Raw genomic sequence first — 72,089 nt, forward strand, 5'->3', positions numbered from 1 at the left:
ATCTTTCCGTTTGGATCTCCCAGCATCGTTTGCTATTCATAATGTGTTCCATCGGTCGTTATTGCGGAGGTATGAGGTGCCCGTTGTTCCTTCGGTTGGGCCTCCTGCTCCGGTGCTGGTGGAGGGAGAATTGGAGTATGTTGTTGAGAAGATCTTGGATTCTCGTTTTTCCAGACGTAAACTCCAGTATTTGGTTAAGTGGAAGGGTTATGGTCAGGAGGATAATTCCTGGGTGGTCGCTTCCGATGTTCATGCGACTGATTTGGTCCGCGCCTTCCATAGAGCTCATCCTGATCGCCCTGGGGGTTCTCGTGAGTAGGGTTGAGTGAAACGGGTCGATCATTTTCAAAAGTCGCCGACTTTTGGCTAAGTCGGCGTCTCATGAAACCCGATCCGACCCCTGTGCTTGTCGGCCATGCGGTACGCGACTTTCGCGCCAAAGTCGCGTTTCAATGACGCGAAAAGCGCCATTTCTCAGCCAATGAAGGTGAACGCAGAGTGTGGGCAGCGTGATGACATAGATCCTGGTCCCCACCATCTTAGAGAAGGGCATTGCAGTGATTGGCTTGCTGTCTGCGGCGTCACAGGGGCTATAAAGGGGCGTTCCCGCCGACCGCCATCTTACTGCTGCTGATCTGAGCTTAGGGACAGGTTGCTGCCGCTTCATCAGAAGCAGGGAGAGCGTTAGGCAGGGTCCACTAACCACCAAACCGCTTGTGCTGCAGCGATTTCCACTGTCCAACACCACCTTCGGTGTGCAGGGACTGTGGAAGCTATTTTTTTTTTTTTTTCCCCTCAGCGCTGTAGCTCATTGGGCTGCCCTAGAAGGCTCCGTGATAGCTGTATTGCTGTGTGTACGCCACTGTGGAAACCAACTGCTTTTTTCAAAGCACATATCCTCTTGTTCCTTCCTTTCTGCACAGCTATCTTTTCTGTTTGTCCACACTTTTTATTTAATTTGTGCATCAGTCCACTCCTATTGCTGCCTGCCATACCTGGCTTACATTACTGCAGGGAGATAGTAATTGTAGGACAGTTTTTTTTTTTTTTTTGTTTTTTTTTTGTGGGAGATTAAGATTGGCATTTCTGCTACAGTGCCATCCCTGTGTGTGCCATCTCTCACTGAGTGGGCCATAGAAAGCCTATTTATTTTTTCCGTGATTTGTGTTCTAAAATCTACCTCAACACAAAAACACTACATCAATCAGTGGGAGAAAAATATTGGCCTCAGTCAGGGCTTGTGTGCCACTGCTGTGTGTGCTATCTCTCATTCAGTGGGCTATAGCAAGCCTATTTTTTTTTTTTTTTTTTTTTTTTAATATTATTTGGTTTCTAATTCTCCCTGAAAAAAAAAAAAAAAACCTAAAAAAACAGTGGGAGAATAATATTGCCCTTTCAGCTTGTGTGCCAGTCTTGACTCCTGGGTGTGCCACCTCTCTCCCTCTCATTCAGTGGGCCATAGAAAGCCTATTTATTTTTTTTTTTTAATATTATTGGGTTTCTAAAGTCTCCCTGAAAAAACAAAAAATACATAAAAAAACAGTGGGAGAGTAATATTGCCCTTTCAGCTTGTGTGCCAGTCTTGACTCCTGGGTGTGCCACCTCTCTCCCTTTCATTCAGTGGGCCATAGAAAGCCTATTTATTTTTTTTTTTTAATATTATTTGGTTTCTAATTCTCCCTGAAAAAAAAAAAAAAAACCTAAAAAAACAGTGGGAGAATAATATTGCCCTTTCAGCTTGTGTGCCAGTCTTGACTCCTGGGTGTGCCACCTCTCTCCCTCTCATTCAGTGGGCCATAGAAAGCCTATTTATTTTTTTTTTTAAATATTATTGGGTTTCTAAAGTCTCCCTGAAAAAACAAAAAATACATAAAAAAACAGTGGGAGAGTAATATTGCCCTTTCAGCTTGTGTGCCAGTCTTGACTCCTGGGTGTGCCACCTCTCTCCCTTTCATTCAGTGGGCCATAGAAAGCCTATTTATTTTTTCCGTGATTTGTGTTCTAAAATCTACCTCAACACAAAAACACTACATCAATCAGTGGGAGAAAAATATTGGCCTCAGTCAGGGCTTGTGTGCCACTGCTGTGTGTGCTATCTCTCATTCAGTGGGCTATAGCAAGCCTATTTTTTTTTTTTTTTTTTTTTTTTAATATTATTTGGTTTCTAAAGTCTCCCTGAAAAAAAAAAAAAACCTAAAAAAACAGTGGGAGAGTAATATTGCCCTTTCAGCTTGTGTGCCAGTCTTGACTCCTGGGTGTGCCACCTCTCTCCCTCTCATTCAGTGGGCCATAGAAAGCCTATTTATTTTTTTTTTTAAATATTATTGGGTTTCTAAAGTCTCCCTGAAAAAACAAAAAATACATAAAAAAACAGTGGGAGAGTAATATTGCCCTTTCAGCTTGTGTGCCAGTCTTGACTCCTGGGTGTGCCACCTCTCTCCCTTTCATTCAGTGGGCCATAGAAAGCCTATTTATTTTTTTTTTTTAATATTATTGGGTTTCTAATTCTCCCTGAAAAAAAAAAAAAAAACCTAAAAAAACAGTGGGAGAGTAATATTGCCCTTTCAGCTTGTGTGCCAGTCTTGACTCCTGGGTGTGCCACCTCTGTCCCTCTCATTCAGTGGGCCATAGAAAGCCTTGTTTTTTTTTTTTTTTTTAATATTATTTGGTTTCTAAAGTCTCCCTGAAAATAAAAAAAAAATACATAAAAAAACAGTGGGAGAGTAATATTGCCATTTCAGCTTGTGTGCCAGTCTTGACTCCTGGGTGTGCCACCTCTGTCCCTCTCATTCAGTGGGCCATAGAAAGCCTTGTTTTTTTGTTTTTTTTTTAATATTATTTGGTTTCTAAAGTCTCCCTGAAAATAAAAAAAAAAAAAACATAAAAAAACAGTGGGAGAGTAATATTGCCCTTTCAGCTTGTGTGCCAGTCTTGACTCCTGGGTGTGCCACCTCTGTCCCTCTCATTCAGTGGGCCATAGAAAGCCTTGTTTTTTTTTTTTTTTTTAATATTATTTGGTTTCTAAAGTCTCCCTGAAAATAAAAAAAAAATACATAAAAAAACAGTGGGAGAGTAATATTGCCATTTCAGCTTGTGTGCCAGTCTTGACTCCTGGGTGTGCCACCTCTGTCCCTCTCATTCAGTGGGCCATAGAAAGCCTTGTTTTTTTGTTTTTTTTTTAATATTATTTGGTTTCTAAAGTCTCCCTGAAAATAAAAAAAAAATACATAAAAAAACAGTGGGAGAGTAATATTGCCATTTCAGCTTGTGTGCCAGTCTTGACTCCTGGGTGTGCCACCTCTGTCCCTCTCATTCAGTGGGCCATAGAAAGCCTTGTTTTTTTGTTTTTTTTTAAATATTATTTGGTTTCTAAAGTCTCACAGAGAAAAAAAAAAAAAAAAATTAGGTGGGAGATTAATATTGACATTAGTGCTTGAGTGACAGTCCTGCGTGTGTGTCATCTCTGTGATTTGGTGTCACAGAAAACAGAGTGTGTAACATTGTGCCTGATTTTCCTTGTGGTCTCACCAACCTGTTAAGGGATATTGAAATCATACTGAAGTTATAGCTCACCGTGTAAGTTGTTTGACAGCAACAAATAAAGTTAGTTTGGTTACGATTTTTAAACAATGAGGAAGTCTGGTGCAAGAGGTCGTCGTGGGCGTTCATTGTCAGCTGGTAATGATGGTAGTGGTAGTGGAGCATCAGGTGGTCGTGGGGATAAAAATATTCCACCTAAGTCTGGAGCTGTGGAGCCAGTTTCGTCGTCAGGCTACACAAGGCCTCGAACGCTCTCTTTTCTGGGAGTAGGAAAACCGCTTTTAAAGGCTGAGCAGCAACAGCAAGTTTTGGCTTACATTGCAGACTCAGCCTCTAGCTCTTTTGCCTCCTCTTCCGAAACTGGTAAATGTAAAAGCAGCGCGTCGCTTGTGGATGTTCACGGTCAGGGACAAGTCGCTTCCTTGTCCTCCTCAGCAAAAACTACAACAAGAGAGAAGGATGCAGCAGGCGACACAACGGGTCACTCCATGGAGCTCTTTACACATACCGTCCCTGGCTTAGAAAGTGAAACATTTAACAGGCCATGCCCATTACAAGTAGATTCTGACATGGAGTGCACTGATGCACAGCCACAGCCAGAGTACTATGCTGCTCCTTTGACTCAGACCACCACATTGCCCTCTCAGGGTACAGATCCACAATCAGACCCTGATGAGACTATGTTGCCCCGCCACGAACGCTATACCACCGACCGACACAGTGACACAGACGAAGTTGCACACGAGCTCGAAGAGGAGGTAATAGATGACCCAGTTATTGACCCCGATTGGCAGCCATTGGGGGAACAGGGTGCAGGCGGCAGTAGTTCAGAAGCGGAGGTGGAGGAGGGGCCGCAGCAGGCATCAACATCGCAACAGGTTCCATCTGCCGGGCCCGTATCTGGCCCAAAACGCGTGTCAAAGCCAAAACCTGTTGGAGGACAGCGTGGCCATCCGGTTAAAGCTCAGTCTGCAATCCCTGAAAAGGGATCCGAGTCTAGGAAGAGTGCAGTCTGGCATTTTTTTAAACAACATCCAACTGATCAGCGCAAAGTCATCTGTCAAAAATGTTCAACTAGCTTAAGCAGAGGTCAGAATCTGAAAAGTCTAAATACTAGTTGCATGCATAGACACTTAACCACCATGCATTTTCAAGCCTGGACTAACTACCAAACGTCCCTTAAGGTTGTAGCACCCTCGGCCAATGAAGCTAGTCAGCAACGCAACATCCCTTCCGTCACTGTAAGGCCACCATTTTCCGCACCACCGGCAGTATCTGTGCAGGTTTCTTTGCCAGCCAAAAGCAGTCAGGGTCAGGGAATCACCAGTTTAGTAGGAGGAAATATTGCATCTAGGGCACCGGCGGAAACAATACCGTCTCCAACCGTCTCTCAGTCTGCCATGTACACCGGCACACCCGAAAGTTCCACGATCTCCTGCTCTCCAGTCCAGCTCACCCTACATGAGACTCTGGTTAGAAAAAGGAAGTACTTATCCTCGCATCCGCGTACACAGGGTTTTAACGCCCACATAGCTAGACTAATCTCGTTAGAGATGATGCCCTACCGTTTAGTTGAAAGCGAAGCTTTTAAAGCCCTGATGGAGTACGCTGAACCACGATACGAGCTACCTAGTCGACACTTTTTTTCCAGAAAAGCCATCCCAGCCCTGCACCAGCATGTTAAACAGCGCATCGTCCATGCACTTAGGCAATCTGTGAGTACAAAGGTGCACCTGACTACAGATGCATGGACCAGTAGGCATGGCCAGGGACGTTATGTGTCCATCACGGCACACTGGGTGAATGTGGTGGATGCAGGGTCCACAGGCGACATCAATTTAGGGACAGTTGTGCCTAGCCCACGGTCTAGGAAACAGTTGGCTGTAGGCGTTCGCACCCCCTCCTCCTCCTCCTCGTCCTCCTGCAGAAGCTACAGCTCTTCCACAGAACGCAGTCGGCCAACCACTCCATCGGCAGATGACACTGTTGCACACCAGTTGTCCCATTATGGGCCAGCTACTGCCAAGCGTCAGCAGGCTGTATTGGCTATGAAGTGTTTGGGCGACAACAGACACACCGCGGAAGTTCTGTCCGAGTTCTTGCAACAAGAAACGCAGTCGTGGCTGGGCACAGTAGATCTTGAGGCAGGCAAGGTAGTGAGTGATAACGGAAGGAATTTCATGGCTGCCATCTCCCTTTCCCAACTGAAACACATTCCTTGCCTGGCTCACACCTTAAACCTGGTGGTGCAGTGCTTATTGAAAACTTATCCTGGGTTCTCCGACCTGCTCCTCAAAGTGCGTGCACTTTGCTCACATATCCGACGTTCGCCTGTACACGCCAGCCGTATGCAGACCTATCAGCGGTCTTTGAACCTTCCCCAGCATCGCCTAATCATAGACGTTGCAACAAGGTGGAACTCAACACTGCACATGCTTCAGAGACTGTGCGAACAGAGGCGTGCTGTTATTTATTTGTGGGAGGATACACGGGCAGGCAGTAGGATGGCAGACATGGAGTTGTCAGGTGTGCAGTGGTCGAAGATACAAGACATGTGTCAAGTCCTTCAGTGTTTTGAGGAATGCACACGGCTGGTTAGTGCAGACAACGCCGTAATAAGCATGAGCATCCCCCTAATGCGTCTGCTGATGCAAAGTTTGACGCACATAAAGGAGCAGGCGTCTGCACCAGAGGAAGAGGGAAGCCTTGATGACAGTCAGCCATTGTCTGGTCAGGGCAGTGTACAGGACGAGGTAGCGGGCGAAGAGGAGGTGGAGGACAAGGAGGATGATGGGGATGAGTATATTTTTAATGCGGAAACTTTCACGGGGGCACAGGAAATTGGTTGCGTGTCACGGCCGGGTTCTGGTTTTTTGAGGGACACAAGTGACGTAGATTTGCCTGCAACTGCCCCTCAACCAATCACAACCGGAGATTTGACAACTGGAACTTTGGCCCACATGGCGGATTATGCCTTACGTATCCTAAAAAGGGACACACGCATTACGAAAATGATGAACGATGACGATTACTGGTTGGCCTGCCTCCTTGATCCACGCTATAAAGGCAAATTGCAAAATATTATGCCACATGAGAACTTGGAACTAATATTAGCAACCAAACAATCAACTCTTGTTGACCGTTTGCTTCAGGCATTCCCAGCACACAGCGCACGTGATCGTTCTCACACAAGCTCCAGGGGGCAGCAGACTAGGAGTGTTAGGGGTGCACACATCAGAAGTGGCGTTGGACAGAGGGGTTTTCTGACCAGGTTGTGGAGTGATTTTGCTATGACCGCAGACAGGACAGGTACTGCTGCATCAATTGAAAGTGACAGGAGACAACATTTGTCCAGTATGGTTACTAACTATTTTTCATCCCTTATCGATGTTCTCCCTCAACCGTCATTCCCATTTGATTACTGGGCCTCCAAATTAGACACCTGGCCAGAATTGGCAGAATATGCATTGCAGGAGCTTGCTTGCCCGGCAGCAAGTGTCCTATCAGAAAGAGTATTCAGTGCTGCAGGTTCAATATTAACCGAAAAAAGGACTCGTCTGGCTACCCAAAATGTTGACGATCTAACATTCATTAAAATGAACCACAACTGGATTTCGAAATCTTTTGCCCCACCTTGCCCGGCCGACACCTAGCTTTCCTATGAAAAGCTCTTGCCTGTGAATTACTTTTCTAATGTCTAATTTGCTGCAGCTGATTGTACAGCATACGACATGTTTACACCTCCCTAAATGGCAAAACTCCCCACACGGGGCCGTGGTATCGCGACTTGGCGCAAGCACCCGTGAGACTGCTGTTTGTCTGAAGAGGTGGGTGTGCTCGCTTTTGGTTGACGGCATTGCTACTGGGTCCCTCATAGTACAATGTAGTGTCTCTGGCGGTGGTGGTGCGCACCCAACGTCAGACACACCGTTGTAACATGAGGGGCCCTGGGGCGGTCCCGCCGGCCTCAAGAGAGTTCCCCCCTACCCCAGCTCAAAATGTGCTCTACCACGTGCAAAATTATGTCGCACAGCTCCACCAATCTTTAGTCTATTCGCTGACATCATTCAATGTCTGGCACTGACAATACAAATTTGTAGACATCTATGATGCAACTTAAAGTAGTCTGTGTCTGTGTCCTATATTGGCACCATTAAATAGTTACTGCCAAATTACTATGTCAGAAACTCAGTAGATGAGCCCACCCCTGTACCTAAGTATGCCACCTTTTTTTTTTGTTTTGGTTGTTTTGCGAGACATTAACATCTATTTATATTTTGGGAGTACTGGGACAGACACTCCTTGCACTACTCCTCCACTCACCACCAAGCTGCCTGTGTATCCATGTAACCGCTGTAAAACTGCCATGAGCCTATTGTTTGTTATTTTAGGCCTTTGATAGCCTGTCTGCGGTCCCTACTTTAAATACTCCTCCACTGACCACCAAGCTGCCTGCCCGTGTATCCATGTAACCGCTGTGAAACTGCCATGAGCCTATTGTTTGTTATGTTAGGCCTTTGATAGCCTGTCTGCGGTCCCTACTTTAAATACTCCTCCACTGACCAGACCACTGCTGCCCGTGTACCCCTGGAACCAATTATAAAGTGCCTACAGCCAGCCCATTTTCTTATGTTAGGCCTTTGAAGCCTGTCTGCGGTCCCTACTTTAAATACTCCTCCACTGACCAGACCACTGCTGCCCGTGTACCCCTGGAACCAATTATAAAGTGCCTACAGCCAGCCCATTTTCTTATGTTAGGCCTTTGAAGCCTGTCTGCGGTCCCTACTTTAAATACTCCTCCACTCACCACCACCAAGCTGCCTGCCCGTGTATCCATGTAACCGCTGTGAAACTGCCATGAGCCTATTGTTTGTTATTTTAGGCCTTTGATAGCCTGTCTGCGGTCCCTACTTTAAATACTCCTCCACTCACCACCAAGCTGCCTGTGTATCCATGTAACCGCTGTAAAACTGCCATGAGCCTATTGTTTGTTATTTTAGGCCTTTGATAGCCTGTCTGCGGTCCCTACTTTAAATACTCCTCCACTGACCAGACCACTGCTGCCCGTGTACCCCTGGAACCAATTATAAAGTGCCTACAGCCAGCCCATTTTCTTATGTTAGGCCTTTGAAGCCTGTCTGCGGTCCCTACTTTAAATACTCCTCCACTGACCAGACCACTGCTGCCCGTGTACCCCTGGAACCAATTATAAAGTGCCTACAGCCAGCCCATTTTCTTATGTTAGGCCTTTGAAGCCTGTCTGCGGTCCCTACTTTAAATACTCCTCCACTCACCACCACCAAGCTGCCTGCCCGTGTATCCATGTAACCGCTGTGAAACTGCCATGAGCCTATTGTTTGTTATTTTAGGCCTTTGATAGCCTGTCTGCGGTCCCTACTTTAAATACTCCTCCACTCACCACCAAGCTGCCTGTGTATCCATGTAACCGCTGTAAAACTGCCATGAGCCTATTGTTTGTTATTTTAGGCCTTTGATAGCCTGTCTGCGGTCCCTACTTTAAATACTCCTCCACTGACCAGACCACTGCTGCCCGTGTACCCCTGGAACCAATTATAAAGTGCCTACAGCCAGCCCATTTTCTTATGTTAGGCCTTTGAAGCCTGTCTGCGGTCCCTACTTTAAATACTCCTCCACTGACCAGACCACTGCTGCCCGTGTACCCCTGGAACCAATTATAAAGTGCCTACAGCCAGCCCATTTTCTTATGTTAGGCCTTTGAAGCCTGTCTGCGGTCCCTACTTTAAATACTCCTCCACTCACCACCACCAAGCTGCCTGCCCGTGTATCCATGTAACCGCTGTGAAACTGCCATGAGCCTATTGTTTGTTATTTTAGGCCTTTGATAGCCTGTCTGCGGTCCCTACTTTAAATACTCCTCCACTCACCACCAAGCTGCCTGTGTATCCATGTAACCGCTGTAAAACTGCCATGAGCCTATTGTTTGTTATTTTAGGCCTTTGATAGCCTGTCTGCGGTCCCTACTTTAAATACTCCTCCACTGACCACCAAGCTGCCTGCCCGTGTATCCATGTAACCGCTGTGAAACTGCCATGAGCCTATTGTTTGTTATGTTAGGCCTTTGATAGCCTGTCTGCGGTCCCTACTTTAAATACTCCTCCACTGACCAGACCACTGCTGCCCGTGTACCCCTGGAACCAATTATAAAGTGCCTACAGCCAGCCCATTTTCTTATGTTAGGCCTTTGAAGCCTGTCTGCGGTCCCTACTTTAAATACTCCTCCACTGACCAGACCACTGCTGCCCGTGTACCCCTGGAACCAATTATAAAGTGCCTACAGCCAGCCCATTTTCTTATGTTAGGCCTTTGAAGCCTGTCTGCGGTCCCTACTTTAAATACTCCTCCACTGACCAGACCACTGCTGCCCGTGTACCCCTGGAACCAATTATAAAGTGCCTACAGCCAGCCCATTTTCTTATGTTAGGCCTTTGAAGCCTGTCTGCGGTCCCTACTTTAAATACTCCTCCACTCACCACCACCAAGCTGCCTGCCCGTGTATCCATGTAACCGCTGTGAAACTGCCATGAGCCTATTGTTTGTTATTTTAGGCCTTTGATAGCCTGTCTGCGGTCCCTACTTTAAATACTCCTCCACTCACCACCAAGCTGCCTGTGTATCCATGTAACCGCTGTAAAACTGCCATGAGCCTATTGTTTGTTATTTTAGGCCTTTGATAGCCTGTCTGCGGTCCCTACTTTAAATACTCCTCCACTCACCACCAAGCTGCCTGCCCGTGTATCCATGTAACCGCTGTGAAACTGCCATGAGCCTATTGTTTGTTATGTTAGGCCTTTGATAGCCTGTCTGCGGTCCCTACTTTAAATACTCCTCCACTGACCAGACCACTGCTGCCCGTGTACCCCTGGAACCAATTATAAAGTGCCTACAGCCAGCCCATTTTCTTATGTTAGGCCTTTGAAGCCTGTCTGCGGTCCCTACTTTAAATACTCCTCCACTGACCAGACCACTGCTGCCCGTGTACCCCTGGAACCAATTATAAAGTGCCTACAGCCAGCCCATTTTCTTATGTTAGGCCTTTGAAGCCTGTCTGCGGTCCCTACTTTAAATACTCCTCCACTCACCACCACCAAGCTGCCTGCCCGTGTATCCATGTAACCGCTGTGAAACTGCCATGAGCCTATTGTTTGTTATTTTAGGCCTTTGATAGCCTGTCTGCGGCCCCTACTTGCAATACTCCTCCACTGACCACAATGCTGCCTGGAGTGCCTGCCTGTGTATCCATGTAACCGATGTAAAACTGCCATGACTGCCTACTGTTTGTTATTTTAGGCCTTTGATAGCCTGTCTGCAGCCCCTACTTGCAATACTCCTCCACTGACCACACCAATGCTGCCCGTGTACCCCTGGAACCTATTTAAAAGTTCATAGAGCCTAGTTATATATTTTATTTACTATTAATAAGGCCATGATGGACTACGCTGTACCACGCTACAAGCTAACCAGTCGACACTTCTTTTGCGAGAAAAGCCATCCCAACCCTCCACCAGCATGTAGAAGACCGCATTGTCCATGCACTCTGGCAATCTGTGAGTACAAAGGTGCACCTGACAACAGACGCATGGACCTGTAGGCATGGCCACGGAAGATTACGTGTCCATTACGGCGCAATGGGTTAATGTGGTGGATGCATGGTCCACAGGGGACAGCCTACTAAGTCTGTCTGCAGTCCCTAATTCAAATTGTCCTCCACTGTCTAAATCGGAACTTCCACCTTCTGGCTTTCGGCCTATAGTATCAGAAATTAAACTGCATTTGGCCTTCAACTTTGGTTAGGGCCTACTAACGGCTTCTGCCCCTCCCTGGTGTTGTCCTCAACTAAATAAAGCTGAGCTTCAACCTTCCGGCTCTCATTATGTGGTTTTAAAAAAAAAAATGGTGGTTAGGGCCTACTAACGGCTTCTGCCCCTCCCTGGTGTTGTCCTCAACTAAATAAAGCTGAGCTTCAACCTTCCGGCTCTCATTAAGTGGTTTTAAAACAAAAATGGTGGTTAGGGCCTACTAACGGCTTCTGCCCCTCCCTGGTGTTGTCCTCAACTAAATAAAGCTGAGCTTCAACCGTCCGGCTCTCATTAAGTGGTTTTAAAAAAAAAATGGTGGTTAGGGCCTACTAACGGCTTCTGCCCCTCCCTGGTGTTGCCCTCAACTAAATAAAGCTGAGCTTCAACCTTCTGCTCCAAATTACCATTTTAAAAAATGCAATAGGCTTTTCCGGCCTACTAAAGGTGTCTGCCACTCCCTGGTGTTGTCCTCAACTGAACAAAGCTGAGCTTCCACATTCTGGCTTTCGCCCTATACTATCAGATATTAAACTGCATTTGGCCTACTAGTGTGGTTAGGCCCTTGAAACAGTGTCTGCTGCTCTTGGGTTTGCTACTCCACTGAACAAAGCAATGCCGCCTGTTTAGTCCTGTTACCAATTTTGAACTGCATGTAGCCTACTTTATTCTTTGGCCCTATATCTGTTTCCTCCTCATCCTGCCCATTGCCCAGCCACTGCTAAATGAGTCTGCTGGTACATTGACCTAGACCACTACATTCCCCTTGTACTCTACACAGCCAGAATCTGTCCCTGCTGAAAGTAAGGTTCCCCTTCCCGCATGTTATACCACCTTACACAGGGACAAAGAGGAAGGTGCAGATGAAAGTGCAGGTTCCTTCATCAGGTGGGGGGGCATACTCGTTGGCGACGTCACTGGCACAGGGCCCCTCAGAGTACGCAAAAGTGTCGCTGCTGGTGGGAGGCGCCCCCGCCATGCAAACACACCGCCGTACTTTGAGGGGCCCTGTGCCAGTGGCAATGCGAACGAGTGGGCCCCCCCCCTGCTTGCTCAGGATCACAGCACTTGCAACTTTTAAATACTTACCTTTCCCTGCAACACCGCCGTGACGTAGTCCGCATTTCCTGGGCCCACGAAAAACTTGAGCCGGCCCTACTCCCCCCACAACTTTTGCCAAATGACCCCCAATTCCCTATGCCCAACTATTATTATACAGTTAATTAAGATTGACAAGCTTCAGAAACAAGAATGGATGTTTTTGGCATTAAAATGGGCACTGTAGGTGTTTTCCTGGCCTCCACTCACTGCCGACTATGCTTCCCCATTGACTTGCATTGGGTTTCGTGTTTCGGTCGATCCCCGACTTTTAGCGATAATCGGCCGACTGCACTCGACTCGACTCTGGACAAAATCGGGTTTCCCAAAACCCTACTCGATCTTAAAAAAATGAAAGTCGCTCAACCCTACTCGTGAGGGTTCGGTGACCCCTCCTCAAGGGGGGGGTACTGTTGTGGATTCTGTTTGTGGGCTCCCTCTGGTGGTTACTGCTGGTACTGGGTGACTTTGGTGGGTTGCGGCCTCTGGGTTCCACCTGTTCATCAGAGGCTGGGTGTTTCCTATTTAGCCTGGCCTTTCTGTCATTCCTTTGCCGGCTATCAATGTATTTAGATGTGCTCAGTTTGGTTCCTGCCTACCTGCTCCCAGATCTTTCAGTATAAGCTAAGTGCTGATTTTCAGTTGTTTGGTTTTTTTGTCCAGCTTGCTTATTATGTCTCTATGCTAGCTGGTAGCTCTAGTGGACTGAGGTTCTCCCCATGTGCCATGAGTTGGCACATGGGTTCTTGTAATCTCAGGATGGTTTTTTTGATTAGGGTTTTTTGCTGACCGCTCAGACCCCTTTTGTATCATTCTGCTTTCTAGTTTACAGCGGGCCTCAATTTGCTAAACCTATATAGATCATCTCTATGTGTGTGCCTTCCTCTCATTTCACCGTCAATACATGTGGGGGGCAACTATACCTTTGGGGTTCATTCCTCTGGAGGCAAGTGAGGTCTTTATTTTCTCTGCAGTACTAGTTAGCTCTTAGGCTGGTGCGTGGCGTCTAGAACCAACGTAGGCACGCTCCCTGGCTATCTCTAGTTGCGTTTGTCAGGCGTAGGGCAGCGGTCAGCCCAGGTTCCATCACCCTAGAGCTCGTCCGTTATTTATTTGTACTTTGCTTGTCCTGTGCTATCCCTTGCCATTGGGATTCATGACAACTGTCACACTCTGCAACTTTCCAACGATCACGACCAGCGATACGACCTAGCCGTGATCGTTGGAAAGTCGTTGTGTGGTCGCTGGGGAGCTGTCACACAGACCGCTCTCCAGCGACCAACGATGCCGAGGTCCCCGGGTAACCAGGGTAAACATCGGGTTACTAAGCGCAGGGCCGCGCTTAGTAACCCGATGTTTACCCTTGTTACCAGCGTAAAAGTAAAAGAAAAACAAACCGTACATACTCACATACCGGTGTCCTTCAGGTCCCTTGCCGTCTGCTTCCCGCTCTGACTGAGTGCCGCCGTAAAGTGAAAGCAGATCACAGCGGTGACGTCACCGCTGTGCTCTGTACTGCCTTACGGCCGGGAGTCAGTCAGAGCGGGAAGCCGACGGCAAGGGACCTGAAGGACACCGGTATGTGAGTATGTACGTTTTTTTTTTTTTTTTTTACTTTTACGCTGGTAACCAGGGTAAACATTGGGTTACTAAGCGCGGCCCTGCGCTTAGTAACTCGATGTTTACCCTGGTTACAAGCGAACGCATCGCTGGATCGCTGTCACACACAACGATCCAGCGATGACAGCGGGAGATCCAGCGACGAAAGAAAGTTCCAAACGATCTGCTACGACGTACTATTCTCAGCAGGGTCCCTGATCGCTGCTGCGTGTCAGACACAGCGATATCGTATGGATATCGCTGGAACGTCACGGATCGTACCGTCGTAGCGATCAAAGTGCCACTGTGTGACAGTACCCTTAGGCTTGCAGTGAAGTCAGGGGTTTCTTCCGCCACGTGTGGAAGTGGGGGAAAGAGTAAAGGGCTACGCCTTAACTAGGGACTACCGCTCCCCTTTATTTAACCCCCTACCATCTGTCGCACACATGGCTGACACAACTTTTTAGGGCAGGTGTCTGGCAAGGGACAATTGCAAAGGGCGCATTCCCTGTTTTTGTTTTACCAGAGCATTTCTTCCCCTAGAAAAATAAATAAGGGAAATACTGTATCAGGGTACAATCACTAAGATCTCTTACCCAAGCAGTAGCAGTAGGTACCGGATCACGGGGGGAGTGAGCTGAATCCTTCAGCCTGGAAGAACCTTTGTGGCTGGGCTGCCCGTTTCGTCCTTGGTTTTTCAGCTGGGGTTTCGCATGGGACCTCTGAGGCATGCTCCAGCTTCACGGGAGCCTCATCCATCGCTGCAATGGGCCAAAAGCAGCCCTGCAGCATGTCTTGTGGCTTTTTATAGCCCTCCCTCTGTATCTGGGTCAGCACATGTGTGCGTGTGGCCAGGGGGATTCTCCCCCCCCATTTGGGACGTTCCTGTAGCCCTTCCCACTGTTCTCCGCCCCGCTGCTGCTAAAACCACCGTTCCCGCACCGCCGAGAACTGGGGCACCCACAAGGAAAAAAGCAAGCCATCATCCGACTTCCGGCCTGGCAAAACCGTGTCACTTCCGGCACTCAAATGAACACGCGGGGTTGCGCAGGAGGACAGCGGCGTGGTGCCAAGGCCTGGCCAGGTCCCTCACGGCCCCTGCCGCGTGCCACCACGTCACACTGGCTGGCGCCGGATGGCGGCCCGAACCGCAGAGGGACCGCACACCAGGAGGACAAGGACTGACCCAGGGGCATACTTACATACCGGTGCTGGCTCTGGAGACAATCCTCCGGACCCCGCTCCTCCTGCTCCGCACACTATTGTAGAGCCCTGCCCGGGCCCTCCGTGGCACTTCCAGGGACCCTGCCCTGACCGAGGTAGGAGAACCCCCGCTACCTGAGTTGGACAGCCGGCCTGGGAATCCTAATGATCAAAAGATGACTATCTGTAGGGCATCCTGTCCTCTAGGAACAGGAAACCAACTGATGTGTGGGAGAGGTGCCGCCCTTTTGTATCTGTAGGTTTCCTGTTCCTGAAGGGCGGATCCCCTCTGTCAGGTGGTGCTGTCATGGACATTCGAATTTAATTCTTTCATTGTCCGTAATCGAGTGCTTAGAGCATATTTTAGTGAATATTTAAAACACCCATGAATGTGCAACAAAGTTTTGTTATTCATTTTGTCAGCACCTGAAAAGTTACTAAGTACAATTTTATGTTTCCTATTGTGTGTAATCTTCTATCCACAAAGTTAACTCCTTTCTCCAATATGTGTGCCAATTGTTCATTTTTATACTATTGAGGCTATATAAAGCCCTCCCAGAACCAGAGAGAGGCCAAAAGCATTAACCCCTGCAGCACAAAACTGGAATTCACATACAGACTGAGCCGGGACCCACGACTGATCCTCTGAACCATACCCCTTTCAGTGTACCAGATACTGCAAGGTGCGGCATACTAGATGAGAATCCACAATGTGTCTGACCTCATATTCCATGTGACCCTCCACCAACTCCGAGGGAACAGTCGACACAGAACCCTCCTCAACAGACCCCAAAAGTTTTAAAAGGGATTTGTGAAGCACATTGGAAATCTTGAATCAGGCTGGGAGACGTAACCTATAGGCTACAGGATTGACTACCTCCACAATTTCGCATGGACCAATGAATTTTGGCCCCAATGTGGCTGATGGAATATTGAGCATAATATTCCGCTTTGGGAGCCAAACCTTCTCCCCAACCTGAAAAGTATGACCTGAGACCCTCTTCTTGCCTGCAAAAAACGTATATCTCCCCTGAGACTTGGAGATGCTATGACGGACCTTAGCCCACAGATTTTTTTAAATGCTGTACAGGCTCCTCCACCCCAGGACAACCAGAATCCAAATGAGAAAATTCCCCAAAGTGTGGATTTGTCATGTCGGACGCCGTTCAGACCAGGCCGTTCAGACCAGGTCGTCCGACAGACAGCGGTAGTTCCGCTTTTGACCACTATTTGCTCATTGGCGTCGGCTAGATTTTATCTAGCTGTTCCGGGGTTAATTTACCTGATCCTCGGATTGGAAGCTGGGCCATGCCCATTGCCTTTTAATAGCTTTCCTGATCATTGGGCGTCGCCGATTATAGCTTCTGTCTTGCGTTGTTATCTCGGTCTGGAGTGGAGAGCTGGTTGTTGGAGAATCGTTGCTGGTGGTGTATTTTCCTTTGTCTTATTTACTCCTTCCTATATTTGTGTTTATTTTACCCTGCACATTTATAGTGTATTCCTGAGTGACTGCGGCGTGGTGTATATTTTCCTTTATCCTTGTCTGTGCTAACTGTGGGTATTGGTGTATTGCATTCACCGGGTGGAGTGTGGAGGTTTTCAGCCTAGGGTTGTAACAGGAGGCAGGGTGAGGTTCGAGGCCTGGACATGCATACCATCAGTGTAAACTTCAGGTAGAGGGTCAGTCAGCATTTCCCTAGTCTGAGGGAAATTGCAGGGGCCCAGGTTATTAGCTCTCGCCCACCTAGTCTCCCCGTGACATTATAATCGGCCTAACAAAAAAAAAAAAAAAAAAAAGGGGGTTTCATTTTTTTGTGTTTTGTCATGGATCCCATGACTTCCATAACCCGCCAGTTGGAGGCACTGTCCCTACAGGTCACGGAGTTGAGGGGGGCAGTACAGCAACAGGGACTAGCAGTATCTAATGTGCAAGCTAGAGCGACAGAAAGAGTTGCTGAGCCTAAATTTCCTTTGCCTGAAAAATTTGCTGGGGAACGCAGTAAATTTGTTTCTTTTCGTGAAGCTTGCAAACTATATTTCCGTATGCGCCCGATCTCCTCGGGTAATGAGGCTCAGCGTGTGGGCCTGGTGTTGTCATTGTTAAGTGGGGATCCCCAAGCATGGGCGTTTTCTTTGCCATCTGATTCTACTGCATTTGACTCTGTGGAGAGTTTTTTTTCTTCTCTTGGGAAAATCTACGATGAACCTGACAGAATGGCTCTGGCAGAATCTAAGATACGCTCTATTCGCCAGGGGGAGCGAGTAGCAGAGGATTACTGTTCTGAATTCCGCCGCTGGGCGATCGATACCCAATGGAATGATTCAGCATTGCGGAGTCAGTTTATTCATGGGGTTTCTGGAAGGGTTAAAAAAGCCCTTCTGATGTACGAGACTCCTGCTTCTCTAGATTCCGCTATGAGTCTGGTTGTCCGCATTGCTCGCCGTCTGCGTCAGGGGGAGCATGAGACACCGCCTGTGGGTGAAGGTTTAGGTACACGTGAGGTTGCTGCAGGTGAGCCCACGGAGTCTATGCAAATCGCAGGGGTGTCACATGTAAAGCGTCGAGCCCCAGAGATCAGGAAGCAGGGAGCCTGTTTTTACTGTGGTAAAATTGGTCATTTTATTAACATCTGTCCTCTGCTAAGAAAAACGCAACGGCGGAAAACTTCTGAGCTCAGAGGGTGTGGAGGAGACCAATCTGAGCTTATGTATATTGTCATGATTCCCCAATGGCATGGGAACATCAGAAACACAAAAATAACAGACTAGCTCTCGGGTGATGGAAACTCAAGCTGACCGTGACCTAAATCTACCACACAACTAACAGTAGCCAGGAAGCATTCCTACGGCTGCCTAGATGCCATGCGCCAGCCGGAGAACTAACTACGCCTGGAAGAGGAAGGAACAGACCTGGCTTACCTCTAGAGAAATCCCCAAAGATGATAGTAGCCCCCACGTATATTGACGGTGAGTTCAGAGGAAAAGACATACACAGTATGAAGGTAGATTTAGCAAAGCGAGGTCCACTTACTAGATAGAGGAAGGATACAAAAGAGGACTTCACGGTCAGCTGAAAAACCCTTTCAAAAACCCATCCTGAAATTACTTTAAGACTCCTGTGTCAACTCATGACACAGGAGTGGCAATTTCAGTCCACAAGAGCTTCCAGTAACAGGAAATGACAAAACTGTAAACTGGACAAGAAAAACAAAACAATAAGGACAAGAGTCCACTTAGCTGATCAGCAGACTAGTAGCAGGAACATGCAACTGAAAGACTCAGGTTACAATGATGACCGGCAAGGAAGTGACTGGAGAGCAAGGCTAAATAGGGAACTCCCAAAACTGATGGAAGCAGGTGAGCTGAGGCAGAAAAGCACACACAAGTCTCCAGTACCACCAGCCACCACCAGGGGAGCCAAAAAGCGGATCACAACAGTATATCCTCCATGGTGGTTTCTCAATGCATGCTCCCTGCTAAGGTTATTATCGCTGGCAGTGAGCTGCCAATTACTGTTTTTGTGGACAGTGGTTCAGCCACAAATCTCATTGATGAGGAGTTTGCGCGCACAGCAGGTTTTAGGATTGAGAAACTGTCTCATCCTATCCGCGTGGTCACCATCAATGCAGCTCCTCTCTCTTAGGGGGATATTACTGAATTTGTGGCTGAGGTGAAACTCCACATTGGGGTTCTACATTCCGAGCGGGTTACTTGTAAGGTGCTCAGGAATCTTCCTGCTCAGGTGGTTTTTGGTTTTCCTTGGTTGTCTATGCACAACCCGGTAATTGACTGGAAAACTCAGGACATAATTCAGTGGAGCGAGTTCTGCCTGGAGAATTGCCTGGCCACATGTGTGGCTGCAGTGACTTCAAGTGTTCCGGAGTCACTTCTGGATTTTGTGGATGTGTTCTCTGAGAAGGGTTGTTCAGAGTTGCCGCCACATCGTCCCTATGACTGTTCTATCAGGTTTAAACCAGGGGCCAAATTGCCTAAAGCAAGGATGTTCAACATCTCCGGTCCGGAGAGACAAGCGTTAAAAGACTATATTGCTGAAAGCTTGAGCAAAGGGCACATCAGGCTGTCATCCTCGCCGGTGGCAGCAGGGTTCTTCTTCGTGAAGAAGAAAGATGGCGGATTACGCCCGTGTTTGGATTTCAGGGAGTTGAACCAGATTACGGTTCGTGATCCATACCCTATGCCACTGATACCAGACTTGTTCAACCAGGTGGCAGGTGCTAAGTGGTTTACCAAGCTTGACCTCAGGGGGGCGTACAACCTCATAAGAGTCCGTCAAGGTGATGAGTGGAAGACGGCTTTTAATACCCCTGAGGGTCATTTTGAAAATTTGGTGATGCCATTTGGGTTGACTAACGCACCTGCAGTGTTCCAACATTTCATCAATGATGTGTTCTCGCATGTTTTGGGGAAATTTGTTATCGTGTACCTAGATGACATTCTCATATATTCTTGCGACCGTGATGCTCATTTAGATCATGTCAGGCAGGTGTTACAGCTTCTCAGAGAATAAGCTGTATGCTAAACTTGAGAAATGTGTATATTTTTTGTTCAAGAGTTGCCGTTCTTGGGTTATATTGTGTCTGCTTCTGGTTTTAAAATGGACGCCGCTAAGGTGCAAGCGGTGCTGCATTGGGAACGTCCTGATAACCTGAAAGCACTTCAGCGGTTCCTTGGGTTTTATAACTACTATAGGAAATTTATCAAGGATTTTTCCATCATTGCTAAACCGCTAACTGACATGACTAAAAAGGGTACCAATTTCTCTGTTTGGCCTGAGGCTGCTGTGCGCGCATTTGAATTTCTTAAGAACAGTTTTGTTTCAGCCCCCATTCTTGTGCAGCCAGACGTATCAAAACCCTTTGTTGTGGAAGTCGATGCGTCTGAGGTTGGTGTGGGGGCAGTACTATCTCAAGGCTCATCTTTGAGTGGTTTGCGTCCGTGCGCCTATTTCTCCAAGAAACTGTCGTCCGCCGAACGTAACTACGATATCGGCAACAGGGAGTTGTTGGCTATTAAGTTGGCCTTTGAGGAATGGCGACACTTCTTGGAGGGGTCGGTACATCAGGTTACGGTTATTACCGATCATAAGAATCTGCTGTATTTGGAGTCAGCCAAGCGTCTGTCCCCCAGGCAGGCTCGCTGGGCATTGTTTTTCACGCGGTTCAATTTTGTTGTCACTTACAGACCGGGGTCCAAAAACACTAAGGCGGATGCTCTGTCCAGGTGTTTTCCGGGGGGAGAACCTCGGGAGGATCCAGTACCCATCCTCCAAAAGGGTGTTGTTGTTTCGGCTCTCACTACCGAGGTTGAGGCTGAGATTGCCGAGGCTCAGGAGGAGGTATCATCTGAGCTTCCCATCAACAAATCTTTTGCACCGCTTCATCTCCGCTTAAAGGTTTTGGCGGAGCATCATGATGCTGTCCTGGCTGGCCACCCAGGGGTGGCTGAGACTGGCCGGTCCGAAGGCACATCCAGAGTTCCCTTTGCAGGTGGAAATCAGTAGCCTACCTACTAGCGCCTGTGTGTTGTAGTACCTCCCTGCTGAGCACCACGGGATAGTCCTCACAACTGTCGTGTATGTTTCTGTTCTCTCTCTTTCCGTCCCCCAGATGGTTTGGATAGGACGCACCCGTATGACGGGGTAGACCTGGAGTTATTTTATAGGGACCCTAGAGACGCCCCTCTCCCACAATTGCCTCCATTGTCTTCATTAGGTGTAAAGGTGAGACAGCCAACCTAGCGTTAACTGCCCTGCCGTAGTTCAGAGTAATGCGTAGAGCCTATTACTCCCTCGGCATTCCGGCCGCCGGCTACACGCCTCAGAAAGATGTTGCCGATCTCGGGGCACGACTCCTCCTGGTTCTATCTCCTTTGTGTTGTGATCTCGTTTCTCACTTCTCCACAAAATACTTCGCTTATTGTCCTTTCTTAGGATGCTGCCGCAAGGAAGTGCAGGCGCAGCTCCGTAACGATCTATCTCGTGCTAGGCCACTGTCAGGATCCCACCCCTGACAGGGACCTCCCTGGGTCTTCCCAAGCAACGCTCTCCTCTCACTAGATGTTACCTGGGCAAAACCCAGTCAGCTTCTCCCTAACTTCCTATCCGACTCCCAGTTTTACCAGAGTGTGAGGAGTGGCCTAATACATAGAACCTTTTGCTCCCCCTGGTGGCCGGAGCGTGAAGTGTAATGTGTGACTGTGATACCTGGTCAGGTGAACTCCTTTAGTGCCATCAGACGTACCATCACTCCCCCTTGTGGAAGAGCGACAATACTGCAACGACCAGGACTCTGGGGCGCTGCACATCAGCTTTGACATTTTTGGACCCAGGACAAAAAGTCATGGAAAACTGAAACAGGGAAAAAAAAAGCAACCAGCGGCAGGCCTGTCTGGGAGTTAATCTTTTAGCAGACTCAATATAGGCTAAGCTTTTATGATCAGTAATCACAGTGACGGGATGGGCCGCCCCTTCCAAAAAATGCCTCCATTCTTCAAATGCAAATTTGACAGCAAGAAGTTCTCTATTGCTCACATCAGAATTTCTCTCGGCAGAAGAGAACTTCTTGGAAAAGAAGGCACATGTCTTGAGATTGGTCAAAGTGGCAGGTCCCTGAGACAACACTGCTCCCACCCCCACCTCAGAAATGTCCACCTCTACACTAAAAGGTTTGAACAGATCTGGCTGCACCAATATCGGAGCGGACATAAAGCACCTTTTCTGTCATGAAGTGACTGTCCTGGCGTGACCCGACCCGACGTTGGGATGGTCACAAAATGGCGAAACACACAAGTGTACAGCGGGGACACTTTAACAATGGTGGGCCCTGTCAGTAGGTAACGGCAATTGGACACCTCCTGCACTCACCTGAGGATGAGCCCTGCTCTTACTAGCATCCCTATATGGGTTCTTTCAACTCGTCGCTGAGCAGGATACCTAGTCCCTCAGTTGCCCTGCTCTTATCCCCAAGTAGGGAACTGGCAGGTGAGAGCACTGGTCCCACGGTTGCACTAATGCAACACAAGGTAAGGTAAGACAAACACCACGGGGAAATGGAAACATCAAACAACACTTAGCTCTCTCTGCTGCAATGCACTGCGCAGCAGAGTAAGGCTAGGTTCACATTGCGTTATTGGGTGATCGCTAACGGACAGCGTTGCACGGCGAAAATGTCGCAATTAACGCCGTGCAACGGGTCTGTTAGCGCACCCATTGACAGCAATGTTGTTTTTGCCTGAAGCGCATCGCTAGCGCCTGCCTTTTTCGGCTCGCGCTACCGATGTGCCGTTCTTTTGTGGTGCGCCTCGGACGCTGGTTGCAGCGTCCGCAGTGCGCCCGAGGTCCGTTCTCCGCTCTTTCAGATCGGGGATCTGCAAGAGTGGGGACGTTAACGCGACCCCTAAACGCGACCCCTACAAATACATTGCGTTAGCACAATCCGCTAGCGCTGAACGGATTGCCCTAACGCAATGTGAACCTAGCCTAAGGCACCAGATCTTAGTATTCAGCTGAAGAACCACAGCCCTCAGCAAGCTTCTTCTCCAGCTAGGTTGGTTTCCAGAAGGACCTGTATAACCCACAGTCAGCTGATGCATCAGGTGACCTTTTAAAGGAAGGTTGGAGTGGTCACCACCAGCATCAGCAGACTAGGCAGCAATGTAATTACACCAGCGGCCACCGGAGGAAAAACTGCATTAACTCCCAATGACCTGAAAACATGGATCGTGACAGTACCCCCCTTTCAATGAGGGGCCTCTGGACATTCAACACTGGACCTCACCAGATAACCTATGGTGAGGATGCCTCGATCCACCAGAGTTCACCTCAGCAGTCACCTGACTCTCAGGTTTATGACAAATGTGGCCTGATGAAAATGCCAACAACGTAGGCTCCGGAGGCGGCACAAATCTCCAGAGCACCGACCTGGGGAATGAGTTACGTACATGCATAACTGGGGGTAACTCCAACTGAAAAGTCCCTGGGCTGAGAATGGCCGACACCCAATATGGCCCAATCATCCTGGAACTCCAGGTCCCAGTTGCATACTTCCACCTGATGTTTTTGGTGGAAAACCATACGTACTCATTCACACACAGGTCTGGACCTGAATGTTTATTTCCACGCATACGGCTGCCACAAGTAGGTGAATTTTTTGAGGAATTGACAACAGAGGTGTCCCCCTGTGTCACCACACTCACACCCCCACCATGCTCAGGGAACCACCACCCTCCCCTGACCCCTCCTCCTAAGGTGACTCCGACACTAAGGGTTAGCTTGTGGAAAGGGTTGAGTCCTGCCCCTACTCCCTGGCAGCACCTCTGCTGCCCCCACTGGAGAAGGGGTAGGTTGTAGAAGGATGGTAGAGACAGTTGCCCCTGGGCAGCAGCCCTCACACGACTAATCCCAGCTGACCACTCCCCTTGACCACCAATCTATGACTGGGTTGTGTTTTTTCGACCAAGGGAGTCCTAAAATGATGGGTGTTGGCATTCCCCCAAGACGTAGCACGACAGGGACTCCTCATGATGAGTCCCTATACGCAGTTGTATATCATCCACGACTTGGGTCATCCACTCCTGGCTGAGTGGTACGGAGTCAATGGCCTGGACGCTTAGGGGTTTAGTTAGTGTGCTACACCTCAGGCCATGGGTCTGGACAAAATGAGCATCCACCAGATTGACACCTGCTCCACTGTCCACAAGCACCAGTATACACTCAGTTACCCCACCAACCACTACTTCAGCTGACAGGGTACACTGAGGAGAAGAAATGGAGGAAATATACACTCCCTAGTCACCTCCCTACACACGACCAGGAGAACGCGGCTTCTTAGGTGGTACAGGTATTTTGGCGCGAGCTGGGCAGACACCGATGAAATGACCAGTCTGCCCACAGTAAAAACATGTCCCACACCATGGCAAACCGCAGGCAACCCCGTTTGGGAACCAACTCCTCCCACCTGCATGGGTTCATCTGTCTGCTCAGGTATGTCCCCCTCCCTAGCAAGGGCTACCGGGGGCACATTTGGTGTATGTCTCTCTCTCTCAAGCGCCTATCTACCAGGATGGCAAGGGACATGGCGGCCTCCAACTACCAGAGGGCGGCGTACTGCACAAGAGTATCCTGCAACCTTGGAGACAGAGCCTGCCTAAAATGGCTCCTAATGACAGGGTCATTCCATTGTGTGTCAGTGGCCCACCTCCTGAACTCCGAGCAGTACTCCTCAGCCGGCCGACCACCCTGCTTGATTTTATGCAGTCGGGATTCAGCCAGGGAGACGCTATAAGGATCCCCATACACAAGCGCCAATGCCGCAAAAAACTCATCCACTGACCGTAAAGATGGAGAACCGGCCGGCAGGGAGAAAGCCCAGGATTGGGGATCACCCTTAAGAAGGGAGATTTTAATCCCCACACGCTGTTCCTCACTCACTGATGAACGAGGGCAGAGCCTGAAGTACAACTTATGCTGAAAAAGCACCAGAAAAATACCATAGACCTATGTAGGTACAACAACTCATATATATATATCAATTTTTATCAGGAGAAAGATTGAGTAAATAATATACCAGGATTCAAAATATAACAATGGTCTTTATTTAGTAATTAGTTTTGTAACATGTTCAATAAATACATAGGTCACAAATTATAATTATGTGAATCACACCAAAGTGTTAAAAACATGACACACAAGGGGAGCATATCGGACCTGGATATATCCGCATTTCAAAGGGCGCTATTTAGTACTAGGTGGCAATATGTCCATGTGGACAAGGTATGTCTCCACCTGAGAATGCAATAGTTGTTTTTTATGCTGCTAGTAAAACGGCACTCATGCCGTATAATGAAAACAACGGTTCCCCCAAATGCATGGCTCAAAAACAGTATTTACCCATAGTAAGGTCTCCGGTCCTGCTCCTGGCGTCTGGTACTTGACACACGCCAGGAGCAGGACCGGAGACCTTACTATGGGTAAATACTGTTTTTGAGCCATGCATTTGGGGGAACGGTTGTTTTCATTATTCGGCATGAGTGCCGTTTTACTAGCAGCATAAAAAACAACTATTGCATTCTCAGGTGGAGACATACCTTGTCCACATGGACATATTGCCACCTAGTACTAAATAGCGCCCTTTGAAATGCGGATATATCCAGGTCCGATATGCTCCCCTTGTGTGTCATGTTTTTAACACTTTGGTGTGATTCACATAATTATAATTTGTGACCTATGTATTTATTGAACATGTTACAAAACTAATTACTAAATAAAAAATAAAAAGCAGAATACCGGCACCAGGTATATATCCACTGCTTCAGGCTCAATTGCGCTATCGGAGGATATGTGGCGGATTTTCTGGAGCGCCTTAGTGATCAGCTGTGGGCGGTGCACAACTTGAAAAACAGCCAAACTTAACGGGAGTGAAATACAAAGAAAAGTGGCACTCACCCAAGTTTTGCTGAAAGATTCATAACGTCCTTTATTTGAACTTTACATGGAGAGGCGGCTGGTGAACAACGAGGGTGCGGGGAAGAAAAGGAGGACAGTCCTCCTTTTCTTCCCCGCACCCTCGTTGTTCACCAGCCGCCTCTCCATGTAAAGTTCAAATAAAGGACGTTATGAATCTTTCAGCAAAACTTGGGTGAGTGCCACTTTTCTTTGTATTTCACTCTAATTACTAAATAAAGACCATTGTTATATTTTGAATCCTGGTATATTATTTACTCAATCTTTCTCCTGATAAAAATTGAAGTACAACTTGCAGGCCTCCTGAAAAAACAAAAATGTATCTGTCCCTCCAGAGAACCTGTCAGGAAGAGATATCTTGGGTTCTGGTTGAACCTGCACCTGGGCCGAAGCCCAAAACCCCACCAACTGCTGCACCACTTCACCACGCAGCACCTTAAACTCCTCAGTGAGGGTCTGAAGCAGTTGGGCAAAGGCCTGCATTTGAGCCATGGCTCACCAGAAAAAATGAGATGGTTGGTTATAATGTCACGAAATGACTGTCCTGGCATGACCTAACCCGACGATGGGACGGTCACAAAATGGCGAAACACACAAGGGTACATCGGGGACACTTTAACATTGGTGGGCCCTGTCGGTAGGGAATGGGCAATTGGACACCTCCTGCACTCACCTGAGGATGAACCCTGCTCTTACTAGCATCCCTATATGGGTTCTTTCAACTTGTCGCCGAGCAGGATACCTAGTCCTTCACTTGCCCTGCTCTTATTCCTAACTAGGGAACTGGCAGGTGAGAGCACTGGTCCCACCACTGCACTAATACAACACAAGGTAAGGTAAGACAAACACCACGGGGAAAAGGAAACACCAAACAACACTTAGCTCTCTCTGCTGCAAGGCACTGCACAGCAGAGTAAGGCACTAGATCTCACTATTCAGCTGAAGAACCACAGCACTCAGCAAGCTTTTTCTCCAGCTAGGTTGGTCTCCAGAAGGACCTGTATAACCAACAGTCAGCTGATGTATCAGGTGACCTTTTAAAGGAAGGTTGGAGTGGTCACCACCAGCATCAGCAGACTGAAAGGAAAAAGGTTTTAATCTGAGGGAAACCAGATCTGCCACAGATCCAAAAATGGATCGTGACATTTTCAATGTAAAAAAGGATTCTTTGGCAGACACAGACCAATTTTTTATATCCACACCCTTGCATGTAAGATCAGTAAGTGGCTTGACCACCTGTGAAAAACCACCAATACATTTTCGATAATAATTGGCGAATCCCAAGAAGTGCTGGAGCTAAACAGCATAACAAGGTTTTCAAAGAGCCCTTCAGATGTGAGAAATGCAGTCTTCCATTCTTCCCCCTCCCAAACCCTTATCAGATTATTGGCTCCCCGAAGATCTAGTTTGGAGAACCATTTGGCTTCTGACAACTGGTTACATAAATCTGGAATAAGGGGAAGAGGGTACGTGTGACACTGTAATTTTGTTAAGTTCCCGAAAGTCGATGCTAGGACATAAACCGCCATTTTTTTTTCTTTTTACAAAGAAAAACACTGCGGCCACAGGAGAGACAGAGGGACGTATATGAACCTTGAGGAGACTTTCTGCAATATACTCCTTCATCGCTAAGCGTTCAGGGCCGGACAGATTAAACAGAAGGGCTTTGGCAATTTAGCCCCAGGAATCAATTCAATGGCGCAATCAAAGGGTCTATGTGGCGGTAAGACCTCAGCCTCACTTTCGGAGAACACATCCTTTGAAGTCCTTTAGGTACTTCAGAATACCCTCCAGACCGACAGATGACACAGAAACAGATTAGCAGGTTGAGACAATAATGTACATTGGCACCATAGATTGACACAGTTAGGACTCCACTGAACAATTTCCCCAGATTCCCAATTGATGACTGGATTGTGGCGTTGTATCCACGGCATCCCCAACACCAACCCAGCAGGTAGGTTTTCCAAAACAAAACAACTTATTCTTTCAGCATGAGCTGGGACCACCTTGAGTGAAAAGATCTCTGAGACATAGAGGATCCTTTTTTTGGTGAAGGGAAAGAAGTCAATGGCCATCACTTTAACCGGAGTCTCAATCCTAAGGCTGTGTGCCCACATTGCGTTTTTTATGCATTTCCGCCGCGTTTTTTGCTGCAGCGGAAATGCTTAAAAATCGCTTAAAAACGCATTTCCATGCAATCCTATGGGATTCCGCAGTTGCTGTGCCCATGTGGCGGATTTTCCTCCTGCGGAATTGCATAGCGGTAAAATCCACAGCATGTCCATTATTTCTGTGGAATCGTGGCAATTCTACCGCCATAGGATTGCATTGAAATGCTCACTTCACGCATGTGGCTATGCCCACCATGCGTGGGACTCTCCTCCAGGCCCTGGGTACAATATTCCTATAAAAAAAAGAATTAAAATAAAAAATAGGAATATACTTACCTTCTGATGGCCCCCTGAGTCCTCCCGCTTCTCAGCGGTGCACGCGGCGGCTTCTGTTCCCAGTGATGCATTGCACAAATCACCTGAGATAACGTCGCGGTCACGTGACTGTGACATCACAAAGGTCCTTCGCGCAAAGCATCCCTGGGAACGGAACGTACCGGAGCGCCGCTGAGATCGGGGGCCGTCGGAAGGTGAGAATAACCATATTTATTATTTTTTTAAATTATTTTTAACATTCTATCTTCTACTATTGATGCTGTATAGGCAGCATCAATAGTAAAAAGTTGGTCACACTTGTCAAGCACTATGCTTGACAAGTGTGACCAACCAGTCAATCACTTTTCCAAGCGATGCTTCAAATCGCTTGTAAAAGCGCAAACATTCTGCAAGCTAAAAATGCTTGCAAAACGCTTGTGTTTTGTGGGAAAATGCATGCGAATTCCGCATGCGTTTTACCCGCGGCAGGGAGTTGCGGAAGTGCTGCAGACATTTCCGCAGCATTTCTGCAACGTGGGCACATAGCCTCACTATCCCTATCTGGCACTGAGATATCAAACGAGAGTCAATAAGATTGCAAGCATTTCTAATAAACCAACACCTCAGGAATATTCTCAATGATTTGAACAAAAAAACATGACTGTGCCCATGAAAAACAACCATAAAGGCATGGCTGGGGGAGTTTGTTGTTAAAGAACAAGAACGACTGCACAGAGCCCTGACCTCTACCACATTACAAACATTTAGGCTATGTGCACACGTTGCGGATTCGTGTGCGTATTTTTCCTCACCATTTTTGCAAAATCCGCTGGTAAAACGCACTGCGGATTTACCGCAGATTTCATGCGGTTTTTGTGCGGATTCCTATTTAGGAGCAGGTGTAAACCGCTGCGGAATCCGCACAAAGAATTGACATGCGGAAAATACAGCGCAGCATTTCCGCGTGGTATTTTCCGCAGCATGTGCACTGCGGATTTAGTTTTCCATACGTTTACATGGTACTGTAAACTCATGGAAAACTGCTGCGAATCCGCGGCGGCCAATCCGCTGCTGATCTGCAGCAAAATCCGCAACGTGTGCACATAGCCTTAAGATATACTTAAATGGAGATAATGAGCCAGGCTTTCATTTCCAACATTAGTTTCCGACCTGAAGGATCAATATGTCCAGTACAAGTACAAAAAACACAATCCAAAATATTGGTGAAGAAAAAAAGAAAAACTGCAATTTTTCTAAAATGTTGTTTAGCCTCAATTTTTTTTTCATTTTTACAAGGGTAAAAGGAGTAAATGTACCCCATAATTTGATGTGCAATTTCTTCTGAGTATATTGATGCTCCATATGTGGTCGGAAATTATGGTTTGGGCACACGGCAGGGCATGGATGTAAGGAGCGATATTTGATTTTTGTAAATTTAGATGTAATAGATTGTGTACACCAGTCATATTTGCAGAGCCCCTGAGGTGCCAAAGCATCAGAAACCACCCACAAGTAATTCCATTTTGGAACTTACAGCCTCAAGCAAATTCATCTATGAGCATGTTGCGCATCTTGAATTCACAGTTGCTTCACAGAAGTTTCGAACATTGGGCCATGAAAATGAAATATTATGGTTTTTTTTTACATTAAAATCTTGCTTTGGCCACAAGTTTTTAATTTTTAAATGGGATATGGGAGAAAATGGAAACTACTGTTTAGGTACAATACAAAGTTCAGAAGGGAAGGAGCACCATATTGGAGTGTCAACTATAAATCCGTGAATATAGCACACACACTTGACATTATATATGAATTGTTAAGTTAATGTATAGTTGTAAGAAACATATTTACATAATAAAATGGTTTCCTCTCACCAACCTTATATTACGCTCTTGACCATAGCAATGTTTCTGTTGTATTTATTGAGTAAACATATGGTTCATACTCTCCTCTTACAAATTAAATGCTTGTCTGTTTAAACCTGTATTTTTTTTCCGGCAGTAATCAGTGAAATCTTTAGAGAATCGTTTCATTAGTGTGACAGGAAGCCAGCAGTTTGTGCTTGTAAATTACTTCAACATGCTTTAGCAAGACACAGGTTATCTTTTAGCATTGATCCACTATATTTTTTACTTATCATTGCAGAAATCATGTGTTTATAAGTTATATACCACTGCAGAAGTTAATGTAATTAACATACATCTACTGCAGTGTGTTAATTACGGCAATTATTTTGAAATTTGGTTTGCTTGCTTTTATTTATCGAAAAAGTAGAAAAGAAACAGATTGTACTCAGTAGTAGAGGAAAAAATAATTTTTAATAACATAAATAGTATGCAGTGGTTATGCAACAGAGATACTAAAAACAAAAGGCACATATCATTATGAGATACATTATTTTATATGTATAATAAAAAAAAGCTGCTGAAGTTGATATAAATGATGAAATATATAAATATATAGTATATCAAATATATCAAAATATATAGTGCAATGAAATATTCATAGCATGTGTATACACATAAATCCCAAAAATCACAGAAAATCATAAATTATGCAATAGGATTTCAGACCAGTCGAACCACGGAAGGAAAGACAGTGTGCAAGTTGTCATGTTGGTGTGCTGAAATGCAGTAGATATATACATATATATATTTTGCCCTGCAAACAAATTTTGATAGGGAAATTACTTAAAATAACATAAAATAAAAATTATGATCTTGAACCAGGCGGTGGAGGAGGTTAGATGACGACGCTGTAAATGGAGGTGAATGGGGAAAAGTCATAGGAAGAGGTATCGAACACTGTTTTTGTGCTTTTGTTTTTTTTATATAGTTTTTTTGGTGGGTACACTGCATACAGGTTGCGTAATACTCTGCACTTTTTTGGGTTGAAAATAATGAGGAGAGCATCAAATATGACATGTGGCCGTGTTGCTAGTGGTGGTGTAGGTGCTGTGGGGAGAGAGGGGCTGTGGTCGACCCAAATGAAACACCTTACTCTGCGGCAAGAAGGCGACAAGATGTTCTGTCTAATGTCGCAGATCTGAGTCCTGCAAGATGAACGGTGAGGCCAGAACAAACAGAGGTGGGTTTTAGATTGGTTTTCTGAGAGTGTCTTCAGTTCCTTGGCTTTTTCTTCCATCCATTCCCCTGCCGAAAGTCCAGATTTTGCACCTGCAGCCCATGGACATCTATCTTCAACCTCACCCACTTGCAAATAGGGTAAGCAGGCCCAGTTCTTGCAGCAGTCTTTTCTGTTTTTTCATGATTCTGCCGACTCTGGTTCCATGGGCCATCCACCTGACCAACAATTAGAAGAGATTGAGGGCACTGATGCCCAACCACTTGTTCTTTTGGAGTATGAGTGCATGGGAGGGATAGTTCAAACGGTAAGCAGACCACTGCAGCACATCTCTTATGATGATGAAGAAAGGTGAGCACTGGGTAGAACATAATGCAGAAGATTCTTATTAAAATATTTTTTTATAGCACCATAGATTCCATGATGCTGTACATGATGAGCGGTAGCATTCAAAACACAAATACAAATTACAGTGAACAAACTAACTGTGACAGACAGGTTGAGAGGCAAGAGGACCCTAACCTTGAGGCCTTACATTCTACAGAATAATGGGGAAGGAGACAATAGGTTTGGGGGTTGCAGCAGCTCTGGTGTTGGTGAGGTGGCAGTGGGGTCATTTCAGGCTGTTAGATGGCTGTATAGTAAAATCATTTTTTTATACACACCACTCATGTAGACAGCGGTAGAATAAAATAATTCTGTTCTGAAGACATGGGTTTTCTAGCTTCGCTTGAAAGTTACGAATGTAAGGTGTTATCGGATGTGTTGGGCCACAGAATTCTACAGGATGGGGCATACTCGGGAGAAGTCTTGCAGGCAATTGTATGAGGAACGTTAAATTATGAAGGGGAGAAGGAAGTCTTGGGAGGACTAGAGATTACATGGTGGGAGATATTGGGAGATTAGTTCAGAGATATATGTGGCTGGCTTTGTAAGTCAGAGTAAAGGTACCTTCACACTAAACGATATCGCTAGCGATCCGTGACGTTGCAGCGTCCTGGCTAGCGATATCGTTTAGTTTGACACGCAGCAGCGATCAGGATCCTGCTGTGATATCGCTGGTCGTTGAACAAAGTTCAGAACTTTATTTGGTCATCAGACCGGCGTGTATCGTCGTGTTTGACACCAAAAGCAACTATACCAGCGATGTTTTACACTGGTAACCAGGGTAAACATTGGGTTACTAAGCGCAGGGCCGCGCTTAGTAACCCGATGTTTACCCTGGTTACCAGTGTAAAATGTAAAAAAACAAACAGTACATACTCACCTTCGCGTCCCCCGGCGTCCGCTTCCCACACTGACTGAGCGCCGTAAAGTGAAAGTGAAAGTACAGCACAGCAGTGACGTCACCGCTCTGCTGTTAGGGCCGGCGCTCAGTCAGTGCAGGAAGCGGATGCCGGGGGACGCGAATGTAAGTATGTACTGTTTTTTTTTTTTTACATTTTACGCTGGTAACCAGGGTAAACATCGGGTTATTAAGCGCGGCCCTGTGCTTAGTAACCTGATGTTTACCCTGGTTACCCGGGGACCTCGGCATCGTTGGTCGCTGGAGAGCGGTCTGTGTGACAGCTCTCCAGCGACCAAACAGCGATGCTGCAGCGATCGGCATCGTTGTCGCTATCGCTGCAGCGTCGCTTAATGTGAAGGTACCTTTAGTAGCTTGAAGTGGATATGTTGTGAAATTGGGAGACAATGAAGGGATTTGCAGAGGGGAGAAGCGGAGGAGTAGCAAGGGCAGAAGTGGATTAATAGGGCAACATAGTTACTGACAGTCTGGAGAGGTGTGTTGATGTGATGGGAGATGATGAGGTCCTAGATCACACATGGAGTCAAGGCCATATGAATGACGTAGGCAGTTTGGAGGAAGAGGTGGTGGTCCCGCTGCCCCAGCTGCACAGCAAAAGAGGGAGCAGGATGCAAAAGCACCTAGGCTGGCCCCTATCCATTATGCTGGCTACTACTGCGTACTGCAGCCGGCCCTAGTCTTTTCTCTGTCCATGTTTCCTCCTCTTCCTACTCTGCTTCCTACACTGCGCGTTTTTGGCTTTCTTAACCTCCTGCTGCTTGCCTGTCTGTGTTGCAAGTTCACTTCTGACTTCTTGCTTCCTGACTAATATGCAACGTACCAACAAAGTGGAATTCCACCTTGCACATGCTGGAGAGACTGCGAGCTGAAGGAGGTGATAATGGAGTTTAAACTGCAGTACATACTGGTGAGTCGCTCTGCAGAACAACACCATTTCATGACAAACAAGTGGGCCTCCATGCGGGATGTGTGTCCAGTGTGGTGCTGTTCCAAGTGCTCCACTAACATGGCCAATGCTGATGATGCCATCATCAGCATTATTGTTCCACTTGTATACCTCCTAGAAAAAAAAACTTTAGGCGATGATGGATGAGGTCGTGGCACAGGAGGGAGAGTAGGAGGAACAGGGCACATTTACACCATTATCATCGTCATTAGCAGTCCAGGCATCCACACATGTCTTGGAGGATGGGTTCTTGCACTAACAGCAGCCAGGTACACAAATGTCCAGCCAGGGGACAGTTTTAGAGGATGAGGAACAACCGTGTTCACAACAGGGTGTCATCCAATATAGCTCTAGGGCATTACTGGAGCATGGCTGGAGAGATACAGACGATACAGAGGACCTAGATGATGGCCCGCCCACTGAGGACAGCTTGCCATTGCCTCTTGGCAGCCTGGCACACATGAGGCAATACATGCTGCTGTGCCTGCGCGATGACCGCCAAGTTGCCTGGATTGTTACAAGTGCTGATTACTGGTTGACCACCCTGCTGGATCCCCGCTACAACCCAACGTGTCAAGCTTACTTTCGTCATTAGAACAAGATCAGAAAATGTGAGAATAAAAGCGCATGCTGGTAGACGCACTACTGATGGCTCACCTAACGCACTCACTTGACTGCGGGGGCTCAGTGGAAGCACAAGGCAGAGGAGAATGAAGTCGCCAACACACTGGCACCACTTTGGAAGTGATGATTAGTGTGGCAGATATGTGGAAAACCTTACTCAGAACATCCAAAATCCAGCACCACCATTGGTTTAGTACAAACAAGCTTTTTGGCACAGTACTCCCAGGCTCTTTTTGGTAAAGTGGAAACAGAGGCTTTTTGGCACAGTACTCTCAGAGGCTTTTTGGTACAGTACAAACAGATGCTTTTTGGTAAAGTAGAAACAGGCTTTTTGGCACAGAACTCACAGAGGCTCTTTGGTAAAGTAGAAACAGAGGCTTTTTGGCACAGTACACAGAGAGACTTTTTGGCACAGAACAAACAGAATTTTTGGCCTACGAATGGGAAAGAGACAGCTTCATGCTAGAGTTTTATTTTAGATACACCACTCACAAAAAGATGGCTGCATAGTAGAACTATCTTTTGGACACACTACTCGTCTCGACAGAGCGGTAGAAAAAAATAATTTTTTGGGCTCTCAAATGGGAAAGAGACTGCTGCAGAGTAGAATTTTTGTTTTAGACACACTACTCGTATAGACACAGAGGTAAATGATTGAAAGATTTTTTTCACCCCCCCAAGTGGGAAAGAGAGGGCTGCATAGTAGAACTTTTTTTTAGATACAATGTTCCCAAAAAGACAGCTGCAGAGTAGAAATTAGTTTTAGAAGCACTGCTCGTATAGACACAGCGCTATCAAAAGATAATTTTTCAGCCCACAAATGGGAAAGAGACAGCTGTAGAGTAAAATTTCTTTTTAAAAACACTACTCAGAAAAACACGGCTGCAGAGTAGAAATATTTTTAGAAACACTACTCATATAAGCACAGTGATAGAATGAAAAAAAATGTTCTGGCCACAAATGGGAAAGAGACGGCTGCATAGTAGAATTCTTTTTTAGACACAATACTCCCAAAAAGAAGGCTGAGCTGCAGAGTAGAATAATTTTTTGGGCACACTAGTCTTACAGACACGGATACAGAGTATACAGAGGCTTTTTGGAACAGTACTGTCACGATCCATTTTTGGATGTGTGGCAGATCTGGTTTCCCTCAGATTAAAACTTTTTTCCTGTCAGGTCATTGGGGGTTAATGCAGTTTTCCCCGGTGGCCTGCTGGTGTAATTGCATTGCTGCTGGGTCAGCTGATGTGGGTGGCGACCACTCCCTCCATCCTTCAAGAGGTCACCTGATGCATCTGCTGACTGTCAGTGTTAGTTCATTCTGAAGTGACCAAACTGGAAAAAGAAGCTTGCTGGGAGCAGTTGTTCATCAGCTGAGTCTGGTGCTTCATTCCTGCTGTGCTGTGCTTTGCAGCAGTGAGCTAAGTGTTGTTTTCTTTTACCTTGTCTGTCATACCTTCCCTTTGTGTTGTATTAGACCAGTGTCCTCACTTGCCAATTCCCTACCTAGGAATAGGTGCAGGGCAAACGAGGGCTTAGGTATCCTGCTCGGTGACAGGTTGAAAAAAACTGTATAGGGACTTCAGGGATATCAGGGCACATCCTTAGGAGAGTTCAGGAGGTGTCCATTTCCCCATTCCCTATCGCAGGGTCCACCATTGTAATTGTGTTCCCTTGTTTTTTGTGCTGTTGGTGACCGACCTACGGTTGGGTCGTTTCATACTGGGTCAGTCACATCGTGACTAGTGTTGAGCGAATATACTCGTTACTCAAGATTTCTCGAGCATGCTTGGGGGTCCTCAAATATTTTTTAGTGCTCGGAGTTTTAGTTTTTCTTGCCGCAGCTGAATGATTTACATCTGTTAGCCAGCTTAAGTACATGTGAAGATTCCCTAGCAACCAGGCAACCCCCACATGTACTTATGCTGGCTATCATATGTAAATCATTCAGCTGCGGCAAGAAAAACTAAAACTCCGAGCACTAAAAGATACTCGGAGGACCCCCGAGCATGCTCGAGAAATCTCGAGTAACGAGTATATTCACTCATCACTAATTGTGACATTTACGCCGACCGTCACATTTTTTCAAATGCATGCCTTTGCCCAACTGCTCCAGACTCACCACTGTGCTTAAGGAGCTGCGTGGTGAGGTGGTGCAGCAGCTGCAGCAGTTGTCTGGGTTCTGGGCCTCGGCTCAGGTACATACTCAATCACAACCAAAGATATCTCTCCCTGACAGGTTCTCTGGAGGGAGAGATACATTTTTGTTTTTAAGGAAGTTATACTTCAGGCTCTGCCCTCGTTCATCAGGGAGTGAGGAACAATGGGTGGGAATCATTGTTTCCCTTCTTAAGGGTGATCCATAATACTGGGCCTTCTCCCTGCCGACCGGTTCTCCATCTCTACGGTCAGTGGATGAGTTTTTTGCATCTCTGGCGCTGATGTATGGTTATCTGTCATGATTCTCAATGGCGAGAGAACATAGCCCAGCATATATGAGAACTAGCTCTTGGAAGATGGAAACTATACTGACCATGAACTAAACCTGCCGCACAACTAGAAGTGGCCGGGTAGCATGCCTACGTTTTTTATCCCTAGATGCCCAGCGCCAGCCGGAGAACTACCTAATCCTAGCAGAGGAAAAAGACAGTCCTGGCTCACCTCTAGAGAAATTTTCCCAAAAGGCAGACAGAGGCCCCCACATATATTGGCGGTGATTTTAGATGAAATGACAAACGTAGTATGAAAATAGGTTTAGCAAAATCGAGGTCCGCTTACTAGATAGCATGAAGACAGAAAGGGCACTTTCATGGTCAGCAGAAAACCCTATCAAAACACCATCCAGAAATTACTTTAAGACTCTAGCATTAACTCATAACACCAGAGTGGCAATTTCCGCTCACAAGAGCTTTCCAGACACAGTAACGAAACAGCAGCTGTGAACAGGAACAAAATGCAAAAACACACAAGGACAAAAGTCCAACTTAGCTAGGAGTTGTCTAGTAGCAGGAACATGCACAGAAGGCTTCTGATTACATTGTTGACCGGCATGAAACTGACAGAGGAGCAAGGTTATATAGCGACTCCCACATCCTGATAGGAGCAGGTGAACAGAGGGGATGATGCACACAAGTACAATTCCACAAGTGGCCACCGGGGGAGCCCAGAATCCAATTTCACAACAGTACCCCCCCTCAAGGAGGGGGCACCGAACCCTCACCAGAACCACCAGGGCGATCAGGATGAGCCCTATGAAAGGCACGGACAAGATCGGAGGCATGAACATCAGAGGCAGTGACCCAAGAATTATCCTCCTGACCGTATCCCTTCCATTTGACCAGATACTGGAGTTTCCGTCTGGAAACACGAGAGTCTAAGATCTTTTCCACAACGTACTCCAACTCACCCTCAACCAACACCGGAGCAGGAGGCTCAACGGAAGGCACAGCCGGTACCTCATACCTGCGCAACAATGACCGATGAAAAACATTATGAATCGAAAAGGATGCAGGGAGGTCCAAACGGAAGGACACAGGGTTAAGAATCTCCAATATCTTGTACGGGCCGATGAACCGAGGCTTAAACTTAGGAGAAGAAACCCTCATAGGGACAAAACGAGAAGACAACCACACCAAGTCCCCAACACAAAGCCGAGGACCAACACGACGACGGCGGTTGGCAAAAAGCTGAGTCTTCTCCTGGGACAACTTCAAATTGTCCACCACCTGCCCCCAAATCTGATGCAACCTCTCCACCACAGCATCCACTCCAGGACAATCCGAAGATTCCACTTGACCGGAGGAAAATCGAGGATGAAACCCCGAATTACAGAAAAACGGGGACACCAAGGTGGCAGAGCTGGCCCGATTATTGAGGGCGAACTCCGCCAAAGGCAAAAAAGCAACCCAATCATCCTGATCCGCAGACACAAAACACCTCAAATATGTCTCCAAGGTCTGATTAGTCCGCTCGGTCTGGCCATTAGTCTGAGGATGGAAAGCAGACGAAAAAGACAAATCTATGCCCATCCTAGCACAGAATGCCCGCCAAAATCTAGACACGAATTGGGTCCCTCTGTCAGAAACGATATTCTCCGGAATACCATGCAAACGAACAACATTTTGAAAAAACAGAGGAACCAACTCGGAAGAAGAAGGCAACTTAGGCAAGGGAACCAGATGGACCATCTTAGAGAAACGGTCACACACCACCCAGATGACAGACATCTTCTGAGAAACAGGCAGATCCGAAATAAAATCCATCGAGATGTGCGTCCAAGGCCTCTTCGGGATAGGCAAGGGTAACAACAATCCACTAGCCCGAGAACAACAAGGCTTGGCCCGAGCACAAACGTCACAAGACTGCACAAAGCCTCGCACATCTCGTGACAGGGAAGGCCACCAGAAGGACCTTGCCACCAAATCCCTGGTACCAAAGATTCCAGGATGACCTGCCAACGCAGAAGAATGAACCTCAGAGATGACTCTACTGGTCCAATCATCAGGAACAAACAGTCTACCAGGTGGGCAACGATCAGGTCTATCCGCCTGAAACTCCTGCAAGGCCCGCCGCAGGTCTGGAGAAACGGCAGACAATATCACTCCATCTTTAAGGATACCTGTGGGCTCAGAATTACCAGGGGAGTCAGGCTCAAAACTCCTAGAAAGGGCATCCGCCTTAACATTCTTAGAACCCGGTAGGTAAGACACCACAAAATTAAACCGAGAGAAAAACAACGACCAGCGCGCTTGTCTAGGATTCAGGCGCCTGGCAGACTCAAGGTAAATTAAATTTTTGTGGTCAGTCAATACCGCCACCTGATGTCTGGCCCCCTCAAGCCAGTGACGCCACTCCTCAAAAGCCCACTTCATGGCCAAAAGCTCCCGATTCCCAATATCATAATTCCGCTCGGCGGGCGAAAATTTACGGGAAAAAAAGGCACAAGGTCTCATCACGGAGCAGTCGGAACTTCTCTGCGACAACACCGCCCCAGCTCCGATTTCAGAAGCGTCGACCTCAACCTGAAAAGGAAGAGCAACATCAGGCTGACGCAACACTGGGGCGGAAGAAAAGCGGCGCTTGAGCTCCCGAAAGGCCTCCACAGCATCAGGGGACCAATCAGCAACATCAGCACCCTTCTTAGTCAAATCAGTCAATGGTTTTACAACATCAGAAAAACCAGCAATAAATCGACGATAAAAGTTAGCAAAGCCCAAAAATTTCTGAAGACTCTTAAGAGAAGAGGGTTGCGTCCAATCACCAATAGCCTGAACCTTGACAGGATCCATCTCGATGGAAGAGGGGGAAAAAATGTATCCCAAGAAGGAAATCTTTTGAACCCCAAAAACACACTTAGAACCCTTCACACACAAGGAATTAGACCGCAAAACCTGAAAAACCCTCCTGACCTGCTGGACATGAGAGTCCCAGTCATCCGAAAAAATCAGAATATCATCCAGATACACAATCATAAATTTATCCAAATAATCGCGGAAAATGTCATGCATAAAGGACTGGAAGACTGAAGGGGCATTAGAAAGACCAAAAGGCATCACCAAATACTCAAAATGGCCCTCGGGCGTATTAAATGCGGTTTTCCACTCATCCCCCTGCTTGATTCGCACCAAATTATACGCCCCACGGAGATCAATCTTAGAGAACCACTTGGCCCCCTTTATACGAGCAAACAAATCAGTAAGCAGTGGTAACGGATATTGATATTTAACCGTGATTTTATTCAAAAGACGATAATCAATACACGGCCTCAAAGAGCCGTCTTTCTTAGACACAAAGAAAAAACCGGCTCCTAAGGGAGATGACGAAGGACAAATATGTCCCTTTTCCAAGGACTCCTTTATATATTCTCGCATAGCCGCGTGTTCAGGCACAGACAGATTAAATAAACGACCCTTAGGGTATTTACTACCCGGGATCAAGTCTATGGCACAATCGCACTCCCGGTGCGGAGGTAGTGAACCAACCTTGGGTTCTTCAAAAACGTCACGAAAGTCAGACAAGAATTCAGGAATCTCAGAGGGAATAGATGATGAAATGGAAACCAAAGGTACGTCCCCATGAGTTCCTTTACATCCCCAGCTTAACACAGACATAGCTCTCCAGTCGAGGACTGGGTTATGAGATTGCAGCCATGGCAATCCCAGCACCAAAACATCATGTAGATTATACAGCACCAGAAAGCGAATAACCTCCTGGTGATCCGGATTAACACGCATAGTCACTTGTGTCCAGTATTGTGGTTTATTACTAGCCAATGGGGTGGAGTCAATCCCTTTCAGAGGTATCGGAGCCTCCAATGGCTCCAAATCATACCCACAGCGTTTGGCAAAGGACCAATCCATAAGACTCAAAGCAGCGCCAGAGTCGACATAGGCGTCCGCGGTAATAGATGACAAAGAACAAATCAGGGTCACAGATAGAATAAACTTAGACTGTAAAGTGCTAATTGAAACAGACTTGTCAGGCTTCTTAGTACGCTTAAAGCATGCTGATATAACATGAGTTGAATCACCACAATAGAAGCACAACCCATTTTTTCGTCTAAAATTCTGCCGCTCGCTTCTGGACAGAATTCTATCACATTGCATATTTTCTGGCGTTTTCTCAGTAGACACCGCCAAATGGTGCACAGGTTTGCGCTCCCGCAGACGCCTATTGATCTGAATAGCCATCGTCATGGACTCATTCAGACTCGCAGGCACAGGGAACCCCACCATAACATCCTTAATGGCATCAGAGAGACCTTCTCTGAAAATCGCCGCCAGGGCGCACTCATTCCACTGAGTAAGCACAGACCATTTGCGGAATTTTTGGCAGTATATTTCAGCTTCATCTTGCCCCTGAGACAAGGACATCAAGGCCTTTTCCGCCTGAAGCTCTAAATGAGGTTCCTCATAAAGCAACCCCAAGGCCAGAAATAACGCATCCACATTGAGCAACGCAGGATCCCCTGGTGCCAATGCAAAAGCCCAGTCCTGAGGGTCGCCCCGGAGCAAGGAAATTACAATCCTGACCTGCTGTGCAGGGTCTCCGGCAGAGCGAGACTTCAGGGACAAAAACAATTTGCAATTATTTTTAAAATTTTGAAAGTGAGATCTATTCCCCGAGAAGAATTCAGGCAAAGGAATTCTAGGCTCAGACATAGGTGCATGAACAACAAAATCTTGCAAATTTTGTACCTTTGTGGCGAGATTATTCAAACCTGTAGCTACACTCTGAAGATCCATTTGAAACAGGTGAACACAGAGCCATTCAAGGATTAGAAGGAGAGAAAGAGAGGAAGGCTGCAGCATAGGCAAACTAGCAAGTGATTCAATTAAGAGCACACTCAGAACTAGAGGAAAAAAAAAAAAAAAAAAAAAAAAATTGTAGCAGACTTCTTTTTTCTCTCCTTTCTCAGCCAGTAATTTAACCCTTTTTTTGGCCGGTCAAACTGTCATGATTCTCAATGGCGAGAGAACATAGCCCAGCATATATGAGAACTAGCTCTTGGAAGATGGAAACTATACTGACCATGAACTAAACCTGCCGCACAACTAGAAGTGGCCGGGTAGCATGCCTACGTTTTTTATCCCTAGATGCCCAACGCCAGCCGGAGAACTACCTAATCCTAGCAGAGGAAAAAGACAGTCCTGGCTCACCTCTAGAGAAATTTTCCCAAAAGGCAGACAGAGGCCCCCACATATATTGGCGGTGATTTTAGATGAAATGACAAACGTAGTATGAAAATAGGTTTAGCAAAATCGAGGTCCGCTTACTAGATAGCATGAAGACAGAAAGGGCACTTTCATGGTCAGCAGAAAACCCTATCAAAACACCATCCAGAAATTACTTTAAGACTCTAGCATTAACTCATAACACCAGAGTGGCAATTTCCGCTCACAAGAGCTTTCCAGACACAGTAACGAAACAGCAGCTGTGAACAGGAACAAAATGCAAAAACACACAAGGACAAAAGTCCAACTTAGCTAGGAGTTGTCTAGTAGCAGGAACATGCACAGAAGGCTTCTGATTACATTGTTGACCGGCATGAAACTGACAGAGGAGCAAGGTTATATAGCGACTCCCACATCCTGATAGGAGCAGGTGAACAGAGGGGATGATGCACACAAGTACAATTCCACAAGTGGCCACCGGGGGAGCCCAGAATCCAATTTCACAACAGTTATCCTGATGGCGTCTCCCTGGCGGAATGAACCCTGCCCTTAGGAGCCATTTAATGCTGGGTCTGTCTCCAAGGTTGCAGGATACTCTTATGCAGTACACCGCCCCCAGGTAGTTGGAGGCCGCCATGTCCCTTGCCATCCGGGTAGATAGACGCTTGAGGGAGAAGCATACACCAAATGTGCCCCCTGTAGTTCTTGCTAGGGAGGAGGACACTCCTGAGCAGTCGGACGAACCCATGCAGGTGGGAGAAGTCAGTTCCCTAAAGGGGTTGCCTGCAGTTCGCCGTGGAGTGGGGGCATGTTTTTACTGTGGGCAAATCGGTCACTTTATCAATGTCTGCCCAGCGCGCACCAAAGTATCTGCACCATCTAACAAGCCGCATCCCCCTGGTCGTGTGGAGGGAGGCGACCAGGGTGTGTATATTTCCTCCATTTCCTCCTCTCAGTGTACCTTACCTGCTGAGTTGGTTGTTGGTGGGGTAACTGAGAATATACTGGTGCTTGTGGACAGTGGAGCGGGAGTCGATTTGGTGGATACTCTCTTTGTCCAGATCCATAGCCTGAGGTGTAGGACGCTAGCAAGACCCGTAAGCATCAAGGCCATTGACTCTGTCCCACTCAGCCAAGGGAGGGTTACCCAAGTTGTAGACAATATACATCTGCATATAAGGACTTGTAATAAAGAGTCCCTGTCACGCTACGTCTTGGAGGGTATGTCAACTCCCATAGTCTTAAGACTCCCTTGGTTGAAAAAACACAACCCGGTCATAGATTGGTGGTCCAGGGAATTAGTCTGCTGGGGTCAGTCGTTTAAGGACTGCTGCCCGGGAGCTATGATCTCTGCCGTCCTTCTACAACCTACCCCTTCTTCTCCAGGGGTGGCAGCAGAGGTGCTGCCAGGGAGTAGGGGCAAGACTCTACCCTCACTATATGCTAACCCGGTGTGTCAGAGACCTCTTAGGAGGAGAGGTCAGAGGAGGGTGGTGGTTCCCTCTGTGCATAGTGGTGGTGTGAGTTTGGTGACACAAGGGGATGCCTCAATTGTCAGTTCTGTAAAGAGTTCACCATCTTGTGGCAGATGCATGCGTGAAAATAAACGTTCAGGTCCGGACCTGTGTGTGAATGAATACGTATGGGTGTCCACCAAAAACATCAGGTGGTAGTGCGGTACTGGAATCTGGAGTTTGAGGGTAATCAGGCCATATCAGGTGTTGGCCATTCTCAGCCCAGGACTTACCCCCAGTAATGCCCGTACACAATTCTTTCCACAGGTCGGCGCTCTGGAGATTTGTGCTGCTTACATTTTTAACTCCATCGTGCTGCATTCGCTGTAAACCTGAGGGTCAGGTGACTGCTGAGGTGAACTCTGGTGAATCGAGACATCCTCATTGTAGGTTATTTATTAGTGATGTCCAGTGTTGAGGGTCCAGAGGCCCCTCATTGAAAGGAGGGTACTGTCATGATCCATTTATGGATTTGTGGCAGATCTGGTTTCCCTCAGATTAAAACTTTTTTCCTTTCAGGTCATCGGGGGTTAATGCAGTTTCCCCCAGTGGCCTGCTGGTGTAACTGCATTGCTGCTGGGTCAACTGATGTGGGTGGCGACCACTCCCACCATCCTTCAAGAGGTCACCTGATGCATCAGCTGACTGTTGGTGTTAGTTCATTCTGCAGCGACCAAGCTGGAAAAAGGAGCTTGCTGGGAGCAGTTGTTCTTAAGCTAAGTCTGGTGTTTCATTCCTGCTGTGCTGTGCATTGCAGCAGTGAGCTAAGTGTTTTCCTTTATCTTCTCTGTCATACCTTCCCTTTGTGTTGTATCAGACCAGTGTCCTCACTTGACAATTCCCTACCTAGGGATAGGTGCAGGGCAAGCGAGGGCTTAGATATCCTGCTCGGCGACAGGTTGCAAAAAACTCCATAGGGACTTCAGGGAGATCAGGGCACATCCTTAGGAGAGTTTGTAAGGAGTTAAAAGCACAAGAAGAGTCTGGGGGCGGTTACCTTCTTGGCTCTGTGCCCGGAACTATTGAGCTGTGCTGCGGGTTCCCTAGGGGGAGACTGAGAGACTGGGACAGAAAGGAAGCAGCCACAGGGCGGGAAAGGGACGCGCGCAGGAGACAGAGCAGCGTGCAGAGCAGGGTGCAGCTGCGCTTCAGAAGAGAGAGAGAGAGAGCTCCCGGTCTGAGGACAAATAGAGAGAGACTGCCCAGAAAGACTGTATCTCGTGAGTACATAAAGCGGACTCTGCTGTGACTGGAGAGGGGCACTTTGAGACCCGTTTTAGAGACTGACACCCTGGTCCCCGCGGTAACAGTACAGAGCCCCTGACTCCTGGTACAGAGACTTAACATTGCGGAGCCCCTGTTTTCCTGGTACAGAGACTTAACATTGCGGAGCCCCTGTTTTCCTGGTACAGAGACTTAACATTCTGGAGCCCGTTTTCCTGGAATAGAGACAACAGTGCGGAGCCCCGATTTCCAGGTTGTGCTGTAAAAGTTAAAGACTCAGAGCCTGTGCATACCACATTGACTCCCGAGACCCCAGGCAGCAGGCTCTCAGAGACTACTCTGCCCACGGACAACAGAGGGACGACAAGTGCCACTGTTTCTCGGTGCCAATGTTGGAGAAGACGACCCTCCAAGCAAGTCATCTTCAGACTGATAAGTGTTCTTTTCTCAAGGAATCCTGCTTAATTCTGTTATATTGTTTAACTCCCGTATTTTTGCATTGTTTTATTGTTAGTTATTTTGCATTGCTTCCTCCCTGCGAGGAGAACCATATCCCTGTTATTAAACCCCTCAACTGTTAGTCTGTCTGTTCCGTGGTGACATACTCAGTACCTGCATCGTATTACATTTGGCGTAGTCGGCAGGATGTCACACGGTAGCGCGGACAGGGCAGACCAAGCAGCTGGGGAAGTTCCCAGGTCTAGCATTTCCCTGGGAGCCATGTTGAATAATTTGCCAAGGTTCACTGGGAACAATGTAATGTTGTGGAGTTGGACAGAGCGTATCCGGGGAATGATGCGTATGCACCCCATGACACCAGCCCTGGAGGCAGAAATTGCATTGATGGCCCTGGAGGGGGAGGCGCGGGATTCTGTCATGCATAGGTTCCCCCGGGAGAGAGAGACCCTGGACAAAGTGCTGCGCATACTTGAGGAAACGCATGGGGACCCCACTGATGTAGGGGAACTTCGCATGCGACTGTTTCACCAGGTACAACGGGAGGGGGAGACCGTGACCCAATTCATGAACGCCCTACAAGAGCTTCACACTGCTATCAGACGAAAGGACGGTGTAGGAGTAGGGTCAGTTGATGTGGTGCTCAGAGATCAGCTAGTGACAGGACTGTGTGACGCAATGATGAAACAGGCACTGCGAGAGCGCATGCGAGTAAAGCCAGACATGACTTTCTCTGAGGTTGGCAGTGAGGCGCGTGTGCGAGAACAAGAACAGGGAGTGACGGGGCTGGTAGGAAGGGTGCAGAGCGGGGAGGTAACCACCACCGCAGGCAATATTCCCCAGTGGGTGGAGGACCTGAGAATGGAGATTAGACAGGTCCGTGAAGAAATGGCGGCCACCAGAAGAACTCTGGCAGAGGGGCCTGGCCCTCTGGTGCGAGACAGAGAAGCTGCCCCCCGAAGGGAGGGTGAAACTACCAGGAGGAGAAGCCCTCTTACATGCTACACTTGTGGAGAGTCCGGCCACATTGCTCGATGGTGTCCCCGGCGGAGCCGACCATCCCCACATCCTCCTTTAAACTAAGTGGCTCTGGGGTTGAGGGGCGCCGCTCAGAGCGTGAAGAACAGAGGAGGAGGAGTAAAAGTCCCCACAGCCTTGTTTCCATGTGCCCGCTGGTCTGGGCAGAAATCAATGGAAGAGCAGTGCGATGCTTGATGGACACCAGCTCACAAGTGACCACCATGCCTGAGAGATATTTCCGTCATCACTTCACAGAGGAGCTACGGCCCGAATGGGGCCCTGTGATCAAACTTATGGCGGCCAATCACTTGCCCATCCCGGTCGCAGGGGTGGTATGGATGAACATAGAAGTCTGCGGAAAAGACCTCGGGAGGAGAGGAGTGGTATTGGTGGATGGAGAGGTAGCTAAAGACCATACCGTGAACCTGGGCATGAATGTGTTAAAAGACCTCGGAAGCCTCGTTTTCAACGAGTCCCCTGAACAGTTCCTACAACAATGGAGCGATCAAACCCCCCAGAGAAGTGTCTTCCAACAACTGATACGGACCGCCCAGGTCCGGGAAGCATACAGCGACGAAAAGGAACTCGGCAAAGTCGTCGTCCCCGCCTCCGTCAATCGAGTGTTGCCCCCTGGGCAGACAGTGCTTCCCCTGCCTGCCAGTGCTTCCCCCGCTGGAGGGGGTCGAAGTCCAAATTGAGCCCAGCAGAGCCGACCAGCTGCCGTCAGGAATATTGGTCGCACGGTCCCTGGCTACCGTGCGGGATGGAACTGTCCTTGTGCGCTGTATCAATTTGGGGAAGACAGATACAACTTTGCCCCCTAGAAGCGAAGTCGCTCAAGTCCTGTGCCTTCCAGACGAGTTGGTCCCCACTGAGGCGGTACAGCTGACAGCAAGGCCAGAAGACCCGTGGCTGGTGACCGTCAAGGCGGAGGCAGCTCCGGACCCCAGATTAATGCAAGAAGGGCGCCAGATACTGGAACGCATGAGGGCGGAGCTCTCGGAACTTACTCCGCAGCAGGTACCTCAGGTAGAAGCTGTATTGGGGAAATTTCAGGATGCGTTCGCCAAAGATGAAGATGACTTTGGACGTACCACGGCCATCACCCACGAGATACCCACCGGGGATGCGGCACCAATCCGGGAACGGTACCGCCAAATACCCCCACAGATGTACCAGGAGGTGAAGGGAATGCTGTCACACATGCTGAAGAAGAGAGTTATACGTGAGAGTCAGAGCCCGTGGGCTGCCCCTATCGTCTTGGTGAGAAAGAAAGACGGGTCCCTGCGGTTCTGTGTGGACTATCGGCGGCTCAACGCTTGCACAGTGCGGGACTCGTACCCACTGCCCAGGATAGAGGAGTCCCTGACGGCACTAGGGAATGCCAGATATTTCTCCACGTTAGACTTGGCCAGCGGCTACTGGCAGGTGCCCATGTCTGAGCAAGACCGCGCCAAGACGGCTTTCATCCTTCCGATGGGACTGTATGAGTTTGACCGGATGCCCTTCGGCCTAGCAAACGCCCCAGGAACATTTCAGCGACTCATGGAGAGATGTCTGGGAGACCTGAACTTTGAAGCCACTTTGATCTACTTGGATGATATCATCGTCTTTGCCCCCACCTTTGAGGAGCATCTGCAGAGGCTAGAGCAAGTTCTGAGTCGGCTACAGAAGTATGGCTTAAAAGTGAAACCCCAGAAATGCCACCTCTTCCGTACCGAGATTGAATACTTGGGACATGTTGTCTCTGCTGAGGGGGTGAGGCCTTCCCAGGAGAAGATCGCTGCGGTACAAGAGTGGCCAACTCCAAAAACGGTGAAAGATGTGCGTGCGTTCCTGGGACTCACGGGGTATTTCAGACGCTTTGTAAAAGACTTTACCCGCCTTGCTAATCCACTCCAGGAGTTGTTGAGGGGAGTGCCCTCTTGCGCCAAAAACAGGAACATACAGTGGGGGAAGCATCAGGATGAGGCATTCTTGGCTTTGAAGAAGGCTTTGACCGAGGCCCCCGTGCTGGCCTACGCTGACTTCACACAACCGTTCATCTTGCACACTGATGGGAGCCTGCAGGGCCTCGGGGCTGTACTGTCGCAGATGCAGGACGGGAAAGAGCGCGTCATCGCATACGCCAGTCGGTCTCTGCATGACTCAGAAAGGAATCCAGAAAACTACAGTTCATTTAAGTTGGAGCTGTTGGCGCTGGTGTGGGCAATGACTGAGAAGTTCGCGGAATATCTGGCTGGCTCAGAAGTTCATGTACGCACCGATAACAATCCGTTGGCCCATCTCGAGAATGCCAAGTTAGGCGCCCTAGAACAACGTTGGGTAGCCCGAATGGCCAAGTTCCGATACAGAATTTCGTATAAAAGAGGAGCTGAGAATGTACATGTGGATGCCCTCTCCCGAGTAAACTATCGCAAACCAGTACCCAGCCAGGATGAAGAACTGGAAGATGTAGAGGTTCCAGGTTTTGGAGAGACTGCCAGGACGGTGGCAGCGGCACGGGAAATTGAACAGGAAGAGGCCTGTGTGAACTTGCTGGAGCAGCCTCGCGATGAGTGGGTCCGAGTACAGCAGGAGGATCCGGAGCTAGCTCAGTTGAGAAGGTGGGTCGTGTCTGAACAAATGCCCAATCGACATGAGAGGAGGTCCATGTCACCTGAAGTACTGAAGATGCTACGCCAGTGGGAGAGGCTCGAGTTGCGGGATGGTATCCTGTACCGGAAGGTATTCCTGCAAACAGAACTCAGTCTTGTATGGCAGACAGTGATTCCCTCGTCCATGATAGACCAGGTGGCTAAGGAAGCACATGAGAAAGGAGCACACTTTGGGCCAGAAAAGACTATCCAGTGGTTACAGCGCCTATTTTATCACCCCCACTGAAGGAACACTGTGGATAAAGTATGTCGGCAATGCAGAAGTTGTGAGCTGGTCAAACCACCAGAACAACGAGCTCCCACAGAGACGGTGAGGTCTTCTGGTCCCATGGACCTACTGGCAATAGATTACTTGACAATTGAACCAGCACACCAAGGTTATGAGCATTGTTTAGTGATGATAGACCACTTTACTAAATTTGCCGTGGTGACGCCCACGCGGGACCAGACTGCCGAGTCTGCGGCTCACGCGATCTGCAAACACTTCATCCAGGTGTACGGGTGTCCCAAGTGCATTCATTCTGATCAAGGGGCCTGCTTCCTCAGAAGAGTGATGGAGGAGCTGCACCAGCTGTACAAAATCGATAAGTCCCGGACCACCCCTTATCATCCACAGGGGAATGGGGCTTGTGAAAGATTTAACCGCACTCTGATTCAAATGCTGAGGACCCTGGAGGAGGACCAGAAGGCGAAGTGGACTGAGTCCGTCCCTGAATTGGTGTGGGCGTATAACAATCGTAAACACAGCACCACCGGATTCACCCCTTACTCTCTGTTCTTTGGCCGACCCGGGAAGGGACTGGCAGAGCTGGCGCTGGAACCCGAGGAGGACTACCCACGGACGGGGGTGTACTCCTGGGTTCAAGAACATCGTCGTCAGCTGCGGACAATTCAACGTCTAGTGCAGGATCGGCTGCAAGAATTGGAGCATCCCCAGGTAGCTCCTCAAAAGGGGACAGCCCTGCGGCCTGGAGACCAAGTCTTAGTGAGGGAAAAGCGCCCACACAACAAACTAGAGTACCGGTGGGAGAAAAGGCCGTACCGAGTGAAGCGGCGGCTCGGCAACGGGGGCCCCGTTTATGAGGTCCAGCCCGAAACGGAAGAAGGGACTCCCACCCGCACGCTGCACAGGAATATGTTGCGCCCATGTTTGTCTCGAGATCCTGAATCAGTCCAATTGACTCCAGCACCCCCACCGGCGGCGCCAGTGATCAATGTAGATGTGGAAGACGAGGAAGACTCCGAATCTCTTCCAGTGAACCCAGGGACAGGGCTGGTGCCAGATTCTACCAACGTATCGGAGGAAGCCTCGACTCCTCCCACAGCAGCTGACACCACCACCCCTGCTGGTTTGAGACGCTCTGAACGTTCAACAGCTGGTGTACCCCCTGTTTGCTACAATCAGGACGAGTTCATCTGGCAGCAGATTGTGCAAGGACTGGAAGATTTCCAACAGGAACTCCTGAAGATCTTGCCCGTGGAATGGCGAGCAGAAAGAGGGGGGGAATGTAAGGAGTTAAAAGCACAAGAAGAGTCTGGGGGCGGTTACCTTCTTGGCTCTGTGCCCGGAACTATTGAGCTGTGCTGCGGGTTCCCTAGGGGGAGACTGAGAGACTGGGACAGAAAGGAAGCAGCCACAGGGCGGGAAAGGGACGCGCGCAGGAGACAGAGCAGCGTGCAGAGCAGAGTGCAGCTGCGCTTCAGAAGAGAGAGAGAGAGAGCTCCCGGTCTGAGGACAAATAGAGAGAGACTGCCCAGAAAGACTGTATCTCGTGAGTACATAAAGCGGACTCTGCTGTGACTGGAGAGGGGCACTTTGAGACCCGTTTTAGAGACTATGACACCCTGGTCCCCGCGGTAACAGTACAGAGCCCCTGACTCCTGGTACAGACACTTAACATTGCAGAGCCCCTGTTTTCCTGGTACAGAGACTTAACATTGCGGAGCCCCTGTTTTCCTGGTACAGAGACTTAACATTGCGGAGCCCGTTTTCCTGGAATAGAGACAACAGTGCGGAGCCCCGATTTCCAGGTTGTGCTGTAAAAGTTAAAGACTCAGAGCCTGTGCATACCACATTGACTCCCGAGACCCCAGGCAGCAGGCTCTCAGAGACTACTCTGCCCACGGACAACAGAGGGACGACAAGTGCCACTGTTTCTCGGCGCCAATGTTGGAGAAGACGACCCTCCAAGCAAGTCATCTTCAGACTGATAAGTGTTCTTTTCTCAAGGAATCCTGCTTAATTCTGTTATATTGTTTAACTCCCGTATTTTTGCATTGTTTTATTGTTAGTTATTTTGCATTGCTTCCTCCCTGCGAGGAGAACCATATCCCTGTTATTAAACCCCTCAACTGTTGGTCTGTCTGTTCCGTGGTGACATACTCAGTACCTGCATCGTATTACAAGTTCAGGAGGTGTCCATTTCCCCATTCCCTATCGCAGGGCCCACCATTGTAATTGTATTCCCTCGTTTTTTGTGCTGTTGGTGACCGACGGTTGGGTCATTTCATACAGGGTCAGTCACATCGTGACAAGTACACTCACATGCAGGGTAGCAGAGTACACAAAGAGGCTTAAAGGCACAGTACTCCCACAGGCGGGATTGCAGAGTACACATAGGCTTTTTGTCACAGTATTCCCACATATATGAGTGCAAAGTACACAGCGTATTTTTGGAACAGCAGTATCACAGGCATGGGTGCATAAGATTAGAAAAAATTGTTTGTACCCACAGTACTATCACAGACATGGGTGCATCTGTAGAATGTAATTCCGCAAGGGCAGGGTCCTCTTCCGTCTCTCTGTACCAGTCTATAATTATTAGTTTGTTCACTGTTAGTGATATCTGTATTTTGTATGTAAACCCTTCTCATGTACAGCACCATGAAATCAATGGTGCTATATAAATATGATAGTAGTAGAGAAATTAATTTTGATGCACAGTACTATATGAGACATGGGTGCATAAGAGTAGAAAAATTTGTTTTGATGCACATGACTGTCACTGACATTGTTCCAGATTAGAACAATTTTGGAGTACGCACAGTACTATAATAGACACGGGTGCAGAGTACACATAGTGTGTTTTTTTTTTTTTGTTTTTTTAAACTGCACACACATAAAACCTAATACTATCACTCACTATAACTGTACCCTGTCCCTACGCTAATCAGAGCAAAGTTAAAACAAAATCATGATCTTGAACGAGGAGGAACAGGTCCAAGTGGAGGAAAAGGTAGACGTACAGTGGGGGGAAAAAAGTATTTAGTCAGCCACCAATTGTGCAAGTTCCCCCGTTTAAAAAGATGAGAGAGGCCTGTAATTGACATCATAGGTAGATGTTAGGGGTCGAGTTCTCTCCTCTGCACAGGAGGAATCTCGGGCCATCTCCCTGTGGTCTCCCATTCTTCTCCTGCCGCAGTGGAGCCTGCTCAGCGGAGACGTCGGTCCCAGCTTCTCGCTCAGTCTGACTCTGTGCAAAGGGTTACTGCTGTTTTTCCAGCTTCTGCCATTGAAGCCAGTGCTGGGCAGCGGCGAGCAGACGCTTCTGGGACTAAGTCCTGCTTTTCTCCTTCTGAGCATGCCCAGGGTAAGATCTCTCATTGGAGATCGAGGGTCACATGCTTGGATACTGCAGCAAAGCCCATTGGTTCTCAAGGAAGGTCCTGAAGGTGCTCAGGCTCTGTGGAAGCCTCTCATTGGTCCTTCTAGGAAGGTCTTGTACTTGCTGCAGCTATATAAGGTTCGCATGGCCGCACGGCCATGCGCTAGTATCAATGCAAGTTATGTGTTTTGCGCCAATGTGGTCACGCTTGTGTGGATTCAGGGACCCGGCTGAAATAAGCCACCTAGAATACCGGCTCCTCCGGTGAGGAGATTGTATGTTTGCCTCCTTGACTGCGTGACCACAAGCTGCTATCTGCTCAGCAGTTACTGTGTATTCCTGTGGAGTTTAACAGGACACAGCTCTTTCTTTGTAGCGACTCTGTGAAGCAACAGAGATCGTTTCTACCGCCATATAGTGCCACCATTTGCCAGCAGCAGGTTCTTTTCCTTTTAGGGTATGTTTCCACGTTCAGGAAACGCTGCTTGTTTGACGCTGCGCAGCGCTGCAGCGTCAAACAAGCAGCGTCCAGATGTTCCTGCATAGTGGAGGGGATTTGATGAAATCCTGTCTCCACTATGCGTGGAAACCCGCACGCGGCGGCCCTGCGACTACGGACATGCTGCACGTCTTTTCAGATCGCAGCATGCCCGTACACCTTGCGGGGACGCAGCGTCCCCGCAAGGCATATCACAGGGCCCTATGGGAGAGAGCGATCATCCCGGATGTGAAGAGTTAACACATCCGGCATGATCGCGTCCCATTAAGGGGGCGGGGCTTAGCGCCGAGCGGCTTCGCCGCTGCGCCGATACCGCCGCCCATCCGGACCGTGGAGACATACCCTTACTCGGTGCGTTCCGCCAGCCCTAACAGGTAGACCACAACTATGAGAGTCAAAGTGTGAAAACAAATCCAGAAAATCACCTTGTTCGCCTGGGAACTTTTATGCCTATTGGCCCCTTCCCAGAATATTAACATCAGTCCCCAGCTGTCGGCTTTTGCTCAGCTGGATATGAAAATTAAGGGGGACCCAGTCACACCATTCTTTTAATTTATTTAAACAATAAATGCAAGTAAAGAAAAAAAACAAGCAAAACACTGATTAGAAATCAAACTGACATCTATCTCTATTTATCTCTATCTTTGAACATCTTTAATACATAAAACTCTTATTTATATGCTGCATCTCATTCCATATGTGTCACACTGACAGCAAACTAACAGTGTAACAAGAATCCATGAGACCTCTGGAGAACTCATGCAGAATGTTCCATTAATGATGAGAGACTGCCATCTGCTGGCCAGCTGAAATCAAGAGGAACCAAAGTGTGCTGGAGGATTTGCAGAGGGAACGACCTTGTGTGCTGGATCAGGTGACCCACAGGAAGGACTGCCCTGATATAAAAGCCCTGTGTGCCCAACCTTGATGAAATTTGGTGACAGGGGAGAGAGCTGGGCAAATGTGCTCCTGAGAGACTGCTGAGACCAACATGGCAGGCCTCAGTGGGAAATCTGCACCACCCAGGTGCTGGTCACCGCCTGGCAATGTCCGGATTCCCCAGAAGATATCCCCAAGCTTATGCTGGTAAGAGCCAGGATCTGCGCTGTGCGCTGGTGAAGCTTCCAAGACCCGATTACACCTGTCAAGAACTGAGGCCCAGTCCTCTGTGCCCCGAGCCTGAGAGACTTCCGCCAATCGTCAAGCCAAAAAGAGCCATGTGGAGACGATTGTGGAGGAACAGTGTGAGTGAGCAGGGTCTTCACTTCCAGCTATCACCTACGGTACTGAGGTCAGCTGGGATTAGGTGTACAGGTTGGGAGGGTGGGGGGCTTAATGAGCTTTGATAGACTACGTCAGGAAGAGACTTGCGGTCTAGCGGGAAAACCTGGTGACCAGAGCTTTGAGTGAGAAATCAAGTGGTGATTCCCAAGACTGGGCACACCACGTTTTGTGAAAAGAACACTAACGTTAACTAGTGAAAGACTTTGTTTACTCTAAACCTGTCATTATTCGTCCTACTGGTAAATTGCATAGCTACTAACACTAATTGTTTAAAAGTTAATGTTGTATATAAATAGCATTAAATCAACCCCTGGCTGTTTCCGCCTCATGATCTCTGCTCGTTGCATCCCGACACCTGCATTATATTAGCATATAGACACAGGGATGTCACATATGTACACACGGATGGCACATGGACACGGACCTCAGATCTCACCGGTACTGTTAATTCCAGTACAGGAATCACCAGAACATGTGAAGGGGGCCTAAGCTGATGTGCTTAAAAAAATAAGGAAACAGTCAATTTACATATTTGCGGTTTCATTTTTCTTTCTTACATTTCAAATAGCCATAGTTTTTTTTTTTTTCATTTTTACATCAACATGCATATATGGGGCAGCACGGTGGCTCAGTGGATAGCACTGCAGCCTTGCTGCGCTGGAGTCCTGGGCTCAATCCCCACCAAGGACAACATCTGCAAAGAGTTTGTATGTTCTCTCCGTGTTTGCGTGGGTTTCCTCCGAGCACTCTGGTTTCCTCCCACATTCCAAAGACATACTGAGAGAGAATTTAGATTGTGAGCCCCATTGGGACAGCGATGATGATGTGTGCAAAACTGTAAAGCGCTGCAGAATATGTTAGCGCTATATAAAAATAAAGATTATTATTATATATGAGGGCTTGTTTCTATGGCACAAGTTGCTTTCTTGAGTGACACCATTCATTTTACCTTATAGAGTAAAGGAAAATGGGGGAAAAAAAAATCAGTGTGGTGCAACGATAAAAAAAAAACATACCACAATTGTCAAAATGATTCCCCAAGACAGTACGATTATTGTGATACCAAACTTGTATTGTTTTGTTACTATTTTTGTGGCTTAAAAAAAATTCTGAACTTGGAAGGGGGGGGGGGGGGTTCTTTTTCCATCAAAGAAGCTGTGTCAGTGCTTGCTTTTTTGCATCATGAGCAGTTTTTATTTATTTATCTTTTTGAGGTACAGATTATGTTTTGATCAATTCATATTGAATTTTGTGCAGGAAGTGCAGGCAAAAACAATTTTTTTCTCTGAGAATTTTCTTTTTCTTTTTTTTATGGCATTTACAATGCAGATTAAACAATTTTATATTTTAACAGATTTGACTTTTACAGATTCTACAGTACCAAATAAAAGATGGTGTTTCTAATTTTTATTTTCTATTTATCTTTGAAAATAAGTTTTCACTTTTCAGTAGTGTTGAGCATTCCGGTACCGCAAGTATCGGGTATCGGCCGATATGCGGTATCGGAATTCCGATACCGAGTTCCGATATTTACCGCATATCGGATACCGGAATTGGAAGTTCCCAGAATTCAAACTGCACGAATTCAGCCAATGAGGAATGATTACAAGTGTGGGCACATCCTGTTCAGCATGGTGGGCATGTAACTACTGGCAAGGCTGTGATTGGCTGCTGAAATGATGTCATGATGCACTATAAAAAACGCTGCCGCCATTTCGGGCTCACTCTGCTGTGAATTCAGTTAGGCATAGGATGCTGTGTTCTGACTGAGGGCCAGTTGAGATAGCGATTAGCTTCATTGTGCTTTCCCCAGACTAATTTAGCAACCGCTACGTGAGGACCTTGCTTTTGCCTTGCAGCGCTGTTTTCACAGCTGTCTGCAAGGTCTCTGTGTGTGTGTGTGTGTGTGTGTGTGTGTGAGTGCAGCTCACTCTGTAGTCTGTGTGCAGCCATAGCCGGTTGTATTCAGCTCAGGGTGGTTCACTGCCTCATACTGTTCTATCCATTGTCCTTTTTTGCTAATAGTGCAGCCTGCTGCACATTTTTTCAAATATTTCCTATTAGTGGCTTTCCACCCGTATCCAGCTAAATTGTGGAAAAACACTACATAGGATAACATAGAGGAGGTTTTTTGGGCCTTGCAGCGCCGTTTACGGCTGTCTGCACGGTTTCTGTGTGAGTGCAGCTCGCCCTGTAGTCAGTTCTGCCAAAAAAAAAAAGAAATAAATAATAAAGTTCACCAAACACACCACTTTACAGTTGTGTAGGCCACATTAGCTCATATTAAAGTCTAGTCCACACTTTAGAAAATTAGTGTTTCTTATACCTGTTAGGAGCTGTTCAGGAATAAGCACACTAAGCCCTTAGTACTTTTCTGCTTATCTTTATCAGTCAACCAAGATGAAGAGGGCAGGGAGTAAGGCACGTGGGCGCGGAGCAGGGAGAGGATGTGGGGATTCTGTGCCTGCTGCGGGAACCGGTGACTCATCACCCAGTTTCAGCAGGGAACAGTCCTTCATGCGCAGCTTTGTAGGAGAGCGCTGTACACCTCTGCTGCGTGAAGACCAAATTGAAGCCGATGTCGGATGGATGGCAGCTAATGCATCGACTTCATTTAGTGCCACATCCTCTCAGGCACAGAGCACTGGAGAGCACCCATCTGTCTCTTCACCACCTGCCAAATTGCCCAGGCAGTCAGAGAGCCCAGGACAGGAGCCGTCTCTACTTCTGTTCTCTGAATCTCTTGGCTTGGAAACAGGGGGCCAGCCAAGCAGCATTGGAGAAATGGAAGAAGAGGCAGTGTGCAGTGATGCGCAACAGCTTTGTCTCTCTGACTCTGAAGAGGCGGGTGGGCCAGTGCCTCCGGTCACCACACCGCAGTACGCATCTGATGATGACACTCAGGTGCCACTTTCTGGTGCGTGCTGTGCTGCTGAGACTACCCAGGAGGAGCAGTTGGTGGCAGAGGGTAGTGTAGATGATGAGGTCCTTGACCCATCGTGGCGTGAGGTACAGGAAGGTGGTGGGAGCAGCTCTGAGGAAGAGATTCCCCAAACGGGCCAAAGAGGTAGAGGGAGGGGGAAGACTGCGGAGCCTGTAGCCTCCACTTCAGCACCCGTTAGGAGCATGCCTCTTCCAAAAGCCAAAAAGGGCGCTCCCAAGACTTGCAGTGCCTGGTCCTTTTTTGACACAGTTGCAGATGACATTTGCTTTGTCAAATGCAAGGTGTGTCATCATAAAATCAAAAGAGGGAGAAATGTCAGCAACCTCAATACCTCAAATATGTGGAAACATGTGCGGACCAGGCACGCGGTGGAGTTACAAAAACACACTGAAGACCTAGGCCAACCAACAGCGGCAGCTACCACCTCTTCAGCTCGTGTTGCCTCTTCCTCCAGCTCACACACAGCTGGTTTGGCTTCCTCCCAGTATCGCCATGGAAGAAACTCTGGCACTGTTGTCCAGAGACCCACTGTAATTCCACCCACAGCACCACGTTCCCAGTCACCCTCACACTCCCAGCCCAGTCTACAGCCATCGGTAGTACAGGCATGGGAGAAAAGGTGGCTATTCTCGGCAAACCAACCCCGAGCACAGGCTCTGAATGCTGGCATTGCAAAACTACTGTCCCTTGAAATGCTCTCATTCAGGCTGGTGGAGACTGACAGCTTCCGTGACTTGATGGCATTGGCAGTCCCACAGTACAATGTGCCCAGCCGCTTTTATTTCAGCAGGCAAGCCGTCCCTGCCCTGCACAAGCACGTGGAGGGACACATAAAACACGCGCTACTGAACGCCGTCAGTAGCAAGGTCCACCTCACCATCGATGCGTGGACCAGTCACCATGGACAGGGGCGATACCTTTCCCTCACTGCCCATTGGGTTAATGTTGTTGAGGCGGGTACAGATCGTGCGAGTGGCACAGGACGTGTCCTGCCCACTCCAAGGATTGCAGGAATCCAGTCTGTACGCATTGACTCCTCCTCATACACAAGTTCCTCAGAATCATCGCTGCAGTAGCCGTCACAGTCCACCTCCACATGGACCCATAAACGTTTACCTGTTACGACCGACATGAGCACAACCGTGGCCAAACGTCAACAGGCCGTCTTGAAATTAATTTCTTTGGGGAATCGAAGCCACACAGCGCAGGAGCTCTGGAATGCCATCAAGCAGGAGAGCGATGTGTGGTTTGTGCCAGCGAATCTCCATCCAGGCATGGTAGTGTGTGACAATGGCCGAAATCTGGTGGCAGCTCTGGGCCTCAGCAACCTCACTCACATCCCATGTCTGGCACATGTGCTCAACTTGGTCATGCAGAGTTTTTTGAGGGACTATCCGGATCTTGATGCGCTGCTGCACAAGGTCCACCTAGAGTGTGCTCACTTGCGGCGTTCCAGCACGGCAAGATCGCGCATTGCAGCTCTGCAGCGCCGATTCTGCCTTCCGGAACATCACATCATATGTGACCTACCACCCATGTGGAATTCCACGTTACATATGTTGGAGCGGTTGTGAGCAGCAGCAAGCAGTAATGGAGTACCAGCTGCATCAGGCGCAAAGAAGTCGCACTCCGCGCCGTTCAGACTTCACAACCACAGAGTGGGCCACTATGAAGGACGTCTGCCAGGTTTTGCGTCCCTTCGATTATTTCACGTCGGATGGCGAGTGCAGATGATGCACTAGTCAGCCTGACTGTCCCCCTTATCTGCCTGCTTCAACAAACACTGCAAGCGCTAAGCGATGATGTTGTGGAAGAGGTGGAGGATGAGGAGTCAAAATTTCCATCAGCTTCTGGACAGTCAGCGCCACATGGTTCCTCACAAAGGCGTAGGCAGGGGACACTTTGTGAGGAGGATGAGGAGGAGTCAATGGAGGAGGAAGACATCCGTCCAGAGGAGGGAGTTACACAATTGTCCAGTACTCAGTGTGTACAGCGAGGGTGGGGTGATGACGAGCGGGCAGAGATCACGCCTCAAGCAGGGGACAGCGTTTCTTGGCCAGTTGGCAGTCTGCAGCACATGGTTGATTACATGCTGCAGTGCCTGAGAAACGACCGCCGCATCGCCCACATTCTCAACATGGCTGATTATTGGGTGTACACCCTCCTCGATCCTCGCTACCGGGACAACGTACAAAGCCTCATCACATCACATCGGAGCCTGCGCTGTTATGTTATCCCTTGGCCATGCACACTTGGCGCTGCCCGTCTTCTGACATCATTTAGGTGTCAGGCTGGCTGCGCCTGTGCGGCCGCGCTGGCCGAGATCCCGCCTCGCAGTGTCTTCTGATTTAATCACACTGCAGGCCTGGGATCCATGGGCATGCGCAGTGCATATCTTCACCTCAGGCTCTCACTCATCTCCCTCCGCCTTCTTCAGATTGTGCGCCGTCAGCTGATCCCTAATAGCATGCCACGGCCGTGACGCCGCACAGTCTGAAGAAGCCAGAGGGAGGGGAGTGAGAGGCGAGGATATTCACTGCGCATGCCCATGGATCCCAGGCCTGCAGTGGTATTACATTAGATGACACTGCGAGGCGGGATCTCGGGCAGCGCAGCCGCATAGGCGCAGCCACCCTTACACCAAATGATGTCAGAAGACGGGCAGCGCTAAGTGCGCCTGACCAAGGGATAACATAACAGCGCAGGCTCCGGGACAGAATCAAACAACGCTGAGGAGGCGGCGCACGGCGCCAAGGGGGTAGGAATGACAGCTGTGCTGGGTCACATTACAAAAGAAAGTCCCACCTCCAGGACGGTTTTACGGTGTGAGGGGACACATTTCATAAGTGTCTAGTTCAGCGTTTGCAAGGAGCATAATTGAAAGAGCCAACTTTTCCTTTTGCAGCATTAGTGCTGTACAAGATGGCTCTTTCAGCAACAAACGCCTGGGGGGGGCTAAAGGTTCCCTTTCAACTTGCTCCAGTGCAGGCTTCGGCCTACACTCTGCTCCTCCTGCTGTTTCTGGGCTCTAACACCGCCAGTTGGTGCCCGGAAGTGCTGGCTGCACAGAGAAAAACACCCGCCAATGTGTCAGTGGGGTTCAGCAACGCCAGCTGTTCCCCTGCCGTGTAGCCGGCATTGTGTCCTGCAAACACCACAAAGACACAAAGCTGCCGCCAGTGCAGGCTTCGGCCTACCCTCTGCTCCTCCTGCTGACCCTGGGCTCTAACACCGCCAGTTGGTGCCCGGAAGTGCTGGCTGCACAGTGAAAAATACCCGCCAATGTGTCAGTGGGGTTCAGCAACGCCAGCTGTTCCCCTGCTGTGTAGCCGGCATCATGTCCTGCAAACGCCACGCAGACACAACAACTGAAATTGAAGGGAACCTGTCCCCCCCAGGCGTTTGTATGTATAACAGCTACCTTGTACAGCAGTAGTGCTGCATTTGTACAAGGTGGCTCATTAAGTTATTCTCCTTGCACACGTCGAACTCAACACGTATAAAATGTGTCCCCTGATACCATTAAACCGTCCCTGAGGTGTGACTTTCCTTTGTAATGACACGCAGCAACCCCCTTGGTAGCGCTGCCCGTCTTCTGACATCATTGGTTGGCAGGCTGGCTGCGCCTGTGCGGCCGCCCTGCCCGACACAACGCCCTTCGGTGTCTTATTTTGACTGCGAGGGTGTGATTGATGGGCATGAGCAGTGCATATCTTCGCCTGTCACTCATCTCCTTCCGCCTTCTTCAGACTGTGCGGCTTCATGGCCGTGGCATGCGATAAGGGATCAGCTGACGCTGCACAGTCTGAAGCAGGTGTAAGGACATAAGTGAGAGGCGAACATATTTACTGCGCAAGGCCATGAATTCCAGCCCCGCAGTGTGAATAAATGAAAAGACACTGCGGGGTTGGGATTCATGGGCATCGCGAACCGCACCGGCCGACATCAAATGATGTCAGAAGACGGGCAGCGCTAACAGCGCATGGCCAAGGGATAACACAACAGTGCAGACTCCTGTACAGCAAAAAACGACGCTCAGGAGGCTGCGCCCAGCATCAAGGTAGTATTTTTGACAGCTGTGCTGCGTCTCATTAAGAAGGAAAGTCCCGCCTCAAAGACAGTTTGACTGTATAAGGGGCTACATTTTATACGTGTTTCATTCAGCGTGTGCAAGGAACAAAATTAAAAGAGCAACCTTTTACTTGTGCAGCATTACTGCTGCACAAGGTGGCTCTTCTAGTTTGTAACACCTGAGGGGGGTTTAAAGGTTACCTTTAAAATTGGATCAATTATTCTTCGGCCTACACTAGGCTCCTCCTGCTGTCCCTGGGCTCTAACACCGCCAGTTGGTGCCCAAAAGTGCTGGCTGCACAGAGAAAACACTCGCCACTGTGTCAGTGGGGTTCAGCAATGCCAGCTGTTCCCCTGCTGTGTAGCCGGCAACGTGTCCTGCAAACGCCACGCAGACACAAAGCTGCCGCCAGTGCAGGCTTTGGCCTACACTCTGCTCCCCCTGCTGACCCTTTGCTCCAACACCGCTAGTTGGGGCTCTAGGAAGACAAGCTTGAATAGGTCCCCATCCTGGTTCCAGTACCGTCAGCTGGTTCCGGGTAGAGCCTTTGGCTTAGGTGCCTCCTTCTGGGTATCCGAGTTCCACCAACGTCAGGTGGTCCTTGGTAGTGCTTTCAGGCACAGGTACCTCCTGCTTAGTAACCGGGTTCCAGTAATGTCAGCTGGTCCTCGGTAGTTCCATTGGCTCTTGTACTTTCTGCTCCCCATCCTGGTTCCAGTACCGTCAGCTGGTTCCGGGCAGAGCCTTTGGCTTAGGTGCCTCCTTCTGGGTATCCGAGTTCCACCAACGTCAGGTGGTCCATGGTAGTGCTTTCAGGCACGGGTACCTCCTGCTTAGTAACCGGGTTCCAGTAACGTCAGCTGGTCCTCGGTAGTTCCATTGGCTCTTGGACCTTCGGCTACCCATCCGGGTTCCAGTACCGTCAGCTGGTTCTCGGCAGTGTCTTTTGCTCTTGTACCTTCTGCTCCCCATCCTGGTTCCAGTATTCCAGTACCGTCAGCTGGTTCCGGGCAGAGCCTTTGGCTTAGGTGCCTCCTTCTGGGTATCCGAGTTCCACCAACGTCAGGTGGTCCTTGGTAGCGCTTTCTGGCACGGTTACCTCCTGCTTAGTAACCGGGTTCCAGTAACGTCAGCTGGTCCTCAGTAGTTCCATTGGCTCTTGGACCTTCGGGTAGCCATCCGAGTTCCAGTTCCATCAGCTGGTTCTCGGCATTTTCTCAGCCTCCTTGTACCTTCTGCTACGTTTCCAAGTTCAAGACCCTAAAGACGACGACCCGGAAGACCACCCCCTAAGATGACGACGACACCAGAGACCACAACCACTGAGATGACGACGACCCTGGAGACGATTACCCTGAAGACCACCCCTGATGACGACGACGACCCTGGAGACGACGACATGGAAGACTGAGAAGCAGAAGAACAAGAGGCTGCAGAACAAAGAGCAGAAGAACATTAAGCATAACACTAAATATCAGAGCAAAAGATATTATCTAAATTATAAGCAGAAGAAGACTAAGCAGTGTATGGGGGTGAGTCCGTTCCTCCTCGTGGTGCCCCTGGATAAAGCCTGCTGCTGCAGGCCAAACTGAACGCGGACAAATCCTGTTGTAACTCTTTTGTGACAGGCAGAACGGAAGGTGTAATCTTCAAACTTTCATAGATAACAACTACAGGAATGCCTGTCACAAATAAAAATATGATGAAGTAGAATATGAAGAAGAATATGAAGAATGTAACAAAAAAAAAAAATTAGGTAGAAGATGAATAAGGTGAAGAAGAAGTTGATGTCAAAGATGCTGCTGCTGAGGATGATGAAGAAGAAAGTGTGGGAGGAAAAAAAAAAAAAAGGTGAAGGGCGTGGAAGTAGTGAAACATCAATATCTGACAAAATAAAAAAAAAACTTAACATCGTCAATATCTTGGTAAAACCGAACATCTTAAAAAAATTAAATAAAATTACTGCTATTCTATTTGATTGGGCTAAACCTCTATGACTTTAATGTCTCCACCACCTCCCCCAATACATCCTACATTATTCTTAGTTGTTTTCCTTCATGTAGAATGAACCTACAAGGAAATAATGGGTTTATTTTAATTCCGATATTTTCGTCCCATTGACTTGCATTGGTAACGGGTATCGGTATCGTCGAGATCCGATATCGGCCGATCCAATCCGATACCGATACTTTCCGATAGGTATTGCTCAACACTACTTTTCACCTTTTTTTTTTTTTTTTTTTGGTCCTAGGGGATGTGAACATGTGATTGCTTGTACTATATAGAGCTATACTACAGTATTGCTTTATATATAATAAAAATCACAGCCTCCCATGATGCTCAGCCACGGCTGAACGTTACTGAAAAAATGTGATGGCCACTGGGGTGGCAGTATCCTTATATTGGGCTGCATGAGTGCTGCTGGTGTCAGGGGCTACATTTTATTAATGTAGCACGAATTCACAGATGTACTGCTCTGTATTTGAAAGAGAAGAAGCTACCATAACTGTGTCTTTGGTAGACGTGCACTATACTTTACATACACTATATAAAAAGACACATGCATGATTTTCTCAATATCTGACATGAAATCAGAATAAACCTTTCCTGTTTTAGGTCAATTAGGATTACCATAATTATTAATATTTGAAAAATGTCAGAAAAATTAAAGAATATTTTATGCCATTTTTATTACTTAGGCTTCTTTCACACTTCAGTTGTTTGGTGTCAGTCTGCTCCGACATTAGTGACGGATCCGTCACAATTGTTGAGAAAACGTTCCGTTTTTTTGACGGATCCGTTACTTGGGGGTTGTCTGGGAAAAGTATCTACTTTTTGGAGCATGCGCAATTGAAAAAGCGGATTGGGGCAACGGATCCGCCGAAATGACAGTCGCGACGGATCCGTCGCTCATAGGCGGCCATTCTATGGAATGGCGGACCTGACGGATCCGTCGTGAACCGCCATTTCGGCGCAGACAAAAAACGTTATGATGTCCGTCAATGTCTAGATGACGTCCACCAAATCTCAACGGATCCGTCACATGGCGGATGGAACGGACGACCATCCGCCACAATCCGTCGCTAATGCAAGTCTATGGGAAAATAGCGGATCCGCTATTTGACGAAAACGGCGGATTCAAACTGACGCCAAAAGACTGAAGTGTGAAAGAGGCCTTACTGTAAAGCCAAAAGTTTACATACACTATAATTACTATGCCTTTCACCCCTTTCTGGCATGGAACGTACTATCCCGTCCATGTGACCTGGGACTTAATTCACATGGACGGGATAGTACGTCATACGTGATCAGCCATGCTCACGGGGGGAGCACGGCCGATTACGGACGGGTCTCAGCTGATTCTCACAGCTGACACCTGGCACTAAGTGCCAGGAGCGGTCACGGACCGCTTCCGGCACTTTAACCCCCGGAACACTGCGATCAAACAAGATCAAATAAAAAAAAAAAATCTAGAAGCCAGAGCTGCCTATGGTAACATGCATTACATAAAGTGCATATGCACATAATAATTTCTAACTGTACTTTAAACAGACATTTAACAAACAATTGATCAATTCTTTGAGCTACCCCACCACGTCACGGCATTCTCAGATAAGGCAGTCCTACTCTACTTTTTTTTTCTTATATACGCTGTGCCATGACGGCCTCCTAAATGTATTTAAAAGCAAGACTATATTGAATGCAAATGAGATTACAGCGTTCCGGTGGCATAAGGAAGCATCGCGCAGGGAGGGTGCTCCCTACATGCTTCCCTGAGATGTGATCGCATTGTTCCGAGGGTCTCCTCACTGCAGGTGCCCAGATTCAAGATAGTCACAGGGTCCTTCTGGGTCCTGCAGGGAGGTGGCTTGTCAGTACCTGCTGAAAGCAGGCGCTGAGAAGCCAACTACATTGCATGTCAGATTGCTGATCTGACACGGTGCGCTGCAAAGTGTCAGACTTTATATAGTGATGACCCACCCTGGGACAATATATAAAAAAAAAATTTAACGTGTAAAAATATTTTTTTTAAAATTCCTAAATAAAGAAAAAAATATTTTTCCAAAAAATACATTTCTGTATGTAAATAAAAACAAAAGTACACATTTAGTATCGCCGCATCCGTAACGACCCGACCTATAAAACTGTCCCACTAGTTAACCCCTTCAGTGAACACCGTAAAAAAATAAATAAAGCTGAACAAAAAGTGGAATAGCACTCGATCAAAAAAGACGGATATAAATAAACATGGTACCGCTAAAAACGTCTTGTCCCGCAAAAAACGAGCCACCATATAGCATCATCACCAAAATAAAAAAGTTATAGCCCTCAGAATAAAGCAATTTAAAAATAATTATTTTTTATATAAAATAGTTTTTATTGTAGAAAAGCGCCAAAACATAGAAAAAATATTAATGAGGTATCGCTGTAATCGTACTAACCTGAATAATAAAACTGCTTTATCAATTTTACCACACGTGGAACGGTATAAACGACCCACCCAAAAGAAATTCATAAATTGCTGGTTTTTGTTCATTCTGCCTTCCAACAATCGTAATAAAAAGAGATCACAATAGCATATGCAAGAAAATGGTACCGATAAAAACGTCAACTCGTCCCGCAAAAAACAAGACCTCACATGACTCTGTGGGCCAAAATATGGAAAAATTATAGCTCTCAAAATGTGGTGATGCAAAAACTATTTTTTGCAATAAAAAGAGTCTTTTAGCGTGCGACAGTTGCCAAACAAAAACCCGCTATAAAAGCCCGCTATAAGTAGTAAATCAAACCCCCCTTTATAACCGCCTTAGTTAGGGAAAAATAATAAAATAGAAAAAATATTTATTTCCATTTTCCCATTAGGGTTGGGGCAAAAGTTAGGGTTTGGATTACGTTTACGGTTGATATTAGGGTTGGGGTTAGGGGTGGTTAGGGTTGGGATTAGGGGTGGGTTAGGGTATGTGTCCACGTTCAGGATTGCTTCAGGATTTGCATAAAATCCTGACCAAATCTGCACCTGAGGTTACTGGCAGATCACCTGCGTTGTCCTTGAGTTTTTCTGCAATGTAAGGACATGCTGCGTTCTTAAAAGACGCGCCGCATGTGAGTTTTCTCTGGTGTGCCGCATGCGTCTTTTACTGCATAGTGGAGGCAGGATTTCATGAAATCCCCTCCACTATGCTGTAACATCTGGACGCTGCGTTTTTTATAGTGCTTTGGAACAAAGCACTATACTGTTATTCCACCGTGGTAAACTTCTTATTATTATAGTGCTTTGGAACAAAGCACTATATTGTAATCCGATCGTGGATAACTTCTTATTATAGTGCTTTGGAACAAAGCACTATACTGTTATTCCATCGTGGTAAACTTCTTATTATAGTGCTTTGGAACAAAGCACTATACTGTTATTCCATCGTGGATAACTTCTTCTTATTATAGTGCTTTGGAACAAAGCACTATACTGTTATTCCACCGTGGATAACTTCTTCTTATTCTTATTCTTATTATTATTCCCCTCATTGTAATGCATTTCAATAGGGAAATTTTCCCATAGGTTATAATGGCCGGGTTTCTGAGGCAATTTGAAATGTACCTGCCACCTGGCTGATTAGCTCATTGATATGCGCAGTCAGGCCCAGTTACTATGCCAACGCCTGCGAACTGTACATGACCACACCAGCACAGTTTTGGCAGATAATATCAGCTCTTAAAGTGATAGCACAGCACAATGTCAAAGCACTATCTGTAGTGTTATTATAATTATTGCCCAGCTCACCAAATCGGACCCAGAGTGGCGCCGCCCGCCAAATCGGACCCAGAGTGGCGCCGCCCGCCAAATCGGACCCAGAGTGGCGCCGCCCGCCAAATTGGACCCAGAGTGGCGCCGCCCGCCAAATTGGACCCAGAGTGGCGCCGCCCGCCAAATTGGACCCAGAGTGGCGCCGCCCGCCAAATCGGACCCAGAGTGGCGCCGCCCGCCAAATCGGACCCAGAGTGGCGCCGCCCGCCAAATCGGACCCAGAGTGGCGCCGCCCGCCAAATCGGACCCAGAGTGGCGCCGCCCGCCAAATCGGACCCAGAGTGGCGCCGCCCGCCAAATCGGACCCAGAGTGGCGCCGCCCGCCAAATCGGACCCAGAGTGGCGCCGCCCCCGCCAAATCGGACCCAGAGTGGCGCCGCCCGCCAAATCGGACCCAGAGTGGCGCCGCCCGCCAAATCGGACCCAGAGTGACCCGGGCCACCAACTCGGACCCAGAGTGACCCGGCCCACCAACTCGGACCCAGAGTGACCCGGCCCACCAAATCGGACCCAGAGTGACCCGGGCCACCAAATCGGACCCAGAGTGACCCGGGCCACCAAATCGGACCCAGAGTGACCCGGGCCACCAAATCGGACCCAGAGTGACCCGGGCCACCAAATCGGACCCAGAGTGACCCGGGCCACCAAATCGGACCCAGAGTGACCCGGGCCACCAAATCGGACCCAGAGTGACCCGGGCCACCAAATCGGACCCAGAGTGACCCGGGCCACCAAATCGGACCCAGAGTGACCCGGGCCACCAAATCGGACCCAGAGTGGCCTCAACCCTGAGGGGCTACAACTACCAAACCAGCGCCTGAGGGGCACCCAAGTGTGAAAGTCTTGCAGGGGCAGCCCGGGCACCATTCCAAAGCACTATCTGTAGTTCCTTCAGGAAATACCCATCTAGTTCTTATTATTATTATTCAGTCCGCACGTAATGCGGCCCGAACCGCTTCACTCACAGACTCCAGTGAGGTGTCATTTCGAAGCCAGCGTCCCCAAGAGGTGTGCTAAGTATTTTTCGTGTCGATCGGATTTGTAGTTTTGGCGCAATTTGCGTTTGAAAATGTTTTTTCCCCTCATTGTAATGCATTTCAATAGGGAAATTTTCCCATAGGTTATAATGGCCGGGTTTCTGAGGCAATTTGAAATGTACCTGCCACTTGCCACCTGGCTGATTAGCTCATTGATATGCGCAGTCAGGCCCAGTTACTATGCCAATGCCTGCGAACTGTACATGACCACACCAGCACAGTTTTGCCAGATAATATCAGCTCTTAAAGTGATAGCACAGCACAATTTCAAAGCACTATCTGTAGTCTTATTATAATTATTGCCCCGCTCACCAAATCGGACCCAGAGTGGCGCCGCCCGCCAAATCGGACCCAGAGTGGCGCCGCCCGCCAACTCGGACCCAGAGTGACCCGGGCCACCAAATCGGACCCAGAGTGACCCGGGCCACCAAATCGGACCCAGAGTGACCCGGGCCACCAAATCGGACCCAGAGTGACCCGGGCCACCAAATCGGACCCAGAGTGACCCGGGCCACCAAATCGGACCCAGAGTGACCCGGGCCACCAAATCGGACCCAGAGTGACCCGGGCCACCAAATCGGACCCAGAGTGACCCGGGCCACCAAATCAGACCCAGAGTGACCCGGGCCACCAAATCGGACCCAGAGTGACCCGGGCCACCAAATCGGACCCGGAGTGGCGCCGCCCGCCAAATCGGATCCGGAGTGGCACCACCTGCCAAATCGGACCCGGAGTGGCGCCGCCCGCCAAATCGGACCCGGAGTGGCGCCGCCCGCCAAATCGGACCCAGAGTGGCGCCGCCCGCCAAATCGGACCCGGAGTGGTGCCGCCCGCCAAATTAGACCCGGAGTGGCGCCGCCCGCCAAATCAGACCCGGAGTGGCACCGCTCACCAAATCGGACCCAGAGTGGCTACAACTACCAAACCAGCGCCTGAGGGGCACCCAAGTGTGAAAGTCTTGCTGGGGCAACCTGGGCACCATTCCAAAGCACTATCTGTAGTTCCTTCAGGAAATACCCATCTAGATCTTATTATTATTCAGTCCGCACGTAATGCGGCCCGAACCGCTTCATTCACAGACTCCAGTGAGGTGTCATTTCGAAGCCAGCGTCCCCAAGAGGTGTGCTAAGTATTTATCGTGTCGATCGGATTTGTAGTTTTGGCGCAATTTGCGTTTGAAAATGTTTTTTCCCCTCATTGTAATGCATTTCAATAGGGAAATTTTCCCATAGGTTATAATGGCCGGGTTTCTGAGGCAATTTGAAATGTACCTGCCACCTGGCTGATTAGCTCATTGATATGCGCAGTCAGGCCCAGTTACTATGCCAACGCCTGCGAACTGTACATGACCACACCAGCACAGTTTTGCCAGATAATATCAGCTCTTAAAGTGATAGCACAGCACAATTTCAAAGCACTATCTGTAGTCTTATTATAATTATTGCCCCGCTCACCAAATCGGACCCAGAGTGGCGCCGCCCGCCAAATCGGACCCCAAGTGGCGCCGCCCGCCAAATCGGACCCCGAGTGGCGCCGCCCGCCAAATCGGACCCCGAGTGGCGCCGCCCGCCAAATCGGACCCCGAGTGGCGCCGCCCGCCAAATCGGACGCCGAGTGGCGCCGCCCGCCAAATCGGACGCCGAGTGGCGCCGCCCGCCAAATCGGACCCCGAGTGGCGCCGCCCGCCAAATCGGACCCCGAGTGGCGCCGCCCGCCAAATCGGACCCAGTGTGGCGCCGCCCGCCAAATCGGACCCAGTGTGGCGCCGCCCACAAATCGGACCCCGAGTGGCGCCGCCCGCCAAATCGGACCCCGAGTGGCGCAGCCCGCCAAATCGGACCCCGAGTGGCGCCGCCCGCCAAATCGGACCCCGAGTGGCGCCGCCCGCCAAATTGGACCCCGAGTGGCGCCGCCCACCAAATCGGACCCCGAGTGGCGCCGCCCGCCAAATCGGACCCCGAGTGACCCGGGCCACCAACTCGGACCCAGAGTGACCCGGGCCACCAACTCGGACCCAGAGTGACCCGGGCCACCAAATCGGACCCAGAGTGACCCGGGCCACCAAATCGGACCCATAGTGACCCGGGCCACCAAATCGGACCCAGAGTGACCCGGGCCACCAAATCGGACCCAGAGTGACCCGGGCCACCAAATTGGACCCAGAGTGACCCGGGCCACCAAATCGGACCCAGAGTGACCCGGGCCACCAAATCGGACCCAGAGTGACCAGGCCCACCAAATCGGACCCAGAGTGACCCGGCCCACCAAATCGGACCCAGATTGACCCGGCCCACCAAATCGGACCCAGAGTGACCCGGCCCACCAAGTCGGACCCAGAGTGACCCGGGCCACCAAACCGGACCCAGAGTGACCCGGGCCAACAAACCGGATCGAGTGACCCGGCCCACCAAACCGGACCCAGAGTGACCCGGCCCACCAAATCGGACCCATAGTGACCCGGCCCACCAAATCGGACCCAGAGTGACCCGGGCCACCAAATCGGACCCAGAGTGACCCGGGCCACCAAATCGGACCCAGAGTGACCCGGGCCACCAAATCGGACCCAGAGTGACCCGGGCCACCAAATCGGACCCAGAGTGACCCGGCCCACCAAACCGGACCCAGAGTGGCCTCAACCCTGAGGGGCTACAACTACCAAACCAGCGCCTGAGGGGCACCCAAGTGTGAAAGTCTTGCAGGGGCAGCCCGGGCACCATTCCAAAGCACTATCTGTAGTTCCTTCAGGAAATACCCATCTAGTTCTTATTATTATTATTCAGTCCGCACGTAATGCGGCCCGAACCGCTTCACTCACAGACTCCAGTGAGGTGTCATTTCGAAGCCAGCGTCCCCAAGAGGTGTGCTAAGTATTTTTCGTGTCGATCGGATTTGTAGTTTTGGCGCAATTTGCGTTTGAAAATGTTTTTTCCCCTCATTGTAATGCATTTCAATAGGGAAATTTTCCCATAGGTTATAATGGCCGGGTTTCTGAGGCAATTTGAAATGTACCTGCCACCTGGCTGATTAGCTCATTGATATGTGCAGTCAGGCTCAGTTACTATGCCAACGCCTGCGAACTGTACATGACCCCAGCACAGTTTTGCCAGATAATATCAGCTCTTAAAGTGATAGCACAGCACAATTTCAAAGCACTATCTGTAGTCTTATTATAATTATTGCCCCGCTCACCAAATCGGACCCAGAGTGGCGCCGCCCGCCAAATGGGACCCAGAGTGGCGCCGCCCGCAAAATCGGACCCAGAGTGGCGCCGCCCGCCAAATCGGACCCAGAGTGGCGCCGCCCGCCAAATCGGACCCAGAGTGGCGCCGCCCGCCAAATCGGACCCAGAGTGGCACCGCCCGCCAAATCGGACCCAGAGTGGCGCCACCCGCCAAATCGGACCCAGAGTGGCGCCGCCCACCAAATCGGACCCAGAGTGGCGCCGCCCGCCAAATCGGACCCAGAGTGGCGCCGCCCGCCAAATCGGACCCAGAGTGGCGCCACCCGCCAAATCGGACCCAGAGTGGCGCCGCCCGCCAAATCGGACCCAGAGTGGCGCCGCCCGCCAAATCGGACCCAGAGTGGCGCCGCCTGCCAAATCGGACCCAGAGTGGCGCCGCCCGCCAAATCGGACCCAGTGTGGCGCCGCCCACCAAATCGGACCCAGAGTGGCGCCGCCCGCCAAATCGGACCCAGTGTGGCGCCGCCCGCCAAATCGGACCCAGTGTGGCGCCGCCCGCCAAATCGGACCCAGTGTGGCGCCGCCCGCCAAATCGGACCCAGTGTGGCGCCGCCCGCCAAATCGGACCCAGAGTGGCGCCGCCCGCCAAATCGGACCCAGAGTGGCGCCGCCCGCCAAATCGGACCCAGAGTGGCGCCGCCCGCCAAATCGGACCCAGAGTGACCCGGGCCACCAAATCGGACCCAGAGTGACCCGGGCCACCAAATCGGACCCAGAGTGGCCTCAAACCTGAGGGGCTACAACTACTAAACAAGCGCCTGAGGGGCACCCAAGTGTGAAAGTCTTGCAGGGGCAGCCCGGGCACCATTCCAAAGCACTATCTGTAGTTCCTTCAGGAAATACCCATCTAGTTATGCATGCTGCTCAACGCTGCGTCAAAAACGCAGCGTTTCCTGAACGTGGACACATACCCTTA

The sequence above is a fragment of the Ranitomeya variabilis genome, chromosome 1, assembly GCF_051348905.1.
Source record: "Ranitomeya variabilis isolate aRanVar5 chromosome 1, aRanVar5.hap1, whole genome shotgun sequence".
Lineage (NCBI taxonomy): Eukaryota > Metazoa > Chordata > Amphibia > Anura > Dendrobatidae > Ranitomeya > Ranitomeya variabilis.